The 68,729-nt window shown below is 39.6% G+C and overlaps 2 protein-coding genes across 3 annotated transcripts; both read right to left on the reverse strand.

Annotated features, from left to right (window-relative positions):
* Positions 1-19,397: 19,397 nt before the first annotated feature.
* Positions 19,398-26,831, reverse strand: LLPH (LLP homolog, long-term synaptic facilitation factor). The gene is made up of 3 exons (XM_002924708.4): positions 26,675-26,831; positions 24,536-24,755; positions 19,398-20,028 (listed from the first exon to the last, which is right to left on the reverse strand). The coding sequence occupies exons 2-3, from the start codon at positions 24,738-24,740 to the stop codon at positions 19,850-19,852; spliced, it is 384 nt and encodes a 127-aa protein (XP_002924754.1). The 5' UTR covers positions 24,741-24,755; positions 26,675-26,831; the 3' UTR covers positions 19,398-19,849.
* A 2,916-nt stretch (positions 26,832-29,747) lies between these two features.
* Positions 29,748-58,389, reverse strand: TMBIM4 (transmembrane BAX inhibitor motif containing 4). Of its 2 annotated transcripts, none has more exons than XM_002924709.4 (7): positions 58,179-58,381; positions 44,469-44,577; positions 43,389-43,494; positions 40,937-40,970; positions 38,673-38,790; positions 32,482-32,527; positions 29,748-31,949 (listed from the first exon to the last, which is right to left on the reverse strand). In XM_002924709.4, exons 1-7 carry the CDS (start codon positions 58,273-58,275, stop codon positions 31,743-31,745), a joined length of 717 nt encoding a protein of 238 aa, XP_002924755.3. In that variant the 5' UTR covers positions 58,276-58,381; the 3' UTR covers positions 29,748-31,742. The 2 variants fall into 2 exon arrangements, with proteins under 2 accessions (XP_002924755.3, XP_019660939.1); XM_019805380.2 differs by having other exon boundaries at positions 31,795-31,935; positions 58,179-58,389.
* Positions 58,390-68,729: the final 10,340 nt, after the last annotated feature.

Here is a 68,729-nt window from a genome sequence, read left to right on the forward strand (position 1 = left end):
GGTGTTTATAATTGCTTAGAAACCAAATAGTCCTACTTTTATGTTCATGGGCTAATGAGAAAAAGAAGTGGATCCTATAAGTAATTGATGAATATATCCCAAGTAAAGGTTACTGCTAGCGATTCCAGAACCCTTGTGTTAATACAAAAGAGATGTCCTGTCCTCAAGACATCTTACCTCCAACTGTCAAACAAATTATCCTACTATAAACAATAAGCATAGCAGATTAATAAATGATATACTGTTAGAAGGTGGTAAGTGTTTTGGAAACAGAAAAAGAGCAAGTTAAGGATAATCAGGAGTACTGAACCAGGATCGGGGAGAGGCAGCAGGTTCAATATTAAATATACTGACCAGAGTTAGTTCCATGGAAAGGTAACATTTAAGCAAAGACTAAACAAAGGTAAGGGAGATGTCTGAGGCAGATGTCTGAGAAAAGCAGGTATCTGGAGGAAGAGTATTTGAGAAAGAGAAAGCCAAACCACTAAGGCAGGACTAGGCCTGGTACATTCAAGGAACAATAAGGAGGCCAGAATGGCTGGAGCAGAGTAAGTGAGGAAGGCGGTCGTAAGAGATGGACTAAGGGTGGGGAACTGATGATGTATTAGGTATCATAGGGCATTGCAAGGATTTGGGCTCTTAGTTTGGGTGAAAAGGGGTTTTGAGCAAAAGAGTAACTTGATGTGAATTACATTTGGCAAAGATTACTCTGAATAAATTGTAGGTGGCAAAAGTAGAAGCAGGGAGATGGGTCGGGAGGCTGTCTAAGCAGTCCACGTGAGGAAATGATTGGTTCAGACAGAGGGTGGTCAGTGAGGGTGGTAAGAAATAAGACTCTGGTTCCGTTTTGAAGGTAGAAGCAATTGCATATGCCTAGAGATCAGATAACAGTGTGAGAGAAAGGTGAAGTTCGATGATGAATCCAAGGTTGTTGGGCTGGGTGCCTGGGAGATGGACTCTCCAATCGCTGAAAGAGAGAAGGCTGGAGGTAGAGCAGTGGGACATACATACTGAGTTTGAGATGTCTGTTAGGCATCCAAAAGGATATATTCCAGGCCTCAGAACTGGTGGATATGGAACTGTGCATGTCCTCAGTATTTATAGCCATGAGTCTACAGTGTGATGAACAAGGGGATACAAGCAAACAGGAAAGAATGCAAAGGCAGGCGCCCCGGGAATCTGCAGTGTTGAAAGCTTGGGAAAAGAAGGAACGACAAAAGGAGCTTAGCAGGAATATGCAGTGGAGCAGGCAAAAAACCATGAGTACAATGTCTGGGAAGCCAGATGAAGATAGAAATCACGGGTCCAATTCTTCACCTGCCCGGAATACACCCACACCATCTGCCAGTAACGCTCTAGCACCCTCCCACTGCGCTGGGGCCCCTTCCCCACTTCCACTGTGCCTGGGCACACAAACAACTTTGGGGGTGCCCATACAGCAGAGGCTTGAAGTGGACTTGCATGGTTGTCTAATCTCTTGCATTCCTGGCATTTTCCATGACAAGAACATGTTGTGAGTAGCTGCTGGTTGAAGGAAAATGAAAGACTCGTGGAGCACACCTGAACCCAATCTATAGCCTAAGCAGATCTGCCCCCCCCCTTAACTCGCAGCCCTGTGAGCATAAGAAATAAATGTACTGTTAGGAGCCACTGAGCTTGTGATACGACATCATTGCGGCAAGAGCTGACTATTATAGTCACACGAAGGTCCCCAGGAACATTTATACAACCCAACGAGAAAGGGAGTCCCCCTTTCTTGGTCACAACTGCCTTCATTTGATTTGGATACATGATGTAACATTTCTTGCATCTGCATGACGTGGTGAAAATTCATTCCTGCCGGTGCGTGTGTGTGTGTGTGTGTGTGTGTGTGTGTGTGTGTGTGATATTTCTCAGTTGATGCCTATGACCAGCCTCGGCAACCACTAGACTAGATGACCTCTAAGCTTTCTTCCAAATCTAAAACTCCACGAGTCTTCCTGTTCCAGCTCACTCCATGTTTTCACTGTGCCACAATGTAGCTCCTTCATTGTGACAGCTTTTTCTTTAAGTCAAACGTGGTCACTCTCTGTCCCTACGCTCTAGTACTCTTCCTCCTGACGTCCTTTGCAACCAGCAAATACGAGAGGCCTCCGCCTTCCCCACGTCTCATACCACGGCCTGCAGATGAGTGAGATGAGCGTGGAGATTGGGGAGGAGGCGGGGTGGCTCCTGCGTGCTATGGAGAGGACCGTCTCCACGGTACCAGCCTCCGGATTCCTGGACTTCCACATCAAATGGCTGCTTGCAGTAGACTGGGAGGCATCCTGGAAACAGGGCAAAACTCCTTTAATAGCACAAATGTGGAAATAAAAGTACCATACTAGAAATATCGGATCGATATTAACACTTAACAGATCCTCAGTAGATTTGCCATTTGAACAGAAAACCTAGGAGGGAAAATGAAACTATGTGGAATATTTGAAAGTCTCATCATCACAGATGTTCCACTGATAGACTGGGAACTCCTAGACAGGGCCTGACCTTAAATGTAGGTGGATTTGGCAGGGCGGGGTGGGGGGGAGGATTGTTGTGTTCTCTCTCTCTCTCATTCTCTCTCTCTGTTTAAATAAGCCCCCTGTAACTTCTAGAGAGCATACAAAATTAATGGGAGATGAATTCCAGCTTTGGGGGAACTCTCAAGCACTTTTAAAGTTGTAATTCATCTTAATAAGGTGTCAACATAGAAAGCAGACCAGTATTTACATCAGCTGCAAAAAGAATTTTCTCTATCCAAAGACATTGAAGTTTTACTGGATTAGAAAGGAATTTCCCCTTTATCTTCAGAGATTTTAGAATTCTTTCTTTTGTTATTTCCTTCTCTTTCTTTTCTGGAGGGTTGATCTATTCCTACAGTTTTCTTACTGATCCATCTCCTCCTTTCCCAAGGAAAGGGTTGAGGGTTAGACAGACCACAGTCTACGTTTTATTGTTCAGTGAAGGATCCTACAAGCACTGATAACTTTTCTTGCATATCTTTAGTATCTTTCTCCAGGAATCTTTCATTCTATTCCAGTGGGGAGGGGGTGTATGTGTGAGCACACCTATTAGAGGTGTGTTCTATATTTTTAAAACACAAAACAACCTTTCTTCGCAAATGTACCTGCTATTTAGTGACTCTGGGAGGCCATATGCTTATTCCAGGCTTGAGACATTTGTTCCTCAAGAAGTTTTGAAAGGCGGGCTACCCTGAGAGGTGTATAGTCATTTGACAATATACTTTATATTAGATTCATCAAACTCATTAAATAAATCAGTTCAACTAAATAAAAATTATGGTGTGTACCTACAATGGAAAGTGTTTCCCACTCTGTACTGTTAAAAATAATTGTTTAGCTTACTTCCAGGATTCATTATTAAGTGAAAAAAAAAAGATGCAACAGTGTGCAGAGTGCACTACCATTTATATAAGGGGAGGAAAGAATATATATATGCATGTTTCTAAAAACTCAAAATACATCTGAAAGAATAGACAGGAAAAATTAACTGTGGTTGCCAGTGGGAGCGTGGCCGCGGAAGGAGGCAGGAAGGACAGAGACTTCTTTGTGACTATGTACTTGAATTTATCATGCATATACTTTACCTGTTCAACAAAAAAAACGAACACAGTATGCACTCAGAAAACCGTAGCCCCGATTTCTTCTCTGCGTGTGGGAAGAGGCCTGCTTTGGCTACATGACGTCCTTCGCAAGTCTTTTTTTTTTCCCCAAGATTTATTTATTTGAGAGAGAGAGTGAGGGGGGAGGGGCAAAGGGAGAGAATCTTCGAGGAGACTCCCCCTGGAGCACAGAGCCCCATGTGGGGGCTCAACCCCATGACCTACGGGATCATGACCTGAGCTGAAATCAAGAGTCCATCGCCCAACCGACTGAGCCACCCAGGTGACCCCTTCATAAGTTTTAAAGAGTTAACTGACTGTAGCCTGTTCTTTTCCATCTGTCACATCCAAAGGAACAAAACTTTAGTAAGAAGAGCCTGACTCTGCCACAGGGAGCAGTTCTGGGTGCCTCAAAACCAAGATCCCATTGCCTTGAGGGGAACGTGCATCTGGGGAAAAAAAGGGGAAGAAACTTTACTTGTCTTGGTACATGAAACTTCACCATTCAAAGGCTCCCTTTTATATCTTGGTAGCTAGCAAATCCCTAGCAGCCTTAGTAAAGATGATATTTAAACCTCATCTGCTAACACTTTGCTGGGAATTAGTTTAAGCAATTAAAATCTCCCCCTTCTCCAAACATCACCACCCATGAAAGAGGACTTGTGAAAGGCGAGGCCCACCAGTCTCCGGTCAAGTCCAAACCAACTTGGTGAGATTTTACAAGTAACCTTTTCCCCCCGAGACCCTTTACCGCCACCTGCTGGAGAACTGTGGGTATCAACTATGCAGATGCCCCGTGACTGCGAGACCATGGCACCCCCTGAAATTGTGCAACACAAAGCCTGCACAACTAGGAACGATGTCCCCAGGCAAGCTTCACGGTATTGCCAAGGCCTGGCACCACTCCTGCAGCGCAGGCCCAATGGATAAGTAGCTGTCACCTTCAGATGTGTGTCCCGCGGGGATTCTTGCTCGCAAGGACTCTCCTTGCCCATCCACGGTATCGGACTGCATTGCTCCTCCCTTTCCCCAGGATCTCTCGAATGGAATATCTGTAGGTCCCCTCCAGGCCATTTCTTAAACCCCTTCAGGAGTCCATGACCTCCCCAGGTGAAAAAGTTTTTAAGGCATGTGAATTCATCTTTCCATCGTTGCTCCAGGCAGCGCCATAAATTGTGGCAGCCAGGGGAGGTCGAACGGATTGCAGCATCGTATGCAGGCTCTGCGGATGGGAAACAGATCTGACTAGGTGCCATCAAAACAAGGCAACTGGCCATTGGAAACTCTGCTGAGGTCTCGGGTGCTGGGGAGTGGGAGCGGAGAGGAGGGGGAAGAAGTCCTGTGGGGCTCACACAGCCGGTCAGCTCCTCATCTCAAAGACACAAATGAGGTTTGGCTTCATTTCAGCCCACTGATTGCTTTATTTCAAATTACCCTAACTACTTAGCATGGTAAATTAAGTTGAAACCCCCAAAAGTTTGCAGAGGATGTCATCTAATCTGATTAAAAGGAATATTCCCATCACAAGCGAGGGAGGAAATGGAAATTACTCTGAGCGCACTGCTATTAAATAATTTGCATAGACTTGCATATGCTATACATCAGAAAAGCATATGCTGTTTAGATTTAATGAAATAATTTTCCCTCTCTAAAGACTGTTACAGTTTCTGTCCTTCCCTATCTGTCTTTTTCTTTTCCCATCTGTCTCTTTTTTAATGTTAAAATTATTTCATGGGAAGGGTACATAGCTATGCACAAATTACAAGAAATATGCTAATAATCTTCCTGCTGGCAGGGCTGGGAGGTCCTGAAACTGCATGGCCAAACTTCCCGTGTACCCTCCCCCACGCCCCCCTCACATAATTGGAGGCTCCCTTTACAGCCCTTAAAAGACCCAAGTTGATTCATTTGGGGCTTCCATTGATGGGGGAGTGGGGGTGGGGCGGGGTGTTTAAAACCAATCCTTTGGCTCTACTTTCCAAGTGATGTTTTTCTAACCCTAAGGAATAGCATCTAAATCAAAATGAAAATGAAAGGAAAAATCCCCTTCAAGCTCATGTCATCCATATCTGTTGAGTCTATGATGCTGCCATTGTGGTTACACGTGTACAATAATCATCCTTGAAAGATTTTTGTGCCTGCACTGCTTCTCAAGGTTCAAAACCCTTGACAAATGTTGGCTGCTGTTAAAGCGTCACCCCTATTTTTATCAATGGAGACAAGGAAGCCCAGATAGACGAACACGATGCAGGGGGGTGGGATGGGGGGTGAAATCTATCTATTTTTGTATTCTCTATGGATATTCACTAGTTTTTGGTAATATTTTAGCAGATCTCATGTTCAGTTGTAACACAGCCAACAGAGGAATTCTAGTGAATTCCCCAACAAAATTACATTAGGATCAAATGTGATCGTTATAAACACTATCCAGATGTTGGGGATGGACTGGATATAACTCTTTAAGCCCCAAATTACAGTATAATAAATGCAAGCATGGGGATCTGCCAATACATCTGAACTTCGTGTCGGAAACCAGGTCTGACCTTAATTTAACTCTATAAGGAACTAAGAGTTTCCCCACTTGTATAGTTAGGATGAATCCAAAGATCTCCAAGAGCTATCCTGTCACAAGTTTTATCACTTACTTGAAGAATGACCATATCAGATTCTGGAGTCAAGCCAATCTTCATGCAAGCATTTTATTAACACATTTAGAAAGGAAACAGAATTGCAAATAGAAAATAACTNTTCGTGTCGGAAACCAGGTCTGACCTTAATTTAACTCTATAAGGAACTAAGAGTTTCCCCACTTGTATAGTTAGGATGAATCCAAAGATCTCCAAGAGCTATCCTGTCACAAGTTTTATCACTTACTTGAAGAATGACCATATCAGATTCTGGAGTCAAGCCAATCTTCATGCAAGCATTTTATTAACACATTTAGAAAGGAAACAGAATTGCAAATAGAAATAACTACTGAGGTTATGAAACAAACCTGTGAAATGAAATACAATATAATACTAAGATCACATTTGTCCTTGGTAAATCTCAGGGAGTTAAGATACTATAATAAGCACTAAAATATTTTACTACATAAACCAGGGATGCTAACACAAGCCCACAGAGAAAGACAAAATTTAGCCGGGAAAAACTTCATCCTCTGCCCCTGAATTTTTTTTTTTCCATTGGTAGGGCTAATATAAGCTGATAACTTTGTATTACAGCTCAGTACTGAATGTATCCTAATAAGAATGTCCGAGGTTATAAGGGAATATTTCAAATATTCTGGTGTCAAACAAAAGAAAAACAGGTACTCTGAAAAGCCGGAATCAATAAACTAAACGATTTAAGTAGGACACTCGGCATGCCTACTAGCTGCATACTACTGTTTTGGATGTTGCTGGAAGAAACAGAAAGTAGAAGGAGGGGCGCCTGGGTGGCGCAGTCGTTAAGGGTCTGCCTTCGGCTCAGGGCGTGATCCTGGCGTTATGGGATCGAGCCCCACATCAGGCTCCTCCGCTATGAGCCTGCTTCTTCCTCTCCCACTCCCCTGCTGTGTTCCCTCTCTCGCTGGCTGTCTCTATCTCTGTCAAATAAATAAATAAATAAAATCTTAAAAAAAAAAAGTAAAAGGAAATATTTTAAGGAGAGCCAAATATGCATCAAGTCGTTTAAGAGATGTATGTTCTTTATCTGGATATGCCAAACTATAGAATGGTCTCCTCCCTGGAAAAACTTAAAGCATAGCGCCAAAGACACGAGATATACAACCCCCAAAATTCAGAAGTTAAATCACCAAACAAAATCATAAATGTCACAAGTCAGTATTAACTACAGCATTGCGGGGCTCTGTGTATCGCCCACCACCAGCTTTCTAAACAAACAAAAAAACAAAAGCTATGTGTAGCAGTCAAAAAGGATTGAAAAAAAAAGAAAGAAAACCATAAAATCAGCTACCAAAAATGCGACACTTAACAAGATGATAATTTTTGACCGCAAGCAGTTTTTTAAATCATGTTTTTTGTAAAAAGATATAAAAATCTATCACTGTTACTTTTATATAGTCTGTGAACTCTCCCTCTGCTCCTTCCCGATCGTCTTCCCTGTTATTTTCGTCACTCAGTATATGACTTTAAGGCAAAGGAGTTCAGACAAAGGAGTTTCAAGAAGGGAAGTTTGTCGGAGAGTGGAGGCTTGGATGAGACGGCACCGTATTGAGCCTCGGGTATTCTCCGTAGAATAACCCAAGTGTCGACTGACATTTTAATGGAAAAACAGAAGTGGTACATCCATACAAGAGAATATTATTCAGCCATTGAAATGAATGAAATTCTGATACATGTAGCAATATGGAAGAACCTTGAAAACATGGCACGTGAAAGACACAAAAGGGCAAATACGGTATCATTCCCCTTGTATGAGGTATACTTAAATTCATAGAGACAAACAGAATAATGGTTACTGGAGGCTGAAGGGAGGATGAATGGGGAGTTACTGCTCAATGGGACAAAGTTTCTCTTGGAGATGGCGAAATGTTCTGGAAACAGTGCTGATGGCTGCACAACATTGTGAATGTACTTAATGCCACTGAAATGTACACTTAACAATGGTGAAAATGATTATTTTATGTTATGTATATTTTACCATAATAAAAAAATTTTTTTCCGGGCACCTGGGTGGCTCAGTCGATGAAGCTTCTGCCTTCAGCTCAGGTCACGATCTCGGGATCCTGGGATCGAGTCCCACATCAGTCTCCCTGCTCAGTGGGGAGTCTGCTTCTCTCCCTCCCTCTGCCCCTTGTGAGAGAGCTTGTGCTTTCTCTCGCTCGCTCGCTCTCTCTCTCTCTCAAATAAATAACTAAAATCTTTATTAAAACATAAAAATAACTTTAAAATTGAAATTTAAAAAAATGTTTTTAAATACATAGTCAGGAAAAAAGCCAGTGGAAACCCAGGTGCCCTGGCAGTGATAGAGCTGGAATACGTAAGGGAAAGATCAGTGAGGATTAGCAGAGAAGGTTGGCTGAAGGCAGACTTCCTCCCAAGGTCAGTCAATTAACTGTGTAGAAAACAATATGGAGCAGGGATTACTGCAAGAATTTAGAAGTGCCTGGGGGCACCTGGGTGGCTCAGTTGGTGAAGTGTCCCACTTTTGGTTTTGGCTCAGGTCCTGATCTCAGGGTCAGGAGATCAAGCCCTGGTTGGGGTCCCTGCTCAGTGGGGAATCTGCTTGAGGCTCTCTCCCTCTCCCTCTGCCCCTCCCCCTCTGTGTGCTCTCTTGCTCTCTCTCTCTCAAATAAATATACACAATCTTAAAAAAAAAACAACTTAGAAGTGCTTGACCCACCTAAAGGCAATAATTCAACTGAAAAACAAAGCAAACACTGAGCAAAGTGTCTTTGGGGCGAGGGTACTAATTTTTCACTCTGGTTAGACATCAGTGTGACATTAGAGCCGCAACAGATATTTGTCATAGGGTTTCTACTTCTAAGGACGCCTTCCCAGAAACCAGAGGTAGCCCTTGAGGAGTGAAGGGGGGAGATAAGCTACAACAACGAAACAGCCACTGGCACGCATCGTAAGCTGTGCACTGGGTAAACACCAGATGTGTTTTACCTGTATTTTGTTTAATCCACACAACCACCTAGGAGGAAGGAACTACAATTATCCCCATGCAATAAACGCAGAAACAGAGGCACAGAGAGGTTAAGTCTCTCCCAGGTAGATAAATGGAAGAGCCAGCTGGCCGTCTGGTTCCAGGCTAGAGTCCCGCCCTCAAAGCATTAAAAAAAAAAAAAAAAAAAAAAGAGTAGACCAGTGATTCTCAAACTGGAAAACTGTTCCAAGCATACAGTGTTAAAAGAGACATAATATTGAAAGCTGTGAGCGTAAATAAAGTTGGCAACGGTAAGCATAGACCGAAAGGAGATGATGAGGTCAGAAGCGTATCTTATACCCACATGTATGTGTAAAATGAAGGAAGAGAATGCACTGGAGACTGGGGATATGTTAGAGACAGAGAAAAACTGCAGGAGTGTTCATGGCACCAAGACAAAAGAAAAGAAGCCTTCAAGACCCTCAGTGATATGAAATTCTACAGAGGAAGGAGCACCAGGATAGGCTCAGGCCACCAGATTGGAGCACAATCCAACAACCCCCACCCTCAGGCTTTAGAACAGCCAAGTCTAACTCTTCCTCAAGATACGTGTCCGTCTCCAGTTGGCTGGGGATTCCTCTCCACACCAATGTTCTCTGTCCAGGAGCCAGGCTCCAGGAGCGACAACCTCCAGAATTACCCTTTGCCATGGGAGAGAGAACGGGACAGCGGCTGGCTAAGGACTAGCTCTTACAAGGTTTTGCCTGTCTGTGCACCAGTAACTTCCATTCCTATTGTGTTGGCCAAAGTCAGTCATGGGGCCACATCCAAATTAAGGGGGGGCGGGGAAGTGAAATTCTACCATAAGCCTAAATGAAATCAGAAACATTTGGTGAACAGCGCTAATAACTACCACGTTACCCCCAAGAGTAGTCTCAACAGCAATATACCCCCTAACATTTATAGATTAAAAACATTTCTTGCATATATTATCTCATAGAAGCCCCACGGTCTGTTTTATTATTTCCATTTTAAACCCAAGGAAAGGGCTCGGAGAAATTAAGTTACTTGCCCAAGGTCACATACGACGAAGTGGCAGGGCTGGGGTTTGAACCCTAATTTCCTGACACTTTGTCCAGTCTGGGGCTGCTTCTTCGATGCCTCCAGGCAGACAGATGGGAGCAGATGTCAGATTGCAGTGGTTAAGAAATCAGTTGCAAGTGAAGAAATGGAGAGTTTCACTAAGAAGTTTAGACTTGACCTCGCAGCCATGAGACGTTTCCTAGCTAGAGAGCGACATATTGAAAGGAATGTTTTAGAAGGCTTAATTTACAGCTCTTCACGTGTGCCTCAGACAGGCAGACACACACTCCAGGAAGAATTATTAATTGTTTCAGCCTTTTGGGAAAGTGGTTTGGCAATATGGATGGAAAGTCTTACTAAGAAAATTCATTCTTGGGGCGCCTGGGTGGCACAGCGGTTAAGCATCTGCCTTTGGCTCAGGGCGTGATCCCGGCGTTATGGGATCGAGCCCCACATCAGGCTCCTCTGCTATGAGCCTGCTTCTTCCTCTCCCATTCCCCCTGCTTGTGTTCCCTCTCTCGCTGGCTCTATCTCTGTCGAATAAATAAATAAAATCTTTAAAAAAAAAAAAAGAAAAAAGAAAATTCATTCTCAAAAAATATATATAAAGAAAGGGAGGGAGGGAAGGAGGAAGGAAGGAAGGAAAGAAGGAAGGAAAGAAGGAAGGAAGAAGAAAAGAAAAGAAAAAAAGAAAAGAAAAGAAAAGGAAAAGAAAAGAAAAGAAAAGGAAAATTAAGTTTGTTCTCTTCTAGAATTCTCCTGCAAGAATATAATCAGACAAGGATTAGTAAGACCATTAATATTATTGGGAAATATTTTTATTGAAAAAATTTTTTTCTGAAAAATTTTAAGTACCCAAAAATAGGCAAACAAGAAAATTTACAGTTTACCCACAAGATAGAATATAAGGGAACTTGTCAAACAACACTTCAAGAATTTTCAGTGGCATGGGAAAAATCCTCCTAATTCGAAATTAAGAAAGCAGAATATAAAATTATACAGGGTTAAGACAATTATGAAAATATACACACATGCATATATTCTCTGGGTGGGTGGATTATGAATAATTGTATTTCATCAAAACTTCCCTGGGTTTTTGAATTTTCTATTACAGGTACATGTTACTTTCATGCAGATGAAAAAATTGATAAAAATTATAATAAACCATAGAAGCTACACAAAATAATAAAAGTCATAAAAAGAAAATAAAATTGACAACCACACAGGTTGAATTACAAGAGTAGAAACAAAACAAAATAAAACAAACCTTTTCTGGGGGGCACCAGGGAGGAGGATGGTTTGTTGTTTCCTGTTTCAACTAAAAGATGTGGTACCACATGTGGGTAAAGGGATGCGGCCACCGATGGGAAAGGCTTGGTTCTCAACCACAGCAGAAGTAGACCTGCGGAAAAGGCCACCAGTCACACACCCTCGCTTCATTTAATGGCCCCTCTCCTTATGTATTTATTTTTTTAAAGACTTGTTTTATTTATTTGACAGAGAGAGAGAGAGAACGCGCACAAGCAGGGGGAACAGCAGGCAGAGGGAGAAGCAGAAGCCGACTTACCGCTGAGCAAGGAGCCTGATGTGGGGCTTGATTCCAGAACCCCAGGATCATGACCTGAGCAGAAGGCAGACGCTTAACCCATTGAGCCACCCAGGCGCCACCCCCCCCCTTCTCTTAGTGACCCCTCTCTTTAGAGAAAGGAAAGGAACAGAATTAATCTTGTCATTAGTCAGAATGTTACACTAGCACAGCTAGGTGTCACTGTATTATGGTTTAGAAAAAGCCTGGTCTGGGAATAAAGAGACTTGGGCTCCTGGATTTGGGCTTCTGGTGAAGTTGGGAATATCTTGGGAAAATCAGGACCTCAGTTTTCCTCACCTGTTGAAAAGCACAGGGTTAAAATAAGTGATCTCTACAACATTTTCGACTTTAATCCTATGGCTATTTTATTCCGTATTAATTTCATGTCAATGAAACTAACCTGTAAGTGTATTGTATACGAAATTTTCAAAGAGACCGCCCACCAAATCAAACTAAATTGGAATGCTTTTCTATGTGCCCCTATTCTAGGTGCCATGTTAAATTAAAACAGTCTTTTGTCTAGCACCTAACATTTCCAAAAACGGTTTGTAAATGTAAAATTGAGCTGTTAGATTTTTTAAAATATTTATAATGGAATTTTTCCCCCAAAGACTGAAAAGAATCCGGTCAGAGGTGGAAGGTGGGAAACACATCTCAACACACACCACAAACAACAAATTTGGTTGGTTGTAGTCGGGATGAGCTTTTCTTTTTTCTTTTGGATACCATTGCCTTCAGGTAAGAAATTCAGGGCAACGTGCAAATATAAAAGATGACCTAATTTCATGAAGTAGAGATGGGAGATCTAAAACTGATCCAAATCACCTGAATTTCCAAATAAAGAACAAAAGCCTTCACTTAATACACAAATATTTTAAAGCAAGATTCAGCAAACTTCTTGAAAGGCTAGATAGTAAATATTTTAGGCTTTGTAGGCCAGAAGAGGGTCTCATTCATGATTACTCAACTCCGCCTTTGTAGCACAAAAGGAATCATAAAAAATATAGGAACGAGTGAGGGTAGCTATGTTCCAATAAAACTTTATTTATAAAAACAAATGGCCAGCCTGTTTGCCTGCTCCTGTGGTAAAGCATATTTTCCAGTCATGCATCCAGTTAAGGTGAGGAAAGGAGGGTGAAAAGGAAGAGAAAGAAAAACATGAGAAGCAGGAAGACTGAGATGACAGGGGAAGAACCAAAGGGGAGGAAGACAGAGGATGCAAGAAGGGTGGTGATTTGAGCCTGAGGAGGAAATTAAATAATATCCATATAGAAGAGGACAGTGTAGAAATGGCCGGGGGTGGGGGGGAAGGTAAAACAGAGGAAGAGAGAAAGACAAAGTAATGGAGAGAAACAGCACAGAAGCAGGAAATCTATTTCTACTATGGTCACAGGTCCACAGAGAAAAATGACCTGGCATCATTTATAAACAAGAAACAGAACTAAACTTCGAATTTTTTCCCTAAGAGGTAAATTAAAAAATGTTTGACTCACAGCTTTAAACTTTTGTTAAATAAAACAATTTAAAAAAATAATTTGCAAGAAAAACAGAACGAAGGAGAAAGGCTCAAAGCGAAGATATGCAAAGAAAATGGAGGCGCAGAAGGGAGTGCCACGTGGGGACAGGGGCAGGGTGGTCAACTTTCCCTGACATTTGTCTCTGTCTCTGGAATTCAAAGTGCCGAGTTAGATCTGAAACCTCTGGTCTTGCCGGAGTCTTCCTGGTAAAAATATCCTGCTGGCACAGGCCCCGCGGCGACATGGTAGCCCGAACTGCTCCCCGGGCCTCCCAACCCATCCCATGCCCAGCGGTCTCAGCCTACCAACCACTTGCCTTTCTGGAAATTGCTCGGTGTCAAATTCCCCCCTGGCACACTGTGAACTCTGTGTGTACACTGGTCTTTAATGATAAGGGTAGAAAATTAACCATGGGTCCACTTCCTCATCCATTGGTCACACCTTAGCATTTCCTTCCAATTCAGAATTATACCAAAAGGACATCCAGACCTAGGGGTCCTCTGGCATTTTAGTTCTAATGACTGAAGTCTGTCTATCCTTCAGGTCTGAACTTCTAAGCCTCATAACCTGAAATGTGAGTGTGAAAAAAGAGAATAAAGCCCTCATACCTATTGGGCAGAATTACATTTAAACCACTTTGATTAAGGGAGGATCTCCCACTCTACGGCCCCCTTCCATTTCTTTCTCTAGCATGCTCTCTCTCCTCCAGAGACAATTCGACAGCCTCTTTTCCATCCATACTTGGCTTTGAATAACACTCACATTCAGGAAGTTCTTCTTTACATTTAACCTAAATCCCTTCTGCTACAGTTAAAACCCGTTTCCTCAGTGGAGATTTGGAACAGCTGGTTCCCATTCTCTTTACGGCAACTCTTCTTAAAGATTCATAGGCTTATGCAGGACGTCCATACCAACTTCACCTAAGGCATATAGTTTCCTTTTCTTTAGCATTTTCCAACCATGTTTTCCTATACAGTTACTAATAACCAATTGTCTAGCTTGTGGAGAGCTCCTATTCGATTACTCAAGGGATTACCTGAATTATTAAATACCTCTGTTTCGTGAAGACGCTGTCAGAAGTTTGGGACAGAACAAAGACTCAAACTAGGGCAGAATGCTTATGGCTGCGTTGGGAAGCACGTGGGAATGACCAATCTTTGGCCAACTGCCTCCAGCTCTGCTCGAGAATATCGCCTCTTGGCATAAGGTGAGGCATTTAAAATTTTGACGAACAGCGTCCAATGTTGGTCTCTCACTTAAATTTGTAACTCTGCTCCCCACCCCGCCATCACACATCTCAAACTCTTTCTTCTCAATAGCATTAAAGAACAAAGCAAGCAAACAAATAAATAAAAAACCTGGAGCGATACAAAAGATCTCCCGCTGATGCTCAGGAGCAAACAACATATGTTCCCGAACATCTGTGCTTTTCTCAAGCTCTTTTTTTCCCATTATTGTCAAGAGAAAAGAAGTTCAGTGGAATGTTTCTCCACAGAGGCACAAGTCTATAATACTCCCTGTTGATTACATATAAAAGACACAAAATATTAGTTTATTAAAAGCAGCTTCAACCATTGCTGTACAAAGCAGTTCTCTGATGGAACAGATTTATGAAGTAACAGCTGAAAGGTATGCAGATCACAAGATACATGACAAATGTACTTTATTGCACGGATCAGAAATACCATATGTATTAGCAGTTACTGTACAATGATACACAACACCCAACTAAGACGATTTAAAGGTTTTGCCGATATTGAAAACTATAAAGACACAATGTGAGAGTGAGAAAGTGTTTCATAAGATAGCATAATGCCAAGACAAGTCATCGCTTTAGGAAATTAAATACATTCTGCATATTACAAACAATGTATTATAAAACTATGCCATTCTTGAAATTAAAATGCCAAGAACTTTACCCCATTCATTGTTTAAAGCAGATGGTTATAAAAGATTTCCATACTTCAAAGTGGAACTTAGAGGAATAAAAACCAGACTTAACAACATTAACAAATTTAAGATTTCAGATTTTGTTATTTCCACCAAAAAGATACTTAAGCCTATAATCGTGGGGCACCAACAGACTGGAAAGAGTGAAAGAAGCACAACACATTTCAGACATGACAACTTCCTGCGAGGCATTTCTTAGCTAAAAAGGACTTTTGCAGCTTTTTCTTTTCCAGATTTTATTTATTTATTTTACAGAGAAAGAAAGACAGCCAGAGAGAGAGGGAACACAAGCAGGGGGAGTGGGAGAAGAGGAAGCAGGCTCCCAGTGGAGAAGCCCGATGCAGGGCTCAATCCCAGGACCCTGGGATCACGCCCCGAGCCAAAGGCAGACGCCTAACGACTGCGCCACCCAGGCGCCCCCTTTTGCAGCTTTCAACCCAATTTCCAAGTACCACGTTTGAATCCACTCTCCTACGTTCCAACCAAGTGGCTGTCCACCCTTAGTTTGACAGGACAGTGCCCCGAAGACTGCCTGTTCCATTTTCCGATTCGGTTAGAAGTTTCTCCCTTAGATTGAAAGAAGTGTGTCTCTCGGAAACTTCCCACCAGGGACATTCATTCTACAGTCTAGGACAGCCTTGCTCCCATTTTAATAGGTGCATAACTTTGGGCAAGTAAACTTCCTCTTCAAAGCTGTTTCCTCATCTGAAAATTGGGTAAAAATATTGATCCCACAGCATCATTTTAAAGATTAAATTAAATAATATAGGTATGGCATTTAACACCACATGCCCTAAACATCGGTTATCATTATTACTATTATTCTGCCAAATGAGTCTTATTTGACATCACGTATTTTTCTCCTGCTCTAAAATAGGTAACAACCGTTGGCATTCAATTACATAAACTTTAGGGGTTTCTTTTGTAAGTAGACACAAATCTGGCCCTACCTCTCCTGCTGCCTCATGGGGCCCTGGGAATAGCAGAGTGGCCTTCTACCTGGCATGAGTCCTTAATACCTTTCCATGCACGCCCTGCCCCACCCAACATTTCCTTGCAAAATTCACACATATCTGGGGCAGTGGCCTCTCAGGGGAAAAGGATTCTATCTTGAGGCTAGCACGAATTTCAATCACCCTGCCAGGTGGCATCAGAAGTCAATCACTTGGCTAGTAAACTCCGTCAACAGCCCAACACCTGCTTCTCGACTGCAGTATTTATAAATTTGGGAATTCCCTGATACCTCTTTGGATTCCTCCCATTTATGCTGTGGCCAGCACTTCGCTGATCTAAATTATACACCCCTAACCCTCACGGTCACAAGCAACCCATTTCAGGTATTTAGACCAAGGCATTTATAGCCCATTATTTTGAATTCTCCAACTCGCAAAAATCATATCCCAGGTAGAGAAATGGAAATTCTGAAAAAACCCAAATTTCCTAATGAGCAAATATATTCCGCTGCATATTTATTCTAGGCAGCATGTGACCTAGTAGAGGAACAAATAGATCTATGTAAGTGCGACACTAGGAAAAAGAAGATGGGCTCAAAGCCACTACCTTGACTCCACCTTAGGGCTTCAACGGCAGCTCACGTGACTCTCCGACTGGGAGCTCTGGCACCCCTGACTGGGGGCCATAGCTCTCAAACTGGGTCGGCCCATTCTATAGGAGTGCTACCTAGGGAGCTCCAGTCCGGGTTAGGCTGAAATCTGAGAAAAGGTCTATAAATTCTGAGCCTGCAACATGGATTGAATCCAACGAAGGTATTCCTGGGAGGATTAAGTGAATTAATACTTTGGAGAGTTGAGGATTAAATAATATAGGCCAAGGCCTATTGAACAGACAGCATAGCAATGAAAACAATTTTGAGTCCCCTTATTTTAATTTTAAATTTAATTTCTTGAAAAGCAAAAATGAAGTGTTATATTCAGTTACTACTGGGGGTTAGCCCACTCTAATTCCAAAAATGATTTGGTGCTTAGCTTGAGCCCCATCTGGTGGTTTTTATAGCAATTCTCTGGAAAACAGGAGTCAAATACATGACAATTCTACAAAGCTAAGCTAATTATGTAAAAGGTGAAAGGACTGCACTATAATTACTGTATGACCTTGAAGAATAAAGCAACAAAGAAGTGATCGCACTCCCGCACTCATTTAGGCATGTCAGTCTAAATTTCCTGCCAAGCTTTGGAGGTGGGAAGAATCTTGCTGGTAGTATACAGCTCAGGATGCCTTTGAGGCCCGAGTCACACCCTCGTGCCAGAGAACTTCTCTCTCAGAGCCACCTTTCAAGAGGCCATAGGACATTTGAGAGCATGTTTCCCAAATAAGTTTTTCAACAGTGGTGTTTTGCTTCGTTATTTTTTTTTTTTAAGATTTTTATTTATTTATTTGACAGAGATAGAGACAGCCAGAGAGAGAGGGAACACAAGCAGGGGGAGTGGGAGAGGAAGAAGCAGGCTCACAGCAGAGGAGCCTGACGTGGGGCTCGATCCCATAACGCCGGGATCACGCCCTGAGCCGAAGGCAGACGCTTAACAGCTGTGCCACCCAGGCGCCCCTTTTGCTTCGTGATTTTAAGTGAAATCCTGAATAGAGAAATTTTGTCACTGGACAAACTTCAGCGAACGTCCTAACATCAAAAGGCCCTGGATGAGAGCTCAGAGCTCTTACCACTGCAGTCCAATGAGAAGTTATCGGCCACAGAATGCATGAACGTATCCCTGGCATTCGCCTCTGATCTCAACTTAAAGAAAGTCCAGCTACGAAATACCGGACAGTGTTGCTAAATTTTAAGTAAGCACCAAGTGCGTAACGTCACTAATGCAGTCCGTTCCTATGATGGCATAACAAGTAACTGAGCTTGTATATTTAGGCTTATATTGCCAGTGGCTGAGATAATGTTAGCAACTTTTTCATTTCATGGATACATATTTATGTATTTACTTTTTCCTCACAAGCTATTTGTTGTTCATAATTATACCAAAAGGCAAAAAAAGGCCATGGATAACGTTTATTTTCCAACTAATGTCTTTCTACTAGCTTCTTTTGAGAAAATCTATGTTTTTAAAAATTATCTACTAACCTTTCGGTGAACTAATCACTGAGTAAACTGAGAAAAGTCTATTATATAAAATCATCTTAAGATTTTACTGGGATTCAATTTTATAGATTCAGATCTCCTCAAAGATTTAGATCACGTCCTCCTATTTATCTCTACATGGTGTCACAGCCTAGCAGCGTGCCTGGCATAAATCTTTGTCTTGGTGACCAAGTGACCTTATTCTAATAGATCTCACTTGTAACCTGGTTCTCCTCTGAAGCTAACAGCCTCTTCTGAGTAGATGCCCATAAGGTCAAAACTTACTCTGTCTCCCTCCTTGTGTCCTGAGCACCTGGAAAAGTTCCTAGCACATAGTAGGCACTCAATAAATGTTATTCCAGTGAACACATAAGAATGGTTAACAGAACTACGGTAAAATTTCAGAGCGAATACAAAGTTTAAATTCCTTAACTATAAATAAATTTAAACAAGAGTGAAATTAGTAAACTGTAGCAAGACAGACTCAATGAAAATCATCTCATTTTACCAGCATTTCTGACAGTATATTCTATTCTTCAGAACATGAGTTTGAAAGAGTCAAAGTTGAACAGGTTTCTTTACTGATAGATCTCTAGAATACTATACTAAGCTAATACTTTTTTGTGAACCTTCGAGTATGTACCATTTCCCAAATTCATGTGACTATGAAATGTATTTTTCACCATGCATTCAGAAAAACTGATTCTGAGAAAGATACTCTGGGGAATGCTGTGTTACATTAAGCTACATAGTATAAAAACTGAAGATCATTAAACTAGTTCCCAGGATGCTCTATCTCCTAAAAAGATGAAGCATGCTAATTTGTAGATGTTAATATTCTACAAAAAGACTTAAGATTTTTTTTTAACAACTTAACTGAAGAAGGTGGTCTTCTCTACTACTAGGAAAACTTAAGGAGAGATGAAAGAAAAGCTCTTCAAGATCTTGACAAAATATCTTTTATTCTCAATTAAACAAAATTAAAACACCAAACAAGTACTGCTTATAAGATCCACTGACATTATATTTTATATAAAAGTTTTCTTTAAACCTGAATCAGCTCAAACTTGTCAGTGTATCTTTTTTTTTTTTTTTTAATCTTTACAAAGCCCAGTTACCACCACAGTTAACAGTTGACAGAATTGTGATGTCTGAGAATCCCTGTATACTGGACAGCATCCAATTAAAGTACCAGTGTAGCTTTCTTTCATCAAAGAAAATATTTTATTCAAGCTCCCAAAACAAAGTTGAGGAGTTAAGTTGGGTTTGAATTGAAGAACAAGACCAAGTTAAATCTGGAAACAAAGTTTTCATTTGGTGGAAGCTGAAATCCACGTATACATTCTAACCAAAGACCTGTCCCATGTAGGAGTTTTCAAGTTTTTAGTAAGAGTCTACCAGGCCAAGCCCTTCGCTGCCTTTGCTGCTTTTGCTTTGCTTTTCCCCTTCCCTTTTTCTCGCTTTGCCTTCAGCCTTTTCCTCTGTCTCTGGTTCATCCAAACGGGGTACTGTCCATGCTGGTCTAGAAGACTCTTCTTGTTTCTCTTAATTTCAGTCTCCATTTTCATGTCATCTGAATAGAAGACAGAAAACTGTTAAGGCTCGTGAACAAAGAAACAATCTTGTAAAAAGCATGTGAATGCAATGAGAACATCAGAATTGAAAGTGGTCTGAAACTACAAAAGAAAAAAATCCCTTTTTCTGTGGAATGCTCTTTGACTAACACTGACAACTCCTCACAGCACATTCAATGGACTCAGACATGCTCCCGTGTATTCCTACCACCATGAAAGACTTAAAAAAAAGTATTTATAAGGAACGAGAGATGTCATCAATTTAACGACTAAGAAACTTTCTGAAGAATATTGTCATGAGTGTCCATCTTTGGAACAACGAAAGTTAAACAGGAAACATACGTTTAGGATAGATGGGTCTGAGTCACTGCGTGAAGGACAGTGTCCGGCTGTGAGCATATGTGAGTCAGAAGAACGCTTCTCTGATGAAGTGCTTTCTTGAGCTAAATAAGACAGCTGAGCCTATTGAGAGCAGCCACACTTTTAACGGACAGGCCTTAGAAGCAAATGAACTATTAGGGATGGCTGGCCACTTGCAAAGTAGTGCACCTGGAAGAAGTGGAGTAGTAAGCAACAAGCTTGTGATGACACAGATGGGCAGATGACAAAGAAAAACCTGGATGGGGCCTTGGCTGGCTCAGCTGGAGGAGCACGCAACTCCTGATCTCAGGATCCTGAGATCGAGCCCCATGGTGGGTGCAGAGATTACTGAAATAAATAAAAACCTAAAAAAAGAGAAAAGAAGAAAAAGAAAACCTGGATATAGAGGCACCACTGGCTCAGTCAGTAGAGCATGTGATTCTTCATCTTGGGGTCGTGAGTTTGGGCCCCATATTGGGGGTAGAGTTTACTTAAAAACAAAGTATATTTAAAAAAAAGGAAGGAAGGCAGGCAGGCAGAAAGGCAAGGGAAAGCAGGGGAAGGAGGGAGAACAAAGGCAGGCAGGCAGGCAGGCAGGGGAAGGTGGGAGAAGGAGGGAGAAGGAAGGAAGGCAGGCAGGCAAACTTGGATACACACCGGGCTGCCACTGTCTCTTACCCAGGTAACACCCAGAGATCCGGCTCCGCTAAGCGGAGGACTAGGCAGGAAGCTCGGAGCAGCCATGCTGTGGTACATCTATCACCAGCCTTATCTGCTGTGAATGGTTTGCCCAGAACATCCCTCCCTGGGAACTTACCAGGGTATATGGGGGCTTCCACGATCTCTACTGCCTGACATTATATTAATTCGTTTATCTGGTTTACTTTTGGTCTCCTCCGGTATAATGTAAATCCCATCAGGATGAAGGCCATTTCTCCTGTATTTATCATGTTTCCTCAGTGCCTGGAGTAGGGCCTGCTATATACCAGCCATTCAGTAACTAGTTGTTCAATGATTATTTTAGGTACTGTTCTAGGTTCTGGGGATGTAGTGGTCCAAATGTGCTCCTTGCTGTCATGGAGCTCACAATGTTCTGCTGAAGGGAGCATAACAAAGCCAACTGCAGCCAGTGTTAAGTGGCTTTTTTAAAAGAAGTACCAGAACCAGATTAAGTAGGAGCTGGTAAGCTCTGATGAGCACATGGAAGGACAAGGAAATGTTTTAAGCAAGGAAATGCTATCATTTGCCTTACATTCCAAAAATATTATACTGGTTGATATGTCAAAAATGAATCAAAAGGAAGCAGGAGCTAAAGAGAGAAGTAAAAAGGCTATTACCTCTTTTCAGGCAAGAGATAATGGTCATTTTAAAGTGAAAACACGAAAGGAGGAGGAAAATGGATAGATTCCTGCTGTATTTTGGAGATATTAAAGATGTGCTAATGGTTTAGAGGAGGGAGATAAGGGAAAAAGAGATCAAGGTAACTACTAGGTTTGTGGCTTAAGACTGGACGGGTAGTTGAAGGAAACGAAATAAGGGGAAATGTGAACCTGAGGGCAGAGATGAGCAACATATTGAAAACAGGTAGATTACTAAATGGAGAGACTCCCTCACCCCCAGGTCTATCCCTATTGAGTTCCTGAAATACTCCAAGAAGGAGGGTAGCCAGACATTGACGTGGGCAGGAGAGGAGAGAATTCCTCTGTGAGGATGATGAGAGAAGAGAAGGGACCTAGTTTCCGATATAGACCCTCCACAACAAAACCTCCTAGGTTCAGCCCAATCATCTTGCAAGTCTACCGCCTGATAAGCCCTCCCCACACCTGTCCCCTCCCCAGGAGGCTTCCATTCATCATTTTAGTGCTTCACTTTTAAATATAAACAACCGTTGATCACCAGACATTGGAGAAAGCCTCCAACATGAAGGAGAAAGACAAAAATAAAGGAATGGAAGGTGGCGGGGGGGAAGGATGGGGGAAGAAGAACTCAAGAGAATAGACAGTGCACAGAGATCGAAATTTCTCAAACTATAATTAATACCCTCAATGAGATCAGAGAAGATACATCCATTAAGAACCTCAGGCTATAATAAAGAAACAATAGAAGAAAAAAAGAACTTTAAGAAATTAAAAATACAATAGCAAAACTAAACAAATCAATATAAGAAAAAGGTAATAAAGCTATAAAAAAATAACAAAAAAATAAAGAACAACAAGAGAAAACAGAAAACAGGAGAGAAAACTAGAGACTAAATCTAAGACTCAAAAGTGAACAGGCATCTAGCATCCAGATACATTAGCATCCTAATACATTAGGAACTCTTACAACTCAATAAAAAGACAAACAATCCATTTAAAAAATGGCCAAAGGACTTGAAAAGATCTTTTTGTAAAGATGACATACAAATGGCCAACAAGCATATGAAAACATGTTCAACAGCATTAGGCATTGAGGAAACCCAAATCAAAACCACAAGTACCACTTCATACCCAACGGGATGAGGCAATTATCCAAAAAAAGGGAAAATTATCCAAAAAAAAAAAAAAAAGGAAAAGAAACAAGTATGGTGAGAAACAAGTATGGTGAGAATGTGAAGAATCCTCATTCATTGCTGGTGAGAATATAAAATGGAGTGCCTGATACACAGAATTATCAAATGACCCAGCCAATTTCATTGTAAGTACAAACCCAAAAGAACTGAAAACATGTATTCAAGCAAGAGTCTGTACACGAATGTTCAACGCAGCACCATTCACAATAGCCAGAAGGGGAAGGCAATGCAAACGCCCATCCACCAATGGATGGATAGACAAAATGCGCTACGTACATAAACTGGAGTATTACTCAGCCCTAAAAAGGAAGTACTGATACACGCTCCAACATGGATGGACCTCAAAAACATGACCGTAGGTGAAAGAAGTCAGACACAAAAGGTCACATGTTATATGATTTCATTCATATGAAACATCCAGAATAGGTAAATCCACAGATACAGAAAATACATTAGTGGTTGCCAGAGGCTGCGGGAAGGGAAAGACTGTTTTACGTGTAAGGAGTTTCCTTTTAAGGCGATGAAAATGTTTTGGAAACAGAGTATATCATCAATGTACCAAATGCTACTGAACTGTATACTTTCAATGGTTAATTTTATGTTAATGTGACTTTCACCTCAGTGACCAAAAAAAAAAAAAAGCGAATGGGGGGAGGCAGCGTACATATGAAGAAACAGAGACTCAAGTGTGAAGTGTCAGGGAGAGCTGAAATAAAGCGACAGACTGAGAAATGTGAGATCAAGGGAAGGATTTTTCCTTCTTCGAGAAGGGACGTTCCAGAACACATTTATGCTGTCTGAGTGACCCAGTGAAGAAGAGGGATTGATAAGCAGGATGCAAGAGTATACAGCCCTTGAGAATGGAGAGGATTCAGAACACAAATGGAGAAACTGGCCTCTGAGAGGGTATCAGCAAGAGGGAAAACTTCTCGGATTGGAAGGCTGAGGATCACTGCTCTCTTCCTTGGGCACCACATAAATTACTTCTATTTTAAGGGCCTGATTATTATGTGCGCTTATTTTAGTTTGCTGCCAGACTGCTCTATGAGGATGTGAAAATCCAGGAGTCTTTTCCTGTGCTGAAACTAGCAACATGCACAGCGTCCAACTGCAGACCATGATGAAGACAGAGGTTGCTAGAGTCTGTCAAAACTGAATACAGGGAAACTCTGATTTTTCAGGAAAATAATATAATGGCATATAAGGATTCTTTGAATGGGAACTAGATGTTGAAAAGGATAAAACGAAGAAAGATCCCCTATCTGGCCTAGTCCCAGACTGAACGTACCCATCCAACAAGGATGCGTCTCCGTTTGTCTACTCCTGCTGTACTGCCTCTGAGACACTCAGGCTATTGTACAAGCACCAAAGACACGCTCTGAATAATCCAAAACACGCCTATTCACATGAACTGGCTGAAAATAGTTTAGCATAGAATCTCTAGCAGCACTATAAGCCTTCAAAAAATTATATGGGCACGTCAGGAGGTTTGTAGGGAAGCATGTGCAGAAAAGAATGGAGGACAGAGAGGGAAAAAAAGTCACAAAAGGAAACTGACGGAATTATTATTTTTAAAATGAAGCACATAAACTCACCTTTTTCATCTTGTACCACACATTGAGTTTTCTCTTGACAATGTTTGGGTACCACTACGGTGGCTATCTCTTGAACATCTTTCATTAAAACATCACTATCTACTTTAAGAATACTTTTAAGTCTGCTGAGTTCTCTTGGGGCATTCTTTTTTCTCTTTTCTGCACGCATCTTCCTTTTCCACTTACTCCGTAAGCTTTTAGCCATATTTTACCTGGAAAGCTAATAGAAATACAGATACAAAAGCAAAAATTTACTATTAAAAAAAGAAGGGCAAATCCTTGGAAAACCAGGTCAAAAGGTATTTCTAAACAAAACATGAACAAACGGAAGGTAAAACTCTTTACTCTGTTCACGATTTATGATGGCATAGTGAACAAATTATGTGAGGGTCAACATGGCATATACAGCCATTAAATAACATGAGTACCCAATCAAATTCCCTGTGGTCATTGGCAAACTGTAAATCAATCCAATTCTGAAAGCTCCTGGAGTTTCCATACAAGATGCAGAAATTTACTTTCCCCCAAATGCAAAGAGCATCATCACCTTATATTTATGCAACAACTTCCAAATTACAAAATGGGTGCTTTTTTTGGTACTTTTTAAGTAGGCTCCACGTGGGGCTTGAACTCAGGACCCTGAGATCAAGACCTGAGTGAGATAAAATCAAGAGTCTGACTTAACTGAGCCACCCAGGCACCCCCAAAATGTTTTTATAAATATTTTTAAACTTTATTTCCTCCAAGCCTATAGGACATCACACCTGTCTTCGTCATTATCCTCCTCTCAATTTAATCTAGCTATTTAAACTTGTCTATTTCCACTCCTGCTGTTCTTCACCCCTTAGCCTCAGCCCTGAATCCTCCACAAGGCAGTTAGTATGAGCTTTAAAAAACAATTTTTAAGAGAGAGACTGAGAGTGCCAGCAGGGGGAGGGACACAGGGAGAGGGATGGAGAATCTTAACAGGCTCCATGCTCACAACCCTGAGATCATGACCTGAGCTGAAATCAAGAGTTGGACGCTTAACCAACTGAGAGCCACCCAGGCGCCTGTAGTGTAAGCTTTTAAAAACTTGGAGGGTTTCGTTCTTTCATGAGACTCTTTAACGATATGCCACCTCATATTCATGATCCACAAGATTATTTGTGACCTAGCCCTGCCTCCTTCAACTCTGTCTCACCTCATGTTCCAAGCTCCATCCCATCCCCAAGTACCAATTACATCTGAAAAAAGTTCAATCAGTGACAACCTAAAGGCAGTGTGGGCATGAAGGAATGGGAAGGAAGGAATTCTAGGTTTTATAAAGGGTTGGGAGGAAGGCTTTAGGGAGTGATTTATGACATTATCTTGACTGTGCTGATGGATGTTCGTGTACATATATTAAAACTTACATTACACCCTTTAAACATGTGCAATTTATTATACACAATCAAGCAGTTAAATAAAATATGAAGACATGATTCTGGAAAAAAAAGAAAGAAAAATTTAAGTCCCAACTGCGTCCACTAAGCACCTTTCCAATTTGCTGCTCCTATGCCCGGAAACGATCTTCCTAACGCTTGCTCCTTCACTTAGGTACCCCTGACCCTCACCCCTATCAACTCCCCTTCTTTTATTCTCCACCATATCATCCTTCTCTTTCTCTTTAAATAGGTGTTACAATCTGAAGTTATTCATTTTCTGTCATCCCCGGTGGACTGTGGGCTCCACGAAGGCAGGGGGTAACTAAATAGACCTCGTTCACCGTTGGATCCCGCAATGCGGTGCGCATTTGCCGACTGAATAACTAATGGAGCAGCAGTTTTTGGACGCCAGCAATCACAACTCACTAGGTTCTCCCGTCTACAACAACCCAAAACTTCGAGGGGCAGGGACAGAAGGGGTGCGGTAAGCAACCTTGAGGGCCCAGGCCTGAGCAAGACTACCGAAGGAGGGCTCCATCTGGCACAGAGCAGGGGGAAAGCCCGAGGGCCACCACCAAGACTATGGGAGACCCTCGGCCCTTGAGCAGGTCTGCGTCTCGGCCGGGCTCAATTTTGCCCCGGGAAGGAACAGCCTTGAGACGAGATTCTCTACGGGCGGCGGTCTCGAGCTCCACATTCCATACCCCACTGGACCGGAGAACGGACAACTCACCGAGAAACTCAGAGACTGCACTCACAACCACGCTAACCGGAAGCCTCCGCACTTCCGCCTTCCGGGCAGCCCGGTCCACAAACTTCTGGGAGTCCGGGTAGGGCGCACTGCACGCCGGGAGCCGAGATGCCCCGGAAAGCCCCGAGAGGCGGGGTCTCCTGGAGTCGGCGCTGACGTACTTCCTTTGATGGGAGTGCGACTGTGGAGCTTGACTCCTCCCCTGTGAGTTCCCAAGTGGGATCTGGACAATGCGGAAAATAGCGGTGGAGGTTGGGCCGCCGGCTAGACCAGCTTCCCGAGCGTGAGCGGGTTAGCCGCGACGCTCTAATCCCAACAGCGATCCTGGCCAGGTGACCCTGCCTGCCGAGTAGTGGGCTCAGAGCCGACCTTTACATCTCAGGTCCGGCATCAAGGTTCGCGCGGTATTCATGGATTTCCGTAGACTGAGTCATCCCAGATCACGTGTTCTTCGGGAACCCGAACTGAAATCATCTTAATTTGAAGCCTTTAAATTTTCCCATCTCGGGTGATGATCTCACGGTTGTACGCATTTGTCAAAACTTACCAACAGTACACGTAAAATGTGTGCGACTTATTGTCAGTTATACCTCAAATCTGTTCCCAAAAACAACCCTTTACCAATCCAAAGACAAATTAAAAAAGTAAAATGACCAAACTGATTCTGTTCAACCAATGTTTACCTGGCTAATAATCAATATAAACCAGACATAAATCTAAGCCTAGGGCAGTTGATTTAGGTGACGGTCACACTGGTCACAAACACCAGTTCTTTTTTTTTCTACATATGCTAGTAGCATACGCTTTTTTAATTTTTTAATTTAAAATCAATTTAGTTAACATATAGTGTATTAGTTTCTGGGGTAGGATTTAGTGATTCATCAGTTGCATATCACACCCAGCTGATAACATAAGCTTTGGAACCAGACAGGTCTTGTGTTGCGTTTTTGGTTCCAACACTTCCCTATGAGTTATAAAAGTATCTCAGAGCCTGGAATTCCTTCTCCATAGACCCAAGCTAATACAAGCTAATTGATCCTAGGTAGGTGATGAGAGCTCAGCAAATGGTAGCTTTCATCGTTTTTACATAATTTCAAAATGCACATATTTGTTAAGCTGTATTTTCCAGAGATTTGTAACATACAGCAAAAAACAGTAAATTGTCTTTAATGATGCCTAGTAAATTCCTGGTTCCTAGTAAAGGAGCTCTTTCTGAGATAATTTGTGTGTACCTTTTTTCTTTAAACTTGTGTCCTTGAAGAAACCCTGCATCATATGGAAATTACTGTATTCAAAACACAGCAGGGTTTTTTAACACTGGCTGGAAAAAGTTCCTAACGTGCTATATAAAAAAGAAGCATGCATGAGAAACCTGCTTTCTTTAAATGAGATTAAGCTTTATAAACTTATAAATATATGTGAATTTTCACATATTAATTACCATATATTGGATCTTAGCTGCCTCTCCCAAAAATACATGTTCATTGCATGTTAGAGAAAGCTCACTTTCTGATAGTCCTAATTAACTGCATCTCGTTTAATATACCAAGCCAAGACCTGAATAGACACCTGGCACCAGAAGAGAAAAACTTATTACGAAAATGTCATGGCATTAAATATATGCCAAAATTCTGCATTATTAATACTTTAAAAAGCTGATTCATAAACGGTATTGCAAAAAAAAAAAACTTTTAAACTTATTTCACCAGATTGTATAAACGCAGTTCTCAAAATTAAATGGCCTTAGTATATTTAAAAATCCTTAATTCATTCCCTCATTCATACATTTGAGTATGCAGAGTATGCACTCTGATAGGCTCTATGTTGGGTATACAAAGATGACTGAAAGTAAACTAACGGCTTCAGGAAACTTTGGCCCCTGATAGAGGGACGAGGCTTAGAAGTCACACCGAACATTGCTTCAGCTCCCTCACAGAGCTGGAAGAAGCCCCTGGGACCGGAGGCACAGTGGACAGCACTGAATTCCTGACTGGGAGTGCACTGGTTCCCACCTTAATGGCATGCTACACAACACACACCAGCCGGTAGAGCCTCTGCAGTTAGGCCTCTCCATGGAACGCCCAACCTGAATAATCACTCATTCCGGACTACAAAGACTTCTGGCCTTCAGATGGTGACCCCATGCTGTCCAGGCCCTAGGTGTCGGGGACTTCAAGGCAAAGCTCTACAAAGATGAACCAGTAAAAAGAGCCTAAGTTGGGGCGCCTGGGTGGCACAGTGGTTAAGCGTCTGCCTTCGGCTCAGGGCGTGATCCCAGCGTTATGGGATCGAGCCCCACATCAGGCTCCTCTGCTGTGAGCCTGCTTCTTCCTCTCCCACTCCCCCTGCTTGTGTTCCCTCTCTCGCTGGCTGTCTCTATCTCTGTCGAATAAATAAATAAAATCTTTAAGAAAAAAAAAAAAGAGCCTAAGTTCCCAGCTGTTCCAAAAAGGCCCACAGTTGGCTGCTGACATTACTAATCCCCCAAACTGCATCAAGTGTACTGCAGGAAAAAAATGTAGGCAGGCAGCCAGAGCCCACTGCACCTTTCCCAAAATTACATTCCGTAAAAACAGTTCTCAGATACTGCTCTTTCTCTGTTTTCCTCCTACCTCTGGCTATACTTTGTTCCTTCGCAGGTGGAGCTGCCAATCACTCTCTCCAAGTCCTGCTAATTCCACTTTTTAAAGTATTTCTGGAGTCTGTGTATTTTCGCCTTTACTTGTTGTAAAAAATTGAAGTTGCATGTACCCTTTTATCCAGCAATTCCACTTCTAGGTATATTCCCCTATCTAGGCAAACTCATATCTATGCACACTGGGGCACAAACATAGCAGCACTGATTTTGCCAGTAAAAAAGAAGGGACCATATAAAATTCTTTGACAGAAGAAAGTATGAATGATTACGGCTCACTGATAAAATATAATAGTCTGCATCAGTTTTCAAACTTCTTGGTCTTATGATCTTTTTACAATCTTAGAAATTACAACATTTGTCATATCAAAAATTAAAACCATTTTTTAAAATTTAAGTCCTCTAAAAAAGATAAATGAATACATGTCTACATTATTTTTATTAAAAAAAACTATTTTCCAAACCAAAAAATAATTTACTGAAAAGAATGGCACTGTTTTACATTTTTTAAATGTCAACTCTGTTTTTGCTTATTTAGAATCTTTAGTCACAATTCAGCGCATTCTTCCTTTGGACTGCCAGTAAGAATTAATAGTAGCTGACATTAAGCACTCAGTTTATATGACATATCCAACTCATTTAATCCTTCTAATAGTCCAATAAGTAGGTATTATGATTCCCATTATAAAGATGAGGCAAAAGACCTAAGTAAGAAAGGATAAATAACTTGCCAAAGTCACATCATCCATCGGCTGGTAGCACAGCAAGGATTCCAATTTAAATGCCCTTACCCACCATACTATGTTAAACTTGAGTATAGCATCATGCGACAGAGTATTCAACAATTAATTGATAATGATGGAATCACATTTACATCTAAAACTTACCAAAGGCTAATTCTACAGTATTAATTTATTTCAACTTAATAGCTGGGGAATGATGCTTAGTGGGTGTTATGGGCTGAGTTGTGCCCCCCAAAATTCGTATGATGAAGTCTTAGTCTATCTGGGCTGCCATAACAAAATACTAGAGACTGGGTAGTTATAAACAACAGAAATTTCTCACAGTTCTGGAGGCTGGGAAGTCCAAGATCAAGGTACTGGCAAATGCAGTGTCTAAAGGCTCTTACCCTGGTTCGAAGATTTTGTCTTTTCACTGTTACCTCATGTAACATAAAGGGTGAGGGATCTCTGTGGGGTCACTTTTTTAAGAGCACTAATCCCATTCATGAAAGCTCCATCCTCATGACCTAAGCATGACCCAGAAGCCCCACCTCATACTATCACACTGGTCATTAAGTTTCAACATGTGAATTGGCGGGGGGAGGGGGGACAACAAAACATTCAGACTATTACAAGGTCCTAACCCCTAGTACCTCAGAATGTGACCATATTTGGAGACAGGGTGTTTAAAGAGGTAATTAAGGTAAAATGAGGTCATTAGGGTAGGCCCTAATCCAGTATGACTTGTGTCCTTGTAAGAAGAGGAAATTTGGACACAGACAAGTACAAAGAGAAAACCATGTAAAAACATGGGGAGATGATGACCGTCTACCAGCCAAGAGAGAGATCGCAGAAGAAACAAACCTATGATCTCAGACTTTTAGCCTCCAGAACTGTGAGGAAATAAATTTTTGTTTAAGCCACCCAGGCCTATGGCACCTTAGCAAACTAATACAATGAAGGAATTCGCGAAAGTTTGCTTGGCCACTGGTACACCGCTGTAATTTTTATACGGAAACTGTACTTAAAAAAAACTAATAATGTCAAATTTTATGTCAAAATTATCTGACTTTCAAGAAGACATTTCATTTTTAATACATTTTATAATGAAATGTCATTAACATATTAATATAATGCTGAATAATTCAGTGGAATTTATCTTTTATGCTTTTTTCTTTCTAAGTCAGACCAAAATCTCCTAGTAGAAGGAAATTTACACTTTATAATGATAAGGATACAAGTACTCTAAAATCAAAATCAATTCTAACATTAATTAAGGAAAAATTTAGATAAAATCACTAGACACAGATAAACTGACAGTCTAATCTACTCATGAAATTATTTTTGAATTGCAGATGAACAATCTATATATGGCAAGTTTAGGATTGAGAAAATGGAATCTCCTACCTGAGATTCTAAATCAAGGATTTAGAAATGAGATACCATAAAGAATAGTAAGATTTATATTATTAGCATATAATCTAGTAATTACATCATATATCTAATATAAATTACATATAATCAGATTTATTATTATAATCACTTTTATACAATAGTAACACAGATATTACTATTATACTATATAATAGCTCAGAAGTACATAGCATATGAAGAAAGTCACAAAAGCATTTAATAGTTTATTATATCTCAAACTTTATTACTTAATGAATCAGTGTCCATATACTGCTTTCAATCACTTTTTCTGAACTGCTTCCAAAAACCGCAACAGGTGCAGGAAGAGGTTGATGACATCCAAGTAGAGGCTGATGGCGGCTAATACATACTCTTCAGGTGACAGCCTATGCATCAGTGAGTGTGTGTCATAAATGATGAATCCACAAAAGAGAAGGGCTCCCACAGCAGCCAAGACCAGCTCCACTGTTTGACTATAGAAAAATAACTATAGGCAAGAATTAAGTTTATATTTAAGACCTATATTAAGAATATTACCTGCTCTTGAGTTACGTACGCTATAAACATATTTCATAATGCTTTACAACTTGGAATGCAAATGTTAAAAGCAGAAAAAGGCAAGGCAGGTCCATCCTTTCTGCTGGATGAAAGGATGAATGGATGAATCAATGCATAGCCTCCTTTCTATCAAATTATCCACAACTTCAAACAGCAGCATTCCAAATATAAATTATTTAAAAATGTATTTCTTTTTCAGAATTATATGTGCCACTGGGAGGTTAGCAATTACAAGTGAGGGCCTCTTTCTCTATAATTTAAGTCATATGTTCATCTTTCTTTCGATCGATAATATTAACATAAGATCCTGATTTTTTAAGATAATTTTTTAAATTATTCTATATACAAATGTTCCAGGTTAATTATAACTAAGTGTCCTATCATAAAAGTACCTCTTACAGCTTTTCAAGATTATTTATGGCCAGAATTATATTTCAAGTTACCATTTTAAAACAACTTACCTTCAAGATTCCTGACAAGCACAAAATCCACAAAACAGCAAACAGTCTGTAAAAACAAAATATTAGTAATTTAAAATATTGTTCCTTTACCAGCTACGTATACTGATGCGACATTTTCTGAAGAAATAAATCCATCCTGATATTTGCCAAAGAATAAGTAAAATAGGGGCGACTGGGTGGCTCAGTTGTTAAGCGTCTGCCTTTGGCTCAGGTCATGATCCCAGTGTTCTAGGATCAAGCCCCATATCGGGCTCCCTGCTCAGCGGGAAGCCTGCTTCTCCCTCTCCCACTCCCCCTGCTCGTGTTCCCTCTCTCGCTGCCTCTTTCTCTCTCAAATAAATAAAATCTTTAAAAAAATCAAAATAAAAAAATTTTAAAAAGAATAAGTAAAATATAAGAGTTCATAAGTATACAATGAGTACTGTAAAATACTCAGAAATTGAAAAAAAACAGCCATCTACTCATTTGTTTTTATGGTGAACAAAACTAATTGAAAGTACTGTTTTTAAAGTTTTCAATTTCAATTCCAGTGTTCAATTTCAATTTCAAAAGAAAATATTGATATAAGCAGAAATATCACTAGAAGCATTTTAAGACAGAGACATATAAGACTTCTAGAAAATATATACATGAACAAATGAAACATAACTGCATTTTTAAACCAAATAACTATATCAAATTAGTCTGTGAACAGGTATATCCATTAACGTTCCCAATGTATTTCCTATTTTATTCTAATGTACTATAGAAATTAATATATGCAAATGGTAAATTTGCCACTGCTATAATTTTATGAGTTACCATTCATACATATTATATATAATGTATAGTTATAATATAAATATATGACAAAGGACATCAAAGCAGTCAGTCCTTTGTCATCAAATATGAGACTTATAAGCCCGAACACACATTTGCTGCTTCAGGGCACAAGGAAGTACTGGGGTCAATTTACTGTCCCTCCTTAAATAAAAGCCACACAAAACCTATGACTGAACAGCAAGCAGCACAGCACAGTAATTCCTGAGATAAGGGAAGCGAAGGAGGTATGCTCTGTAACTGACCCGTCTAGAAAGTGTTCCCAGACCACAGCGAGGTGACGAGAACCCATATGAAGCCCCCTGGTCTCCCTGAATTGAGATAGTGAGAATTCAGAGGTCAGAGAGGTCATGATGGCTAGAATTTGTGGAGCAAAGTTCCAGAAAGGAGAGAGCTATAAAGAGAGCTAGCTAGCTCTGGTGATATGCAGAGAATTCCCTTCAAGTCAGCTGAGCACAGACCAATGCATACATATGAAGAAGTGACAAGGCTGGGGGAAGAAACACCATGGAGAAGCAGGCAGAACACTCCTCAAAGCCCACACAGGGCCAGGAATAGTTCATGTTCACCCCAGCCAAAGTGGAAAGACCTCCTAAGACATGGGGCTTTGAATAATTCTTAGAAAGGTGCTGTCTCAATAGTGCGGCCAAATTAGCCCTAACCTAAACGCTATTCTGGACCCACTTTAACAAGCACTTGAAAGCAAGCATCAAAAGGTTCAGACAGTTTCCAAGGAACTTAACAGCTTACTAGAAGAATAAAACCAAAATATTTAAGGAAACCAACAACAAAAAAAATTCACCACCCAACAATATAAAATTTACAATGACCTCAGCATCAAATAAAAAATAATAAAGGCATGCAAAAGAACCAGGAAATATGACCTATAACAATGAGAAGAATTAATCAATAGAAACAAATTCAGAAGTGACACAATGACAGAATTAGTAAACGATGACATTAAAAAAATATATTCCATATGTTCAAGAAGGTATAGGGATGCATCACTATGAGAAGAGAAATGGAAGACATATATTTTTAAAGACACAAACTAAGCTAAATTTCCACAAATGAAAAATATATTATGTCAAATGGAAAATATTCTGGTTGGAATTAATAGCAGATTATAGACACTGAAGAAAAAAAGATTATCAAACTGAAAATAGAAACAGAAACTAACCAAAATGAATCACAGACAGAAAACGGGGGGAAAAAAACCTGAACATCCCTGAACCATAGGACAACACCAAGAAGCCTAACATATATGCTGAAGTCTCACCATAGAAGAGAAAAAAGGGGATACATAAAAATGTTTGAAGAAAACAATTCCTGAAAATGTTCCAAGTTTGATGAAAACTTGAAACTGATAAATCTAAGGAGAAGAAACACGAAAAAACCACACCAAGGAATATCATAATAAAATTACTAAAAATTTTAATTCAATTACTGAAAATTACTGAGAAAATATGAAAAGCAGCTGGAGGATAAAAGACATTATGTACAGAGAACAAAGATAAAGACTTCTTGTCAGAAAATACATGAACCAGAATACTATGACTTCTTGTCAGAAAATACATGAACCAGAATACTATGGAATGACATCTTTAAAATACTGAAAATAGAAAAAGAAAAAACAAAAACAAAAAACCTAGAATCTTACACTCAGCAAAAATAACATTCAAAAAGTGAAATAAAGATTTTTTTCAGACATGCAATAGCCAAGCACTATAAGAAATATTAAAAGGGGACACCTGGGTAACTCAGTTGGTAAGTGTCTGACTCTTGGTTTTGGCTGAGGTTATGATCTCAGGGTCATGAGATGGAGCTTCCCGGCGGGCTCCTCACTGAGCATGGAACCTGCTTAAGATTCTCTCTCTCCCTCCTTCCTCTGCTCCCTACCCCCTGTTTGTGGGCACATGTGCTCCCTCTCTCTCTCTCTAAAATAAATATATAAAATCTTTTAAAAACAAAACAAGAACCATTAAAAGGAAATCACTCAGGCAGAAGGGAAAGAGAAGATGGAAATTTGGGTTGACGCAAGAAATGGAGAACAGAAATGACAAAGATGTGGGTGAACATAAAAGACTTCATCTATTTTTAAATCTCTTTAAAGGATAATTTAATGTTCAGAACAAAAATAATAGTATATTATGAGGTGTATAACATGTGAACTAAAAGTTATAGCAACAATAGCACAAAGGTAGGGGAGAGGAGATGTAGCTATGCTCTACAGGAAATGGTGTATTACTTAGAGATAGACTACAATGATGTAAAGATGTACACTGTAGGGGCGCCCGGCTGGCTCAGTCCTTAGAGCATGCAACTCTTGATGTCAGGGTCATAGGTTCAAGCCCCATGTTGCAGAGATTATTTAAATAAATAAAAAAACTTAAAAAAAATCTGGAGTAGGAAGAAGGAAGGCAGGCAGGCAGACAGTATACTGTAAAACCTAGAGTAACCCCTATTTAAAAGAGCTGTAGCTAATAACTAATAAAGGAGATAAATCAAATCAAATAATCCAAAGGGAGGAAAAGAAGTACAAAGAACAGATGAGACAAACAGAAAGAAAATGAATGGCAAGATAGTAGGCTTAAACCCAACCAGATCAATAATCACATTAAATGTCAATGGTCTAAACACTCTAATTAATAGCAGAGATGGTCACATTGGATTTTTTTAAAAAAGCAAGAACCAACCATATGCCGCCTATAAGAAAACTATTTTAACTATAAAGCCACAAAGAAGCTAAAAATAAAAGGATGGAAAATGATATACCATGTTAACACAATCAAAAGACAGCTGGCGTAGCTAGATTAATGAAGTAGGTTTTAGGGCAAAAATATTACCAGAGATACCTACTTCAAAATGATAAAGGAGTCTTCAGAAGGACATGACAATCCTAAACGTTTATGCATCTAAAAATAGAACTTCAAAATAACATGAAGCAAAACTTACAGAAATGGCACAAGAACCATAATTGTAGTTGGAGATTTTAATACTACTTTGACATTAATTGATAGACTGAGCATGCAGAGAAGATTACAAAGTGTGCAGAACACTTAAATAATACTATCAACCAACTTGACGTCACTGGCATTCATCACTCATCTAACAGCAGCAAAATATACATTCTAGTGCACAAAGAACATTTATTAAGTATCATAAAATGAATCTCACTAAATACTATGGGACGGAAATCATGCAAAATATGTTATTTAAAAAAAAACAGAATCAGAAATTAAGTATACATAGTATTATAATCCAGCGTGGTGAAATGAGGGCATGGTGAGATTCCAGCTCTCAATTCTCGTGCTGGAATGGCTACAAAATTTCTCTGGATGCGTCTGGAATACCTAAATTAGAATGAAGTATCATGCCACCATATAGTATAGATCCTTTAGGATTAAAGTGGACTCAGGACTTACTTTTCCATACTTAAACCTTATGAAAACTCCAAAGCTTCTGCCCCAAGGAATGTGGGGAAGGTGGTATTAAGAACTATAATGCATCTAAGGTTTTACCCTACTCTCAGGCTAATAAGTTAGCCTGGTATAGTTTCATGAATGCCTGCAGAAGACATGAGATCCCTAGGTCTGAGATGAAGAAGTTTATCACAGCAATAGCAGTTGTTAAAGAACAAGCACAATAGATAGGTGTTGTGGGCACAAAGAAATGAGAGAGCTGGTAGAAGGCTTAAGAAAGAAAGTCAGACATTGGCATTGAAGATTTCTTCAGTGGAACAATCTCTAGTGGCAACAAGGTCCCCAGTGTAGTCATGGCAGGGAAATGAAAAGTTGCTGAAGAAGAGGTCCAGAGACACTGAGAAGCTAAGGTGATAGATGGGCCTACCATATGGTTCAATGCTAAAGTCTTTAAAGAATGAGGAAGGCTTCGGGCACCTGGCTGGCTCAGCCAGTACAGCATGTGACTTTTGATCTTGGGTTGTGAGTTCAAGCCCCATGCTGGGTGCAGAGGTTACCTAAAAATTAAAAAAAAAAAAAAAAAAAAAAAAAAAGAGGGAGGCGTGAACAAAGGGAATCAGTGGCAGTAATGAGGAAGACTGGGAAATGTATACCCAGATACTCAAATGTTTTTTCAGCTGAAATAAGGAAGAAGAAAGAATACATTATGAAGAGGCTGAAATATAGGGAAGACTGTTTACCAGAATGGGATTTCTAGAGACTATACTAGAATGGATGGGGAGGAGAGGTGCAGTTGGGAGACTGGGATGGGAAGAAGCAAATAGCAACTCTTTCATCATATATACCACACGAATGTGTATTGCCTCCAAAACACAAAGAACAGGAAGCGAAAAAAAATGTTGCCTCTCCTGAAATCACACCCCATTCTAATACAACTAGTTAAGCACCTTGCACAACTGTCAGTGTTGGCTGACCAATTATATTTTATCCCCATAGAGATTTCCGGTAATCTGGATTACAGGGGGAAAAGAGGGGATGAAAGAATGTTTTGCAAGAGCTTTTGTAAATTCTTAGTGTTGTAACAGGAAAAAGAACAGAAGATGATGATGTGTCAACAAGAAGCCACTGTGAGTTTAGAAAAGAGTATATACATTCTTACCAGGGGAGAGCAGCACTGTACCATTATCCTAATATAAAAAGTATCATTCCATATATTTAGTAGTTTGAAGAAGAATACAGCTTAATCTACACAGGTCAAAAAGTTTTTAAAGTTCATGCAGATATCACCAATACCTGGGTCATTTACCTTGTTTCTGCCACGAAGAAATGTATGGTCTTGGTAATGATTATGTTAAGACAAAGACCTAAATACTGTAGGTAAGGTCCATAGGACTCATAGAGCATACAAGCCTAGCCTCTCTAGAAAACTGGGGGGGGNGGGGGGGGGGGGGGGGGGGGGGTTGGTATTTCCTTCCCTTTCAATATAGAGCGGAAGCAAATGACTCAAAGCCACTTTCCATCTCCTTCTATGTTCTGGAAGAGTAGAGCCTGGCTTTAGTACCTAGAGAGATGTCCTCTCATCACCCTCCATTTTATTTTATTTTATTTATTTTTTTTTTAAAGATTTACTTATTTGAGAGAGAGCACACAAGAGTGAGAGAGACTGCACGCCAGTGGGGGGAGGGGCAGAGGAAGAGGGAGAAAGAGTGAATTCCAAGCAGACTCCCCACTGAGCACAGAGCCCCACTCGGGGAGCCATCTCAGGACCCATGAGATCATGACCTGAGCCAAAATCACCAGTTGCACATTTAACCCACTAAGCCACACAGGTGCCCCTCATCACCCTTCATTTTAAAATACAAAATCCAAGCTAAAGGTATAGCACTTCTCTTAAGATGACCTATAATGTAAAAGATATTTATCTATCATAACCATGAATATGCAACTTACCCTGCTCCAAATTTGGTGAAATCTCTCTTAGACTGTAGAGTATATCCAGTCAAACCAAGAAATACAGCAGTAGTCAGTATAAATGCTTGCAGAATAATATATACATCATAGAAAGTAACTGTAAAATTAAAAAACACTGATTAAAATGCATTTAAACATACTCTATACAAAGCAGCTTTTTTCCCCTGGCATTTAACAGAAATGCTATATTTTCTCCTGTACTACTTGCCAATAAAAATAATTATGAAAAGATTCTTTATTCAGCCTTTAATACTGGTACAGTAAAACCACACCCACATGGCAATAAATAGTCACTCATACAAAATAAGGTGGTCACCTCATTATGAAGCTAAAGAAAGGACTGGAAAGATATGACACAGCTAGCAGGTTTGGAGTTTGAAGGATATGGTAGAATTGGAGTTTGAAGGATATGGTAGAATGACTTTCACCTATCTCTGTCCCAGCTTAGTTTTATCACCATCTGTGGTGATTGTTCTTATGACTTAAATATCAATAGGGATGACTCTGGGTCCTATGGCTGGCTGGAATTTCTGCACAGTAGCAGCAAGTCTAGCAATCACCTGGTTAACTGCATACCCAGTTCATCAGTCCAATCAAAGACACTAGGCAAGAAAAATATTGGGACTGTCTGGGGTTGTTTGCCATTCACGAACCCTGCAGAGAACAGGAACCAACCACTAATTGCTTTATACCCCAAAATGCATACAATGAATATATAATTGGGGGTTTCCAGAATACATACCAAATTCCCTTTTGAACTTTTAGAATGAACACCTAGACTGACTGTGCCTATTGCAATTGTAATACAACTGCTTAGCATTTTAACAAAACACTGAATCCTAACCCATTTAAAGGAAGTTAAGTGCTTTGAACCCCAAACCATTTAAGTAATTTTTAATTTTTCGAGGATTAATTTCTATTCCTAAATACTACATTATTGGAATTTCGCTATTTCTATCACTACAAGATTAGGAAGGTGAATGCAGAAATGAAAAAACCACAAGATTATTTTGCTTCTTATCAATAATTTCAGTGTAAGATTAGGTGGAAAGGATATTATAATTAATGAGGAAAATAATGTTCTCAGATTATCCAATCTATGTACTTCTACCCCGATTCCCATAACCCTGAAATAGATCTCCCATCTATATCTGTTACAAATGGTGGGAGCCAAGGAGGACAGAGATGGACTTGATAATAACATTAATAGACAGTAACATTAATAATAAGGAAATATTAGTAATACTTCCTTTCTATGTTGAGAAATTTCAATGCTATTTATTTTAATAGTTATTATTACTTATATTATGATTCCTTTACAAAAGGGAGAAGTGAATTACTGAACAATATATAGATTCAATAAAACTGGCATAGAAAGGCTAAAAGCAGTAATGACAAAAGGAAAAGATAAATATATTAAACATAATTAAAAATTTACTGTTATTGACAGTAATAGTTCATTCTAACCTTTTTTGTACCCCATGTTGATCATTTGAGACAATCTAAGTTTTTATTGTTAATAAATCATGAATTTTTTTACTTGAGGCAATATATACAGTACATCAAATAATTATAACAGATACTTCTTTTCAAATATATTTTTTTTATTTTATTATATTATGTTAGTCACCATACAGTACATCCCCAGATTCCGATGTAAAGTTTGATGCTTCATTAGTTGCGTATAACACCCAGTGCACCATGCAATACGTGCCCTCCTTACTACCCATCACCAGTCTATCCCATTCCCCCACCCCCTCCCTCAAATATATTTTTAACATCAAATATAAAGCAGAAATTACCAAGTTTTTTGTGGGGCCATTTGATGAAATATGAGGCTATAATAATAAAGCACAGTTCAGTGCAGCAACTTGAGAGGCTCGACTCATGTGATGATAGTACATGGCTCAAAATATATTTTATCAGTTCCTCTAAGATCCCTCTAAATTAGGGGGAAAAGATTAGCTACAGTTGGCTTGTTTTTATAAATGGATAAACACACATGAATATTATCCTCATTCCTATTGTTTTCCTAACTCTTTTCCACTTCGTCTAAGCTTAGTTGACCTATGTAAAGTATAAACATTTAATTTTGCTTATATTTTATGAATTCTTCATCCTATGCTATATATTTGAAATATGATATCCCATGATGTTAAGCTTTAGTCCCAAACACCTTTTAACTCAAAAGATTTATCTACATTAAAAAGTTACTGTAACATAGAAGCACAATTATGACTTACCAACAAAGGCCACAGTCAGAGCTTCGAATAGTGTCTAAAAAAAGAAACTAAAATTACGTAAACGCACATAAAATTTACACTATGTCAGGTATATGTTCTAATTTCTAAGAGTTCCACGTGATTCCATATGTATGATCTCATTTTAGCTTCAGAATAGCCTTGTGAATTATATGGGACACATGATAAGCCTACCATAATGAAAACGAGACCTCAATGTATTGAGTGAGAAGATTTAGGTCCTAATAGTGATCCTATTACTCTTCAAAGCCTAACTAGATTTTTTGATATTTGTAACAGGAAGATACAGAAATAGTATGGGAAATTCCATTTTTCTCACTCTCTGTAAGTAAGAATGAAATTGCAAATGACATGCATATTCATAAAACTTCAATATCACACACAAACACACGAAGAATAAAATATTTACATAGCACTTTAGTGTGGCAGTCCTGAAACTGTCTCCCAGTATTCATTCTCTCTTTCTTTCCTAGTAACAGAGTTTTTACCTGGACACATAGCTGTTCAGATTAAACATTACATTTCTCAGCCTCTCTTGTAGCTAGGTCAGGTCATAAGACTTTATTCTAGGCAAAAAAACGTGAGTGGAGAGGTGTACAATGACTAAAAGCAAAGGGGCTTGCTCTCCCTTTTCTCTTCTCATTTTTTTTTTTTTAAGATTTTATTTATTTATTCAGCAGAGACAGAGAAAGCCAGCGAGAGAGGGAACACAAGCAGGGGGAGTGGGAGAGGAAGAAGCAGGATCCCAGCGGAAGAGCCTGATGTGGGGCTCGATCCCATAACTCCGGGATCACGCCCTGAGCCAAAGGCAGGCGCTTAACTGCTGTGCCACCCAGGTGCCCCTTCTCTTCTCATTTTTTTAAATAACTGATGGAATGTGGATATGGTGGTGAGCTCTCTTATGCCACACAATACTTCAGGTACTTGAACCATAGCAGGTGCCTGGGCCCCTGACAACTTTACTACACAGTCACGCAGATTTTTACATGAAAGAGATGTAAACCATCTTGTTTCACGCATGTGCCATGTAGCTGAACTCATATCCTAAATAAAATATCTTTAAAAATAAATAAATAAGTGCTTACTCTAGTTAGATTTTAACAACTATCTGATAGGGCATATCACAAAGGCAAAGCCAGAAGTAACGTCAGTGGCTATATACACATACTCTTGGTAGAAGGACTCCTTATAACTCTCCCCACCTGAAATCAAGAAACCTATCAGAACTAGAGCAAAAATGGCATTAGAAATTGTACACAGACGTGGAGACAACGAAGGCACCGACTGCCCCATTTTGTTATAATGTTGTTGGCAGTGTCAGGGAAGTAGTAGCAAAAGATGAGAGAAATATTTTTTCTGGAAAAATATGATTAAATCTCATTCTTCATATTTGTGACATGATTTTAGGTAAGAAATCCTACCCCAAGGAAAGAGGAGAGTATGAACAGGAGAAAAGATAATACTAGGAAAACATAACACCACCCCAAAATAGTACTCAGGAAACATAAGAACATAAGATTTAAATGAATAAACTTTCCTATAATTGAAATTTCTAAAGTCATGAGCTTTTCTTTCATCATATTAACATAAACTTGTTACCAGGATTCACAAACTTTCTTTAGTTTAAAGCAGCTGAATCTGGTAAAAAGCATTTTCACACTTATTTGACTATAAATATTATTATTAGTTTGAAATGTTTTGAAGTAAATTTTTGGTTAGAACCCAAAGTCATACTGGATAAGAGAACAAGAAAAATAATTTAAGAAACATATACCTTGAGCCTTACCAACTTATTCTGGTCATATTATAGGTTTGGGTTTTTATAGGTAGTAGTTTGGGTTTTCATTTTCACAAACATCTAAACAAACATGACCTAAAGGTAAGTTCCCCACTTACGATTTTAAAACATATTAGTGGTGCACATCAACTGAGAAAAGTGGTCCTTCAAAAGAACTGAGTACTAATATAAAAAATAACACTGAGGAGTTAATCATAAGAATTTTAATTTAAGGTCTATGAAATTAAGGCTATAATGTTTTCCCAAGAAAATCAGAATATTAGGGGTCCAAAGTATCACAGAGATAATCTACTTTAATATGTTCATTTTACATATGAGCCGACTTAGGTACAGAAAGGCTAAACACCCTGCCAAATGTCACATAAACAGAAAGTGGCAATGAGACTCCACTTCACTATTTTTCCCACTATACCATAATATTCACAGAAAAAAAAGAAAAAAAAACCACAAATTCTGAAACTGACGGATGTTAAAAATTCTAAAATCACTTGTAATTTCCTAAAATATCTGAATTTATTAAAAACATTAATTCTGTTCTGCTACTATTATATATGTATTTGCATTCAAGTAAATAAATAAAGTTAAAACACAGGAAAAAATAAGTGTTAAAGTAACAGATATTGTCAAAATACTCACAAATCCAAAAAGCAGGTACAGGTTAAGGGGATGCTTATGTCTGTTTACAGTCAATGCTAAAATCAAACCCAAAGATCCAAGGGCAAACACCAAAATTAAGGCAGGACTGAAAAACAAAATTAAAAGCACTTTTAAGTTTAAAAACAGTATAAATAGTATTAACCAATTTAATAAAATTTCTCTATTTCATTTGTTTGTGAAGGTAAGAAAAGGAAATCTGGAAGGAACTACACCAAACTGTCAAAAGAAATGATTTTTCCATTCAGGGAATCTGAGGAGCGTGAGCCGGGGAGGAGAAGCAAGACAAAGAGCCCACAATGAATGAGGAAGACATTTCCTTTTTACCTCATGAACTTCAATCATATTTGAATAATTTTTGCAATTAGCATACTGTTTTTAACAGAAATACAATAAAGAATAGCTATTAGACAATAAGCAAATTTTATATACATTTACTATATAGCTGTAATCTAAATTAAAGAAATTTACCCCAAATAGCAAACTCATTTTTTTTGTAGGGGGAGGGATGACAGAAATTGTCTACTTCCAAGAAAATATTCATTCCTTATTTTTCCTTTAATATACAAAATCTATATAGCTTTTAGCCAAGGAAATAATTACTTTGGAGGTCAGATCTTAAACAAATTAGGGATGAACCAGATGATGCTCCTTTTCTCAGTGAAATTATCCTTGTCATGAGCTAATACTAAGAAAAACTACACATACATTAATTAAGTACCTTTATTTTTCAAGCATTGTCTTAGGCTTTGGGCACTAGGCACATGTGTAATAAAGGCAAAAAAAATTAATAAAACTTTAAAAAGCTGCATACAGTAAAGATTCTTAATACCATCTAAGGAGATGAAGGTTTAACCCTACAAAACTGTAAGCTAGAAAGTTCAGAGGTAAACACCATGTTGCAGAACATTTTCTCAAAATTAGTGTTATTTATAAGAGTTAATGATGAACGTTTTTTACATTCTAACCTCAGAAGGTAATAGAAAAAAAAAAAACTTTGCTTATCATACGGCCTTTAGATCATAAGCAGCAGCTGAAAATGTTGCAGAATCATCACCTTACCTTTCATGTACAAATGTCCGTATAGACTCAAAGTATAAAAAAAAAGAAGCTGTCACTGTAGTTAAGAGAACTTGCAGAGAAAGGATGCTGTAGACTTTTCTTAGAAAGGCTGAAAAAGAAAAATAATTACACATGACTATTTTCTGAAGCATTTATCATAGAACAGCAAGATCAAATCTGTTCTTAGAAACATTAAATTGTTATATATAATCTTTAAATCCTAATACAAATAATGTAGTCTGTAACTTAAACTTAACAACAACAACAACAAAAACACTTCCAAAGAAATCACAAATTGTCAATGATAACTATTCTTCAAGAAGCATGAGTTTAAATAAAATTAATAGTCCAGGGGCACCCAGGTGGCTCAGTCAGTTAAGCGTCTGCCTTTGGGCTCAGGTTATGACCCCAGGGTCCTGGGACTGAGTCCCACATTGGGCTCCTTGCTCAGCAGGAAGCCTGCTTCTCCCTCTCCCTCTGCCTACTGCTCCCTCTGCTTGTGCTCTATCAAATAAATAAATAAATAAAGTCTTTTAAAAAAATTAATAGCCCATAATGAAAATGTTTTCAGCAATGGGGCACCTGGCTGGCTCTGTCAGTGGAGCATACAACTCTCGATCTCGGTGTTGCTGAGTTCAAACCCCATGTTGGATGCAGAGCTTACTTAAAAAAAAAAAAAAAAAAAAGGAAAAGAAAATGCTTTCATCAAAATAAAAAGAAAGTATGAAACATATATTTGTACACAGCAACATACAACAAAGCAAAAGATAAAAATTGAACATTTTTTTTTCAAGATTTTATTTATTTATTTGACACAGAGAGAGGCAGCGAGAGAGGGAGCACAAGCAGGGGGAGTGGGAGAGGGAGAAGCAGCAGGCTTCCCACCAGGCAGGGAGCCCAATGCCGGGGCTAGATCCCAGAACGCTGGGATCATGACCCGAGCCAAATGCAGACACTTAAGGACTGAGCCACCCAGGCACCCCTAAAAATAGAACATTTCTAAACAACAAATCTATCTTGAGACCGAAAACCAGGAAGAGAAAGCATATGGTTCAATATAAATTTTTAAAAGAAATCTTAATTTCCAAGCAGTATAAAGGCTTCCTCAAAATGAAAACTTATCCCTAAAAGGCAAATAATATATAAACTTACTTTTACTCACCTGCTTTTATTTCTCACTTTATAGTACATCTGCCTCTAGCTTCTATACAATAAGAAATTCTTTCAGCATATTTTATTAATATCCATAAATCAACTCCAAGGCTTAATGATTAAAAAACTTAGTATACTAAGTCATCTGACATACACATGATATAAATACAGTGAACACACAACTCACCACCAGTTTCAGAAAAAAAAAACAAAACACATTGTTTCCACCTCCTCTATATACATATACTGATAATAACATCCTTCTCCCCTCACCCCCTTAGCTGCTAATCATCTTTCAAGATTCAGCCTTTCTCATTTCCCTAGTCTGAATTAAATGCTCCTTCTGTTCCAAGGGGCCCTAAACATACTTCTAATCACTTCATTTTATAATTAGTAAGCCTACTGGCCCTTCGTTCCCATTAAACTATAAGGACTAAAAATCTCCCTAATAATAGGGAGCATGTCTCACTCATTTTTATACCCCAAACACCAAGCCAAGTGGACAGCACACAATACTTAGTATATTTTATTTGCTTTTAAATAATTTATACTGAATTTATGAAAGGTGAATTTTGCCACTCAATTGTATTACTCTAAAACAATAGGGGAGCCATGTAACTTTTGCAGAGCACTGACTGTGCTTAGGCAGGCAGTAAAAACATTGTTGAATGACTTTTACCCAACAAACAAGATGAAACATTGTGTCTTGCTTCTCATGACAACGCTCATACAATAAATATTCTCTTTGAAAAGAATTCCTACTAAAGACCTGGCTTCCCAAGTGAGAATGAAGTACTTTGATGGCATGACAGCCAAATTACAAGTAATAAATATTCCATAAGAATAAAGGAATTTTCATAAATACCAAAGATTTAATCCTTAAAATGACCCCAAATTAAATCTTAATTAATGTTTCCCTCTGGTCCCTTTTCCAAAATACACAGTGAGTTTTTCCTGATGTCTTAAACAGGTTTTACTGAACATATAATTTAACCAATGACTCACAGTAACACTGATTATGAGTTCTATTTTGGCCTACATGCAGGTATATATCTTGAACGGAAAGGAGATAAATAGTGCTAATCTCCACAACAGATCTATAACTTACTTTCTTAAAAAGGCCCTGCTGTCTGTGTGCTGTGGAAGGTCATTTCCACCTTTTTCACAAAAGCAGAGAAAAGCACATATTACTGTCATGGACAATGTTATCTGGGCTATCTTTCTGCAAATTTAATTACTAAACTAAAGGCCAAACTATTATTCCCTCAAGGGGTTTTCCAGAATGCCAAAAAAAAAAAAAAAAAGAAAGAAAGAAAGAAAGAAAGAAAAAAAAAACACAAGACATATTATTTGATTTTCATATCCTATTATGTACCTCACACAAAAAAATCATATTATTTAATTTTGATACCGTATTATGTACCTCACATACCTCAAACCCATTCCATATATTTTCTCAATTAAGCAGTGAAAGTTAACGTTAATTTTTACCATTTTATGGAACTGTTCCATAGTTCAAAATAGTATATTTAATGTTTATTCGTACATGGGTGTGTGTGCACAAGTGCATATGTAATAAAAGACTGGAAGAATATACACTAAGGTAATAATGGTTTTCTCTCAGCAACATGACTGAAGATGATTTGCATGTTCAGTTCCTTGCTAATCTGTGTTTTTTATATATCACTAGTAAATATTTATTACTTTTGTAATAGAAAAACATTCTAAAGAAACCTGTGCTAAGCTGGGGTACCTGGCTGGCTCGGTCAGTAGACAATGTGACTCTTCATCTTGGCGGCTATAAGTTCGAGCCCCATGTCGGGTACAGAGATTACTTTAAAATCTTTTTTAAAAAAAATTAAAGAATTTATTGTGCTAAGCCAATAAATTAATCATTCTAGATTTCTAGACCCTTTTTAAAAAGGACCTTAGGGGTGCCTAGGTGGGTCAGTCAGTTAAGCTTCTGACTTTGGATTTCATCTCAGGTCATGATCTCAGGGTTGTGAGATTGAGCCCCACATCAGACTCTGCAGTCAGTGTGGGGTCTGCTTGAGATTCTCCCTCTCCCTCTGCCCCTCCCCCCGCTCATGTGTGGGCACTCACTCTAAATAAATAAATCTTTAAAAAATAAATAAATAAAATAAAAACTAAAAAGGACCTTAAATCAAATCCAAAGAAAAAGCAACACTGGACACCCATTTTGAATAACTAATATAAAACGTGGCAAAGTCTATATATACTTAGCTCACAGAGAAAAATAAAAGAGCCAATAGGAAAAGAATATAAGCCAAACAGCAATTATCTTTCATTTTTTTAAATCCTGATTTCTACCCCTTCTACTTTTACTTCTCCCTTTTCTACTCAAACTTAACATGGCCAAAGCAGCAAACTCTTCATTTCTACCCAGATCTGTCCTTCTCCCAGTCTTCTCATCAGTAACCAGCACCAACATTCCCCACACCAAAAATGTGGACATCATCTCTGATTTGCCTCACTTCTCCCAATCCATCCACAACTATTGGAGCTTCTGCTCATAAAGTACAACGTGTCCACCTCTTTGGTCTCTGCTACCTCTCTAGTAACAGGCTGTAGGACCTCTCACCTACTACTAAAGTGGTCTTCTTATTGGTCTCCATGCTTCCACTCCTGTCCCACCTATTGTCCCAATCCATCCTACACGCAGCGGTCAGAGTCATCTTTTTATAAAATGAACCATGTCATGTGACTCCCTGCTTAAACACTTAGAATAAAATTAAAAGCTTCTATGGGGCCTTTGAAAAGGCCCTACTTGATATACAACTTTTCCAACCTCATCTCACACCACTCTTCCTTGGTTCACTAGCTTTACCCACACTAACTACCTCTCTGTTCCCCAAGCATGCCAACTCCTTCTTGCGTCTGGGCCTTTGCCCTTGCTGTTTTCCCTGCCTGGAATGCCTTTACCTTTCTTTACAGGAGTGATGGTTTAAAACATCTACACTTTTTGACACTCTTCAAGGGACTCACTTCTGACAAAAAGAATAAGGCAGAAGTGACAATGTGTGTTATTTCTAACACTAAGTCATAAAAGGCGATTTTTTATACTTCAGTTAAAAAAAAAAAAAGTAATACAGCTACCTACTTGCTCTTTCTTAGAGGACTCACTCTAAGGCCTTGTTTCTCAATCTTTTTTCACTGGGTACTTAAGGAGCCTTCTGACATTATTTTCCTAATAGTCCTCCAATAAAATTTTAATGCCACAAACATACTGTACATCTGTTTATGTATCATGGCTCTTTGGAAGGCTACAAACCATTATAAAATCTGAGATTTTTTTGCCTTCCACCTCAAGAACTAGTTTTCACCCTCTTGGAGGCCATTATTGGCCCCATTGAGAATGAATGCTATAGGAGAAGCCAGCTGCCAATGTTGTGAGGAAACTCGAGCAGTCCTATGGAAAGAACCATGTGGGAAACTGAGGTCTCTTGCCAACAGCCAGCAAGAAGGTCTTTTGCTAATAGTGATGTGAGCGAGCCTTCTTGGAAGTATATCCTTCAGTTGACTTCAGCCCTAGCCAACATTATGACTAGAACCTATGACAAATCCTGATCTAGAATCAGTAAAATGCCCAGCTCTTAAAAACCGATAAAAAAAAAAATGTGTATTCAAGCCACTACGTTTTGTGGTAATTTGTTACACAGCAATAGAAACCTCATTTAGATTTTGGTACCTGAAAGTGGGGTGCTGCCACACCAAAAACCTACAATATGGAAGAGGCTTTGGAATCAGGCAGTGGGTGGAAGATGGCAGGTCTCTGAGGTAAAAGCTCAAAAAACCTTGAAGAAACTATTTATAGAAGGATGATACCTTTGAGGAGACTGTGGGTCACAGCTTAAAGAAAAGTGAGGAAAACCTTATTGGAAACTAGAGGTAAGGGGCACCTGGGTGGCAAAGTCGCACAGTTGTTAAGCGTCTGCCTTCGGCTCAGGGCGTGATCCCGGCGTTCTGAGATGGAGCCCCACATCAGGCTCCTCCATTAGGAGCCTGCTTCTTCCTCTCCCACTCCCCCTGATTGTGTTCCCTCTCTTGCTGGCTGTCTCTCTCTGTCAAATAAATAAATAAAATCTTTAAAAAAAAAAAAAAGGAAACTGGAGTTAAGTAAGAAAATCCTTGTTTTATACTGGCAATAAAAATTTAGCAACACTGTCACCTGTGGGAATGGAAAGTAGAAAATACCTAACAACGTGTGGGATCAAACTAAGATTTCCAGACAAAGTATTGAAGGTATTGCTGGCCTCTGGCTGCTTATACTAAAATACAAGAGGAGAGACAGAGGATGTGACTGTAAAATCCTTTGTAAAAAACTCACAAATATCCAGTTTTGCACCTCTGAAAAACCGTTCAAACAATAGGGCTTCTGAGAAGCTTGAGGAAATCGTCACTCCACTAAGCTCACTCTAAGACATTTCTGGGTGTGGCTTATATCTAATGGAGTGAACCATTAAGAACCACAGGAAACCCACAACGTTTTCTGAAGAATTTTATTGGAAAAAATACTACCACATTATGCCTGTCTTACCACTGGACACTGGGTGTGTGGGTGCAGATTAATTTGTCTCTTTAGTTCCAAAGTCTTCAAGAGGAAATATTCTCAGAGGATATACTTAAGGAACTACACCCAAGAGCCCTCATCCACATCTGAAATTGATTTAGATGACAAAATTCTAGATTTTGCACTGATGCTATACTGGAATAAGACTTTTAGAGGGTGTTAGCTTGCAAGTGGAAAACAGAAAAATTTGTGACCAGAGGAAAGACTGTGGTAGTTTAAAACATGCCTACCAATTATTTGACACTTACCTTCAAAAGCTGGAGCTGAAATCCCCTCCCCTGGAGTGTGGACTGGACTTAGTGACTTGCTTCAAGTGAATACAATAAGGGAGATGTGATGGTGTGTGATTACCATGACTAGTTCGTTAAAGACACCATGGCTTCCTCATTGCTCTCTAATGGATCACCTGCTCTGGGGGAAGCCTGGTTCCATGCCATGGGGACACACAAGCAGCCTATGAAGAAGGTCATGTGGCAAAGAACTGAGAGGCCTTCTGTCAACATCCACAGGAGTAAGATTTCCGGGAAGATCCTCCAGCCCAGTCAGGCCTTCAGCTGACTGCAGCCACAGTCCCCATCTTGAGTAGAATCTCATGAGCCAGAACCAAGCCAAACCACGCTCAGACTCCTGACTCTCAGAAACTGTGTGAGATAATAACTATGTGTTGTTCTAAAATACTAAATTTGAGAGTAATTTTTAATAAAGCAATAGATAATTAATAAATGTAGCTAGCTGCTTCTCATACATCACAACTACCATCTTCTTTAAGAGCTCTTTCCCTGACCATTCCTTAACTAAAACTGCTGCCACTCGAAACCTTAGTGTCTATTCCATCCCTGTTTCTTTTCTTTGGAGAACTTATCAAAGTCAGTAATCTATTTATTTCTTTAGGGTCTGTCTCCCCAGCTCCCCCAACCAAATTACAATTCATGAGGACTGAAATGTTGTCTGGTCACTACTATATCCTTAATATCAGTATAAGTCCCAATAGTTTTGTAAATAAAGGAAAATGCTCGTATTTGTTTACAAAGCTAAAGAAATGCAAATTAGAACAAGGCAAAATTTTTTACCTACCAGGAGAATCAGCAAACTAAGGCTCACGGGCTAAATGCAACCCACCACCTGATTTTGTAAGTAAAGTTTTATTGGGCACCACCATGCTTTCCCATGTATGTTATCATCTACAGTTGCTTTTGCACTACAAAGGCAGAGTTGAGTAGTTGCAACAGATGCCTCATGGTCCCGGAAGGCTGAAAACATTTACCATTTGGCTATTTGTAGAAAATGTTTGCCAACCCGATCCAACAGACTGTTAAATATTAAAGAGTGTGATGATATTCTGTGTTGGTGAGGGTGCAGAAAAGGTACCCTCATATATTGTTTGTTGAGAGTCAACAGGCACAATCTCTTTGGAGGGTAGCTGATGACATCATCACATTTAAAATGCACATACTCTTGAGACCCAATAGTTTCACTTCTAAAAATTTATCCTAGAGCAATATTTGAAGAAATTCACAAAGATATGGGGGAATTTTCCCTAGAGCACTATTTGAAGAAATAAAAAAGTAACAGCCTAAATATCTACCAAGAGGAGATAATTAAATAAATTACGGTACATACATACTATGAAAGACCACTGTAGTTACAAAGAATATAATAAAGCTATATGTACTGCTATTTTTAAATAAAAAATTATAAGTAAAAATACAAAGTTGCAGTAATGTATAATATAATCCCATAGATTATAATGTTGTGCTTCTGAGTCTATAAAATAGTATGTTTTAGTTGTTTCACTAATATACATACAGCTAAAATAGACTAGCTTAATAGACTATTGTATGTTAGATATATATTACAACTACTTATATAAACTGGGTTAATTGGTACTGTAAAGAGCTCAAGACAGAGACTTTACTCAGAAATTCGTTCTCACATAACTTGTCTGTAGCTTCATGATTTGTGTTTTCCACCAATGAACCATGACATTTTAGATGTAATATTCCAAAAGTATTTCCCCCAAAAACCTACACATTACATTTTTAAAGGAACCTCTTTTCACTGCATCTAAAGGCAATGAGAAAGTAAAAGTTTTGAAGTCACATTGTTTTCCTGAAGGCATTAGGTTAGCCAACTTAACCTGCTTTTTAAAAAAAAAAAAAAAAAGGAAAAAAAAGCTTAATTTGCTTTAAAAGTGGGCGGGGAGGTAGATTTTTGTTTTACCATTTATTTAGTAAAGAACCAGAGACAGATGAAAACCAGTTTTTTAATACGGATGTAGTTAGCTTAATTACCAGCCCAATTATCAGTGCTCCTAAGTAAAATGTTCCTGCATAATTTAAATATTCATGAATTATTGAGTTTCTGGTATTTTGATCAGCATTGTTATAGTGAAATGAGACATACGGAGGTAAGTCAAGCATAAGGCAAATTATTTCTTTAAAAACAGTCTACATATGCAGAGAGGTAGAAAAAACATTCACCTAGGGATTATGAAACCTGGTTTCTAGTCCCCCAGCCTCACCGAAAGAACTATGCTATTTTAGACAAGTGTTTTTAAACTTAGTTTTCCATAAAACATACGTGTATATTATGTTAGGGATTGTAATTCCAGAGAAAATAACAATATTGTTATTACAAAATTTCTTCAGCATTTATATATCCAAACCCAAACCTCCACTGGGATTCTACTTCCTCCTTGAAGCTTTCCTAGATTATTCTGGTTCACATACTCTCACTTCCTGCCCTAAATTCCCTCCACACTCGGCACTTTAGAATTTCATTAAGTTGCTTCACAGATTAGTTTGACCACTGGCCAACCCAACTAATTCCTTAAGGACAGCAACTGAGACTTTCAAAACTTTTATTTCCTCACTACCTTTACATTCAATAAAAAGGGTTGCTTTTTTCAGGATGTAGTTTTAAAAAATGTAGTCTATCTACTAAATGTACATTAATGATTCAAATTTTTCCTTAATGGCAGTATCCTAACTCAGGAAGATTTCTCTAATAAATGCCTTCTATTCACACAGCTAATACTACCTCCACAGAAATGTAATTTGCTGCATAAGCTGCCATTTTCTATCCCTGTCCTTCCCTGAAGTAACTGATTCTCTTTATCACCTTTGGGATCAGCAGAGACTCTCATTTTCCCTGGTATCTAAGCGATACCATTTGCTCCCAACCCCACATCAATCCTTATCAAAATCCTAATGGCCTTTTTTTCAGAGATAGAAAAATGCATCCTATAATTCATTTGGAATTTCAAGGAACCCTGAACAGCCAAAATAATATTGATAAAGAATAACAAAATTTGAGGTCTCATATTTTCTGATTTCAAAACTTATTATAAAGCTACAGTAATCAAAATAGTGTGGTACTGACAAAAAGACAGACATATAGAACAATGGAATAGAATAGAAGACCAGAAATAAAACTTCGCATATATGGTCAGGTGATTTTCAACAAGGATGCCAACACCATTCAATGAAGGAAAGGACTGTCTCTTCAATAAATAGTGCTAGGAAAACTGGATAGCCACATGCGAAAGAACGCTTAACTCACATCATATACACAATAACTCAAAATAACTTCAAGGCCTAAACCTAAGACCTAAAACTATAAAAACCCCTAGAAAAAAACACAGGGGAAAAGCTTCATGACATTGGGTTTGGCAATGATTTCTAAAAGCACAGGCAACAAAAGTAAAAATAGATAAAATGTCCTACATCAAAATTTAAAACTCTGTGCATCAAAGGACACAATCAACATAGTGAAAGGGCAACCTACAGAATGGGAGAAAATTTGTAAATCATATATATAAGAGGTTAATATCTAGAATATATAAGGAATTCTTACAATTCAATAACAAAAAAATAAATAACCCAATTAAAATATGGGCAAACTCAAGAAATGAGAAGACAGACTAACAGAAAATATTTGCAAAGATGCATCTGATAAAAGGACTGTTATCCAAAATATACAAAGAACTCTTCAAACTCAACAATAAGAAAATGAACAACTCACTTAAAAAGCAGCCAAAAGACCTGAACAGACACCTCACTGAACAAAATATACAAATAGTAAATGACATATGAAAAGATGCTCAGCATCACAGGTCATCAGGGAAATGCAAATTAAAATAATGAGATACCACTACCTACCTATCAGAATGGCCAAAATCCAAAACCTGACACCACTAAATGCTGACAAGAACATGGAGCAACAGGAACTCTCATTCATTGCTGGTGGAATGCAAAATGGTGTAGCTACTTTGGAAGACAGTTTGACAGTTTCTCACAACACTAAACACACTCTTACACGACCCAGCAACTGTGCTCTAGCAGTGTTTTACAAAACTAAACATACTCTCACCGTACAATCCAGCAACTGTACTCCTTGGCATTGATCCAAATGAGGTGAAAACTTGATTACACAAAAATCGACACACGGGTGTTTACACAGTAACTTTAACCATAACTGCCAACACTTGGAAGCAACCACGATGTCCTTCAGTAGGTGAATGAGTAAACTGAAGTACAACCAGACAATGAAATATTACTCAGTGCTAAAAAGAAATAAGCTGGGGCGCCTGGGTGGCACAGTCGTTAAACGTCTGCCTTCCGCTCAGGGCGTGATCCCGGCATTATGGGATTGAGCCCCGTATCAGGTTCCTCCACTGGGAGCCTGATTCTCCCTCTCCCACTCCCCCTGCTTGTGTTCCCTCTCTCACTGGCTGTCTCTCTCTCTGTCAAATAAAAAAATAAAATCTTTAGAAAAAATAAAATAAAATAAAAATAAAAAGAAATAAGCTATCAAGCCATGAAAAGATATGGAGGAATCTTAAATGCACACTACTAAGTAAAAGGAATCAATCTGAAAAGGCTATATACTGTAGGACTCCAACTACCTGACATTCTGGAAAAGGTAAAACTATGGAGACAATAAAAAGATCAGTGGTTACCAGGGAATGGTGGGAGGGAAGGATGAGTAGGCAGAGCACAGACGGGTTTTACGGCAATCGACCTATTCCACATAATACCGTAATGGTGGATCTATGTCATCACATATTTGTCAAAACCCACAGGATGTACAACACCAAGAGTGAACTCTAATATAAACTATGGACTTCGGGTGATAATGATGTGTCAGCTTAGGCTCATGGATTGTAACAAAGTGGGAAAGATTATGTACGTGTAGGGACAGGTTATGTAGGAACTCTACTTCCCACTCAATTTGCTGTGAACTTAAAAGTGCTTAAAAAAATAAAGTCCATTTTTAAAAAGGGCGAAGAACTTAAATAACATTTCTACAAAGATACAAATGGCCCATAAGTATATGAAAAGATGCTGAACATCACTAATTATTAGGGAAATGCAAAGCAAAACCACAATGAGGTATCACCTCGTACCCGTCTGGATGGGTACTTTCAGAGAAACAGGGAAAAGAACAAGTGTCAGTGAGAATGTAGAGAAATTGGAACACTTGCACAATGTTGGTTAGAATATAAAATGGGGCTGTTGCTATATAAAACAGTATGGTGATTCCCCAAACACTAAAAATACAATTACCATATTGTGAGATGACAGAAAATATATATTGGTCTCTGCTGCAGGTTCCTGGCACAGAGCTCTTGAAACCCTTGTAATTTCCTAACTGCATCTTTTGTTCTAATATTTAGTCTTTCATCCCAGTTCCTGACACAGGGTTCCTGAAACTCTTATAATATCCTGGGTGATAGGTGTGTCTTTGGTTCTACTGAGGTGACCCTACGTGAGCTCTTGGATGAGGGCTGGTCACCAGAAAGAACAAGCCATAAGCAAGTTTGGAATTTTCAGCCCTGCTGAAGTGGGAGAAGGAAAAAGGTTGAAAATGGAGTTAATAATTGATCATGCTTAAGTGAGGAAGCCTCCATAAAACATTATGAGTGGGGGTTTAGAGAGCTTCCAGGTTGGTGAACACGTCCACATGCTGCTTCCAGGCTGGTGAACACGTTCACATACCGGAAGGGTGACACACCTCAACTCTATGCGGGCAGAAGCTCCTATGCTTGGTACCCTCCCAGACCTCCCACTGTATCTCTCTTCATCTGGCTGTTGATCTGTAGCTTTTAATAAACTGGTAAATATAAATGTTACCTTGGGTTCCCTGCTCTGGTAAATTAATCAAATCCAAAAAGGGAGTCATGGGAACTTTCAATCTATACCCAAGTCTGACAAGTTATGGGTAACCTGGGGACCTATTACTTCCAACTGGCATCTGAAGTGGGGTGGGAGCAGTCTTACGGGACTGAGACCTTAACCTGTGGGATCTGATACTATGCACTAGGAGACAGCGTCAGAATTTAACTAAATTGTAGGGCACAGAGCTGGTATCTTGGAGAACTGCCTGGTGTGGAAAAAAACCCACACTTTTGGTGACCACAAGTATCAAAACTGAAGTATCCTGTGTGAGTAGTAAAGGAGAAACACAGGGGGAAGAACTGGGTTCTTCCCCTACCCAGGGGGGGGAAATACGTTTTTCACTAAAACAACTATGATCCAGCAATTCCACTTCTGAGTATCCAGACAAAACAACTGAAAACAGGATCCCAAGGAGGTACTGTACACACGTTTATAGCAGCATGATTCATACTGAGGTGTCTACAAGTAGATACACAGATGAACAAAACATGGTTTTGTCACACAATGAAACATTATTCAGCCCTAAAAAGGAAAGTCTGACACATGCTACAAAATGGATACACCCTGGGGCGCCTGGGTGGCTCAGTCTGTTAAGTGTCAGACTCTTGATTTTGGCTAGGGTCATGAATTCAGGGTTGTGAAATTCAGCCCTAAGATGAGCTCTGCGCTGGGCATGGAGCCTGCTTAAGATTCTCTCTCTCCCTCCCCCTCTACCCCTCCCCTGCCTCCCTCTCTTAAAAAAAAAAAAAAAATGACCATTCTACTTTCTGCTTTATGAACGTGGCCTCACTAGATTCCTCATATAAGTGGAATCATACAGCATGTGCCTTTTTATGACTGCTTTATTTCAATTAGCATGTTTTTAGGTTGTATCCTTTTTTTTTTTTTAAAGAGATCTTCATAATTCCTTTTCCAGAACAAGTTCCAGCCACTGGGATAGGATGAAAATATGGGACAACTTCTGTAATCAACTGGCTGAACTAGAACGGACAATGAATTCCACTTACACGAAACTAAGCATTTTAAATTCAGTAAATACCGCATAATAACTTAAAACTAAAATTGCATTTTGATTGACCTCTAAAACTTCCATTTCCAACAACTGCCTCAATTAATACTCAAACTCATGTTGAGTTCCAGGTCTTGCAGACACTATAAATAGTGAACAAGAACAGATATGGTCCCTGTCCTCACAGATCCTACAATCCAGAAAAGGACTCAGACAAGTAAATAGAAACTTGAAACGCAATCACAACCCCTACACCAAAAACATGCAAGCAAATAACTGCATTCAGGTGTAAGTCACAATAATCACATAATAAACTTATTTTCACATTAAAAAGTAACCCTTAATTTCTTTTAATATAAAGATGCCAAATTAAGGCTGTAGAGGTTTTCATGTCCCTTGCTACGCGGAGGAAGGCAGGATTAAAGCCGGCTGGGCTCCCGTTCAAGTTCCCGAACGGAGCGCACGGCTAGGGGACCACCACGCCTCTCCGGAGGCGCGCTCGCCCTGGGAGCGCCGGCGGAGCCAAGCGAGCGCTTCTTCCCACCTCCCGGGGGACGGCGCTCTTCCGCGGAGCCCGGGGAGCGGGGGCGGGGAGCGGGAAGCAGGGCTTAGCTCTGAACCCCTGGGGGACCCGCGCTCCGCCGGCGAGCCCAGCCCCGGGAGGAGCTGCCGGCGGAAGCTGAAAGCCACCCCCAGAGGCCGACAGCACATCAGGCTCGGCGCAGGGCGGCCCGCAGAGACCGGGGCGGGGTGGGGGAGAGGGGGTAGGGAGAATGTACCCATTCGGATGTGCACACTGGCGGAGGCCACGCAGCTGCCATAGTTGAAATCGTCCTCGATGGAGGAGCAGGGGTAGCGGGGGTCGGGGTCGGCCATGTCGGCAGCAGCACCCCAGCGACCCCAGGGAAACGACTCGGACTCAACGGCCTTCGAGCCACTTCCGGGATGAAGCGCCCCAGCCCCAACTAGCCGAGCGCAGCTCGCGCTCATCGATGCGCTCGCCTCAGTGCTTCCGTGAGGCTGAGAGGAAGGAGGTGACTTCAGGTTGGGGCGGGAGAGAAAAGTGAATTACGTTCTCTGCGTCATCTGAAGTGAAACTTCTCTCAGATTTTTCCTCAACAAGGTTTTTAAATCCTCTGACCCGGAGAGTTGCTGAAAGTGACAGAAGAGAAGTCCCATCCATCCGTCCTTTTAGCAAACACCCATCTCACTCACATAGTCCTTCAATAATCATGCGGGAGATACACTTTTAATTATTTTTAATATTAATAATATTCCCTAAATTTCTTGAGCACTTTCTGTGCTCTGAATGAGATAATGCCCCATGAGCACAGAAGACAAGCGCCAACCAGAGAAGACCGGAATGATGCAGGCAGGTTCAGATGGGGGCAAAGCTTAGTTAGGATAAGATACAGATGACAAAGAATGAGACTGGATAGATAAACAAAGGCTGGGTCACTCGCTGTGTGCCAGATGTGGAATACATGGGAGAGTGCCATGACCAAAGGCAGGGAAGAGGGAATATCGTTTTAATCTAAAGGAAAAGATGATGGCAAATATGATGGGATCAGAGTGAATACTCATGCCATTGCTGTCATTCCAATACAAATATGGGGTGTAGGTATGCCCAGAGAAATATCATCCCAAGGTTCCTTGGAATTTTTTGATGAGTTTGCTTTGACCCACCCACATTTGCCTAGTCCCCACCTTAACCATTACACTCAAAGGAGTTAGTAAGTGGAGCTCAGAATAGCTGTGGTATTGTCTATTCTGAAACTAAATCCTTAAATTTGATGTTATTGGAAGATTTGTCAGAAGAAATAAACTCGCTTCCATAAAGATGAGCAGAAAAACCTTACCTTTTATGATTTTCATTTTATAAGCATATTACTCGTGTCAATATAAAATCATAAAAGGTATTGTTAAATAGGACAAACTGGAGTTGAGCTGCAAATCCATGTCTTTATAATGACCAAAAACAGCACTAGTAAAGTTTGATTCCCTACCTCTTACCAATTACAAAAAATAAATTCCAGATGGATTATGGATCTAAATGTGAAAGACAAAACAAAATTTTAAGAAGATAATAATAGGAAAATATCTTTATGATTTGGAGGAAAGCAAAGGTTTATGAAACCAGATATAAACTAGAGTTAACTTCAAAGAAAAATATTGACAAATTAAGCTATATTAAAAATTTGAACTAGTAATCAAAATATTTATAAGAGATTGAAAACGAAGTCATAGAATGGGTGAAGATATTTTACACATGTAATCTACATAATGCTCTTTTCCAGAATATAAAAACAATTGTTACAAATCAAGAAGAAAAAAAAGAGAGGCAGCCAATAAAAAAAATGGGCAAAAGCCTCAAACAGGCACACCACACACACACACACAAACACACACATGCCAAATGGCTAAAAAACTTAAAAAGATGCTTTCCCTCATTAATGATCAGAGAAATGCAAATAAATGCCACAATGAGGTATCTCTACACAGATGGCTAAAATTAAGAGGTTGACAGTTCCAAATATTGTAAAGGATTAACTGGGACTCGAACTAGAGCTGGCTTCATCGACATGCAACCTGGGAATTTGCACAGGGTCTTGCTCTCAGAAGGAATTTGCACTTGGTTTAATGCTCAGTGTTCACCATTTTGAAATGTTTAATAATTTTGCCTTTCAACTTGTGTTTTAAGAATGAAAGCACAATGGAGTATGAGCAGAAGAAGTTTACACAATATACGAGTGTCCATTCTTCTTTGCCAACCATTTGCATTTAGCATCCAAGATGCCCCATGTGCACAGAATTCTATTGGACCTACAATGCATGGGAGTTAGAATAGACTCAAAACCAGTACAAGGTAAGTGTGTTATACTACAACTTAGTAAAGGAAAGGGGTGGGAGGGCATAGACAGTGCCAAGGGCTGTTTTACCAATCTTTCCTTACCTATCAGAACTTACTGAGAATGCAAAAATAAGGCAGTGGTGTTCTAAGAAGCATGAATGTCCAAGGAATCCTATCATATCCTTTTTCATTTGTGTCAGTTCCCAATGTTAGCCAAGCACGAACACTAAAAATGAAGCTATTGAAGGAAAGAGAAAGGGGCAATCATGGTTTCTTCTCTTGTCCATCCTTATCAGTAAGCTGAAGGTAGAGAGTGTTAGTAGAATGTGCACATCTCAAGAAGTGAAATAAAAATATGCTGACCTAGTTGTATATGCAGCTGTTCCACAGTTCTAGTAAGAATGAAATGCATATGTATATACAGGCTATGAAATACAAACTGTGTAATTTTGGTGATCCACATATGAATTTGCATTTAAAACTGGTATTGCACGATATAAAGATCAATGATAAAATTTGTGTTAATAATTTTAAATGACATTTTTCCTTTACTTAAAGGACATTAAATAGCAAGTAAAGGGGCGCCGGGGTGGCTCATTTATTAACCGCTTGTGCTCCCTCTCTCACTGTCTCTCTGTCAAATGGATAAATAAAATCCTTAAAAATAATAATAATAATAATAAAAATAAATAGCAAGTAAAAAGATCATGCAAGTAAAGAGACTGCAAAAGAAATGAGAGCTTTGGGAAGATTGTAAATGGCTTCACAGAGTGTTTTAGTTGGCTAGGACTGCTGTAATAAATAAGCACAAACTGGTGACTTCAAACAACAGAAATGTCCTCATTTACAGTTCTGGAGGCCACAATTCTGAAATGAAGTTGACAAGCGGGATTAGTTCCTTATAGAGGTTCTCAAGGATGATCTGTTCCATGCCTCTCTAAGTGGCTTCTGGTGTTGGCAGTCCTTGGATTTCCTTGGCCTGTGGCTGCATCACTCCAGTCTCTGCCATCATCATCACTAGGCCTTCTTTCCTCGGTGTTTCTGTGTCCAAATTTCCCTCTTCTTATAAGGACACAAGCTCTAATCCAGTATGGCCTCATCTTAACTTGATTGCACCTGCAAAGACTTTACAGGCGTACCTCATACTATTGTTCTTCACTTTATTATACTTTGAAGATACCGTTTTTTATAAATGGAAGGTTTATGCAGACCTGCATCAAGCAAGTCTGTTGGCATCCTTTTTCTGACAGCATTTGCTCGCTTCTTGTGTGTCTGTCACATTTTGGTAATTTTCACAATATTTCAAACTTTTTAATTATTATGATGTTTTCTGTGGTGATCTGCTCAGCGAATACTACCCTGTGAAAGTTCAAAGGATGATTAGCATTTTTTCGCAATATTTTTAAATTAAGAGATATACTTTTTTCCCAGACATGCTATTGGACACTTAATGTACTACAGTATAGTGTAACACAGTATCGTGTACTACAGCATAAACTTTTATATGCTTTGGAAACCAAAAAATTTATTTGACTCACTTTATTACGATATTCGCTTTATTGCAGTGGTCTGGAACCGAATCTGCAATATGTTCCATGTATGCCTATATTTCCAATTGGGGTCACATTCAAAGGCATCAGTGGTTAAGACTTAAATGTATATCATGGGAGCACACAAGTCAACCTACATCACAGAGGTAGTGACTTTTCAATAGGATCTTGAAAGATAATTAGGGGTTCATCAGGTAGGAGATGCTGAAAAAATCCAAACATGAAATAACTAGTTCAGATAAATTGGAAAAGACCCAGACACTCATGAGAGACATTACAGAAGAATAACATTTGGTGATTCATTGGATGTAAACACCACCGAGCATAATATCTGACATAGCAGGAGCTCAGTAAATCCTTCTCACTATATCAGTCGATCAGTCAATCAGAATTACTAAGAGTTCTTTTGGCTCCTGCGACCAGACACAAAGAAGCTGGTTTTCTAGGAAATGATCAGTTTGGGGCATGCTGCATTGAGATGAAAGAAAGACATCAAAATGAAGTTGTTTGGTAAATGCTAGAGGCGGGAATGAGAAGGGAAGCTGTGGAGCAGGTTAGGGCTAAGGACAGAGATATGAGGGGGGTCCACATAGAGATAATAGACGAAGAATGAGATTATGTGAAATCTTCAACACCTGGAATAAAAAGATCGATAGAATTCAGCCTGTGGTTGAGGCGCCTGGGTGGCGCAGTCGTTGGGCGTCTGCCTTCGGCTCAGGGCGTGATCCCAGCATTCTGGGATCGAGCCCTACGTCAGGCTCTTCCGCTGGGAGCCTGCTTCTTCCTCTCCCACTCCCCCTGCTTGTGTTCCCTCTCTCACTGGCTGTCTCTCTCTGTCAAATAAATAAAATCTTTAAAAAAAAAAAAAAAGAATTCAGCCTGTGGGCACACAGTACAAAAGGAAGCGTCAGTTGGGAAAACAGAAGAAACAATCAGTAATGTAAGTAGAAAACACTAAGTATTGTCAGAAGAGACTTCAAAAAAAGGCAAAAATTCACGAAAGGTGGTATGATGAGGGACTGATGCTGTGGAACTGTCAGAATAAGCCCTGAGGAAAGGGCATTTGATCTGAAGTTACTAATATTTTTAGATCCAAATATGCTGGATATTTTCATATCCAGACTTATTGCCTTCATTGTCAAGGCACCAGATTAGAAATCCAAGCTTTTCTTTTTCTTTCAAAAGTTCAGAACAATGAAACAAATTCAGTACGGAACAAGAGGAACCATGGCCACCATGGAAGGCCAGAAGATGTGGATAACTAATTACCAAGTGTTGTTAGAACGTGTACTCTGAAACCCAGTGATGTGACATTATTTCTTGAACTTCTGTGTAGAGGGTTTGCCATGGACTGAATGTGTGGCCCCCGTTTATATGTTGAAGCCCTAACTCCCATTGTGGCTGAATCTGGAGAAGGGGCTTGTAAAGAGTTAATTAAGGTTAGATGAGGTCATAAGGGTAGGGCCCTGATCAGACAGGATCAGTGTCCTTACAAGAAGAGACGCCAGAATCCTGGTGTATGTGCTCGCTCGCTCTCTCTCTCTCATTCTCTGAATGTGTGTATGCACACACCCAGGAAAGGCCACCTACAAGCCAGAAGGAGAGCTTTTAGCAGACACTAGACCTTGTGGACACCTTGATCTTGGGATTTGTAGCCTCCAGAGCTGTGAAAAAATAAATTTCTCTTATTGAAACCATCCGGTCTGTGGTATTTTTAATGCCAGCCTGAACAGACTAATACAGGATTTACTTCGGGGATTTACTAAATAACAAGGAAAAGAGAGCCAAATCCTTGTGAGGGAAAATGCACAGGATTTGTACTTATAACTTGACAAGGAAATTAGAAAATCTCGAGTGAGATTTTTTTTTGCATGTTTTTCTCCGACAAACATTGCCTCCAGAGTTCACAGAGCCAGCAGCAGTTTTGCCATCCGTAAAATGCAGTAGTTGGTTTAGGATCTCTAAGCCATTTTCCATCATCAAATTGCAAACAGTCTGAGTAGAGTCTTGACTGCAAAAGGAAACATGGTGCCATATTCTCATATTTATTTCACATGTATGGGGTGCTTCTAGAGATAAATAAATGATGGCTTCAAAAATAGGACTTTAGCTAATACTGAAATTATCGTGAAAAGCCCTTGATTGAAAACTATTCAATTATAAAAATCAGATTTTAGAAGTCAGTGGTGACTAGGCAAAAGTTATTATAGCAACACACTCCAGGGTGAAAAATACTGTGAAAATGATTTTAAAAGAAAATGGTGAAATAGGACAAAGCTTGAAAATGTTGAAAGAGGGGCGCCTGGGTGGCTCAGTCGTTAAGCGTCTGCCTTCGGCTCAGGGTGTGATCCCAGAGTCCTGGGATCGAGCCCCAAGTCAGGCTCCGTGCTCAGCTGGGAGTGTGCTTGAGATTCTCTCCCTCTGCCCCTCCCCCCTTTCTCTCTCAAATCCTTAAAAATACGTACACATTGGAGGAATAATTATTGCATGTTACTATTAAGTCTTTCTTTTCTTTTTTAAAACATTTTTATTTAAATTCAATTGAATTAACATATACTGTATTATTAGTTTCAGAGGTAGAATTTATTGATTCATCAGTTGCGTACAACAGCCAATGCTCCTTACTTCAAGTGTCCTCCTTAATGCCCATCACCCAATTACTCCATCCTCCCACCCATCTCCCGTCCAGCAACCCTCAGTTTGTTTCCTGTAGTTAGGAGTCTCTTATGGCTTGCCTCCCTCTTGTCTTATTTTATTTTTCCTTCCTCTCTCCTATGTCCATCTATTTTGTTTCTTAAATTCCACATATGAGTGAAATGATATGGTTTTGTCTTTCTCTGACTTTTTTTGCTTAGCAAAATACCCTCTAGTTCCATACACATCCTTGTAAATGGCAAGATTTCATTTTGATGGCTGAGTGGTATTCCTATACACACACGCACACACACGTATATGTGTATATACACACATACATACATACATACTACATCTTTATCCATTCATCTGTCAATGGACATCTGGGTTCTTTCCATATTTTGGTTATTGTGGACATTGCTGTATAAACATTGGGGTGCATGTGCCCCTTTGAATCACTATATTTGTATCATTTGGATAAATACCCAGTAGTGCAATTGCTGGGTCATAGGGTAGTTCCATTTTTAACTTTTTGATCAACCTCCATACTGTTTTCCAGAGTGGCTGCACCAGCTTGTATTCCCACCAATAGTATTATTAGGTCATTTTAATGAAAGCCTAAACCCATCCAAATTTTCCTTCTTAAAATTACCAAGTAATATGCACCACAAATGTTTCTTACCCCATTGCTGATCTTTATCTCACCCCTGAACCCCAATGCACCTAGGACCTTCTAAGGCCCAGGGGTGGGATAAGGCTCAAAGATGGGATAGGTTAGTGATCTTTGTTTTGGAAATTATTTCCCAAACCAGAAGATCTATGTCCCACAACTGGTTGTCCTTTGAGCATCCATCCTTCGGGATGCTGGATAAACAGCTGCCACCAAGATAGTTTTTCCTGTCTACAAAGAGCTATTACCTAACTCACCAGATTTTTTATTTCTTAGGCTTCAATGCCTGTGCTTAGCTGGGACTTTGTCACTGATAATACTGTGTATCTGTGCCATTATGTCACCTGTGCCACAGCCTTCAGGGTTCCCTCGGCATCTCCATTTGTGATTCTTTGCAGTTTATTACTCTCTTGCCTCCAGCTGGGATGGAAACTCATCTTCTAGTATCTGAAATTTGGGGCAGGGGTGGGAGGGTAGTGGGGAGTGGAGTTAGAGAGCATCCTAGGGCAAAAAACACAGTGAAAGAGTTTGAGGGTTAATCACAGCCATGTTTTCGCCAGAAGCATGTATGCTGGGAGTGGGTGCATGGGGTGCAGTGCAGGTCTGGGTCTGCCTGGATTTTTAGTGCAGTCTCATGTGCATCTAGGACTTCATACTGCTTCCATCCATGCTGCCAGACCATTCTCTACTAACACTTGTTTTCTTCCAGGGCCCAGCTATCTCTCTCTACAATGCAGTTTCCATACCCATCTGACATTCCAGAGATCTAGCTGTATAGATTTGAACTCCAGTTTTGGACAGAGAGTCGCTTCCTTCCCATAGTTTTATGGCCATCAACAAACCAGGAACTATTACCAAATGTCTGTTCGGTGTATCTGTAAGGATGCATGTGGCTGCAAATGACAAGATTCTTAGTTTAAAAACTTAGTAAGGAATTTCTGTGATAATTATAAGTCCATAAGCAGGACGTTCTCCAGGTATAGAACAAAAGAGCTGCTTAATGCCATTATGAAGGATCTGGTCTTCTCTCTCTCACGAGACCATCCCCAGGACTCACTTCATTCTAGTATTTATATCCATGTGGTTGCAAAATGGTTCCAGAGACAACCAGAGTGCTGCACATTCCTATTCAGATTCAGAGAGGAGAAATTTGAATGAGATTTGGTTTTCCCAATCCATATATTACTGCCAGTTCCAGTCATGTGCCAACCTGACTCTCAGTGCATGGACCACTGCAGTTTTAAATATGGAGGTCAGGGTAGACTGTAGCAAGATGGAAAGAGTATAGCAGGCAAGGGAATAGCAAGTGCAAAGGCTTTCATGTGGGTCTTCCTGGTGTGTTCAAGGACCAGCAAGGAGGCAGTGTGGTTATGCAGAATGAACAAGGAAGCAACATCAGAGGGTAACAGCAGAATGGGAGAGGGAGAGTGAATGCAGATCATACAGAGAGTTTGACTTTTATTCTGACTGAAAGTAGAAGCCATTGCTGGCTTCTAAACAGACCAGAGACATAATCAGATTTGATTTAAAAGGATGTGTCTGGCTGCAGTGTTGAGGAAAGTCTATAGGAAGCAACAGTGGAAGCTACTTTAGTTAGGAGACAACTGTAGTAAACCAGACAAGACATGCTGATGGCTCAAACCAGGGTGGCAGTAGTGGGGTGCAGAAAAGTATGATTGTAAAAATATTTTGAATAGAGTCGACAGGGTTTGCTGGTGGATTGAACATGGGCTGTGAAGAAATAGAGGAGTCAAGGATGACTGTATAGGTTGTGGTTCAAGCAACTGGAAGGATAGAGTGACCTGGATGGGGAAGAATGTCGAAGAGCAGGTTCAGGAGGCATGATCAAGGGTTCAATTTTGGACATGATGTGAAGTTCAAGGGAGATGTCTGGGCTAACCATATACATTTGGCACACCTTGGTAGGTGGATGGTATTTAAAGCCTCGAAACTGGTTGAGATCACCAAGGGAGTGGGTGTACATAGAATTACAAACCGAACCTTGGGGCCCTCCAACATTAAGTTAAGGGAGATGAGAAGGGACAGCAAGGGAAGCTGCAGAGTGAGCCATGAGGTAAGCTAAAATGTAAGAGAATTTGGAAGATAAAGAAAGTGTCCAAGAAGGAGGGAGTGATCATTGTGTCAAAAACTGATGGGTCAAGTAAGATGAAACCTGAAAATCAAGTGTTATATTCAGTGATGGTGTGGACATAGAGGACTCTGAGAGCTGTTTCAGTGGAGTAGGGTAGGAGCGGTGGCTCTAGAATTGGTTCAAGAGAAGATAACAGGAGAAAAGTTGGGAGACAGTGAGAATATTCAACTCTTTACTATGAAAAGGAGCAAAGAAAAGGGAGTAATTATGGCATCAAAGGGGGGAATGACATCATAGTTTTTTGGTTCATTTTAAGGTGGAAAAAATAATATCATATTTGTATCCCAGTTGAATTGATATAGTAAAGAGTGAGAAATTGATGATGTAGCTGAGAGTGAAAACAACTGCCCTTGATGTCTTTGAGTAGGAGGCAAGAAGATCAGATCGAGTGCTCAAGTGAAGGGATTAGACTCAGATAGGAGCCTACATAATTGACCTATAGAAAAGGAGGGAGGCATGCATGTCTATTCAGATACTGGTAGGTAGATAGATGTGATGCTGAGATTCTGTGGAAGGGTTTTTTTGTTTTGTTTTGTTTTGTTTTCTGATACATCAGTACTCTTAATACTTTCAAGATCATTGGCTGAGCAAAAGGATGGAGGAGAGGGTAATGGGAGTTGAGAAAAGAAAAGGCTTAAAACAGCTGTCAAGGGGACCAGCAAAGTAAATGGACTAAAGGCATGTAGTGTGATAGCTTGGCAGCATAAAGGAGCCATTTGAAAGTCATGGTTTTGATTTTAAATTCAGTTCAATCAACAGGTTTTTATTCCCCACCTCACCCCCAGCCACATTCTGGTACACGGGTGCAAAGCCCAAAATTAGAAAATTGTATCTAATCAGGATGGTAGATTTGTTAAGAGAGCTCAACAAAGCCAGAGAAGAGCAAGAGAATGGAAAGTATATGCAAGAGAGGGATTGTAAAAATTGGATGTGGACTTTACGGATAAAGAGAAAAGTAAGGACATCAAGAGGGTGGGGCAAGAGAAGAGGTAGCAAGATTTTGTATTTGGTACTCTGGTGATGGGGAAGGATTGTTGGGGTCAGAGTGCTAGAGGGTATGCACTAGAAGGACAGGAGGTGTGGTCAGAGAGTGGATTCATGAGATAGAAATTACAGAAGGGGTGGTTATTGACAATGACAAGTTCTAGGGAATGATCATGGGAGTGACTGGCTGAAATAGGGTGGAAGATAAGATTACTGGAGGAGAGGATGAATCAAAGAACTGGGAGGACAGGGTATTGGAAAGATCATCATTTGCTCAACAAATATTTCAAATCATGGAAGATTAAGATAGGATTAGTCCTGGAGAGAATTGCAGTGATCAGGAGCTATATAGTCTAAAACTGAGAGGGAAGAATTAAGGTGCGGGAGAGCAGTGGATGACAGCAACAGTGAAGAGCAGTGAGTGATATAACCTGATCATTTAAGATTCAAAAGTCAAAGGCAGTTTTAAGGAACAGGGAGGGAGCATGG

Source organism: Ailuropoda melanoleuca, chromosome 15, assembly GCF_002007445.2.
Source record: "Ailuropoda melanoleuca isolate Jingjing chromosome 15, ASM200744v2, whole genome shotgun sequence".
Lineage (NCBI taxonomy): Eukaryota > Metazoa > Chordata > Mammalia > Carnivora > Ursidae > Ailuropoda > Ailuropoda melanoleuca.

What these genes read in the sequence shown, in the direction of transcription:
- LLPH (XM_002924708.4), bottom strand. Translation starts at nt 24,740, where the DNA reads ATGGCTAAAAGCTTACGGAGTAAGTGGAAAAGGAAGATGCGTGCAGAA. An exon ending in TGTGGTACAAGATGAAAAAG is followed by an intron (nt 20,029 to 24,535) that starts GTGAGTTTATGT and finishes TCTTCTATTCAG; the next exon opens with ATGACATGAAAATGGAGACT.
- TMBIM4 (XM_002924709.4), bottom strand. Translation starts at nt 58,275, where the DNA reads ATGGCCGACCCCGACCCCCGCTACCCCTGCTCCTCCATCGAGGACGAT. An exon ending in CAGTGTGCACATCCGAATGG is followed by an intron (nt 44,578 to 58,178) that starts GTACATTCTCCC and finishes TTTCTTTTTCAG; the next exon opens with CCTTTCTAAGAAAAGTCTAC. An exon ending in CGGACATTTGTACATGAAAG is followed by an intron (nt 43,495 to 44,468) that starts GTAAGGTGATGA and finishes TTTGTTTTTCAG; the next exon opens with TCCTGCCTTAATTTTGGTGT.